Source organism: Silene latifolia, chromosome 1, assembly GCF_048544455.1.
Source record: "Silene latifolia isolate original U9 population chromosome 1, ASM4854445v1, whole genome shotgun sequence".
Taxonomy (NCBI): Eukaryota; Viridiplantae; Streptophyta; class Magnoliopsida; order Caryophyllales; family Caryophyllaceae; genus Silene; species Silene latifolia.
The window spans coordinates 2538940-2605467 of NC_133526.1; the positions used below are offsets into that span (position 1 = coordinate 2538940).

The following is a 66528-nucleotide window of genomic DNA, read 5'->3' on the forward strand; positions in this document are numbered from 1 at the left end:
ATACATTATGTGTATTATGGGCAAATTTGGTAACTGTTGGGTGGATTAGATGTTTCATTAAAGGGGGAGGACTTAGCCGCGCATTTGTTGAGGAGTGAAGGGCGAGGGTAGGGTTTTTTAATGGTAGTTGTGTTATATTTATATGGGTCAAATTTGTAAACTAATATATATAATAATATTTATATTTATATCTCTATTTTAAATGACTTATTAATTACTTCCTCCCCGATGTATCCATCTCCTAAGTATAAAAGCTAAGTCTTTTAAAAATTTCTGATAGGTTCCCTATTTTAAGGGAAAATAAATTATTTTCTAAAGTTGGTCTCACCACAAACTTCCCTCATATTTATTTAACCTGATTATGTAAAAGGATGGAATTTGGAGAAAATCAATTTCAATATAAAAGTCTAATGGTATAATAGTGGTAGGAGCTAGAACACAATTGAAGAAACAATTAATTTCTATTTCTACAATTTCTCCCATTTCTACCATTACAATTTACATTACATTAATTATACAACAAATGCAGACATGCTATATAAACGAAAAAAAAATGAACATATGGATATTGTATAAATTATCCAAAAATCATGAAAAATAATCAAATAAAGAGTTTTTAGAAATAAATTGAACATTTGCTACATATAATTATGAAAAGAAAAAAATATGGTCCCAAATTCTTGCAAAACAGAATAATTCAAACCCAATTTACCCGTTTTCAAAATCTTAATTATTTGTAGATATAATCAAATTGTTGGATATTTAATCCCGTGCAATATTTTGCACGGGTATAAAACTAGTTTACATTGAAACAAAATACTCCGTATAAATCAATAAAAGGTAGACTATTTCGTAGGAGTTTATAATTTCACAATCGTCTCTCCCTAAAAGGTTGTTGTAGGTCAACAATCAAATTTATTTATTTCTAATTGAAAAGCACAAATTTATTTATTTCTAATTGAAAAGCATAATTCTTCGTCACAAAATACAATAATTTTTTTATAAAATTTCTCAATGGCTTCAATTATTATGAATAATACATAAAATTGATAAAGCTGGAGGACACGTATGATGGCGGCAATAAAGTTACAAGTGTCGGCCTGACAGTGACAATTTTCCTGACTGAAAATGAACTACTGTGGTGGGTTCATTTCCATTCGCATATTTTTATTTTCAGATAGTTGGCCACTTTGCACAAAATAACCAAATTTTTTATCCGAAAAACTTAAAGAGACCATAACTCGTATTTACGAACTCAGAAAGTGAAGATTTTTTTCCAAATCGATCATCTTTCCGAGTACTACGATTTGAAAAAAAAAGTTTGACGAGTTTGGAACTCGTGACCAGGAGATATGCTCACTCAAAATTTGTTCGGTCGAAAAAACTTTGATGCACAATTACTCCTAGTAGCGGAATCCAAAAGCGACAATTTTTTTTTTCAAATTGTAGTCCTCGGAAAGGTGAGCGATTTGGAAAAAAAATTCGTCACTTTTGGAACTCGTAAACACGAGTTATGACCTTTTTAAGATTTCCGGATCAAAAATTTGGGTATTTCGTGCAAAGTGTCAAACCTTAGGGGTACCGCGTGAATTATCCGTATTTTTCCTTGATTTTTAATACCCTTTTTTATTTAGTAAAGTTTTATACTTATTTTAATCACCTCACCCCACAACAATACCCCACAATACTTATATTTTATCTTATTTTAATCACCTTATCCCATAAGAATACTTAGGGCATTAACAATAGAGGTTCATCAAGAGGTTTGTAAGATGATATGTCCATCATTTTAGAGGTTTGTCTACAAACCTTCTATTGTTGGTGATGAGGGTTGAGGTTCATGGATGAGAGGGGTTACAAATTAGCATCCAGGTTGTGGAGAGAGAATATGAGAGAAGAAATAGTATAGTGAGCAGTGTTATGAACCTTGAAGAGGTTTATCTATTGTTGGTATGAGATTTGTGAGTAAATGAGTTTGCATATTATCTTATGTGACATGAGACAAACTTATTGAAGGTTTGTCTATTGCTAATGCCCTTAGGACTCGCTTGGAATGAGAGTAAATAATTATTAAAGGAGTATTAGTCTTTATTTTTTCCTTATTTAGTTATGCTTTATTTAAGCGCCACATCAACTCTAGATGAAAAATTATGATGTCACATCAACACATTTGGCTATTGCATCAAAGAAATACTCCCTCTTATCCACTCTTTTCTTCCCTATTTCCTAAAACGGATTATTCAGGTTTTCTTCCCCTTTCCTTTTTGAGAAAGTTTTTATTAATATTATACTCTTACCTCTTTCCACTCATCAAACCCCACTATATACTTTATTAATATTTAATTCTAATTATTCTTACCTCTCTCCAATAACCAAACCCCACCCATCTCCTTTATTAATATTTAATCATAATTATTCATACCTCTCTCCAATTACCAAACCCACTCATATATTTATCAATATTATACTCCCCACCCTTAATCTCCGTGCCCACTTCAAAGGGGAAAAAAAGGATGGATGGGAGGGAGTATATGATATTCATAAAAACTAGTATTTTGAGATTCAAATTATTTTTTTCAATTAGTCTTTATTTTTTCCTTATTTAGTTGTGCTTTATTAAAGCTCCACATCAACTCTAGATGAAAAATTATGATGCTACATCAACACATTTGACTATTGCATCAAAGAAATATATGATGGAAAGAATGATGGATATGATTTTTTTTTTTTTTTGAAAAAACCCCAAAAACGGGTTTACCTCATCTCACTAAAATCAGCATTAACCAAAGACATAATGTGTACAGGCAACAAACCGTCCCATACTTGTCTACCTAAAAGAGACGAACTAAAAAGGACAAACTCATGCGCTAGGCCATTGAACTTCCGACTAACAAAGACAAACAACAAGAATTAAAAACAAGCAAATAGAAAAAAAAATGTCATCTAAAATTAAGTGGAAACCGCTACAGCCATGCGACTTCGTCTTCAACGCGTCGATCACCGTCCATATTGCAGTCACTCTCGATAACGAGATTCAAGTGTCCACACCTCCTCGCTTCTTTGATTCCTTCCAGTATCGCTAAGGCCTCCGCCATCTTCGGCTCCAACTCCTCCCTCCCGTGTTCAACACCGGAACTATACTAGTTAATCTAAAACTTATACTCCCTCCGGCTTGCTATTTTCTTCCCATTTCATTATAATACTCCTCACATATATTAGAGAAACGGGAAGAAACAAAAAAAGGCAGAGGGAATAAAAACCAACGCCGTCAATTCTGACACCAATCGTCACTTTTTCTTTCCATTATACCTTCTTCTTGTGTTCCCTTTCCTCCCTTTCGTTTCACCTTATTCCTTCCCAATCATGGTAACTATCATCTTCTCCTTTCCTCATGGTAACTATCATCTCCGAAGTGTGCCCCCCAATTCATTATCTTCAGGTTTGTTCAAATTACTTTCCCCCCCTTTTTCCGATTCGATTCAATTTTACTGTAAATCTACAATTAGGTTTCCCTTTTTTATCTCTTAAACTAGGTTTATGTTTGATGTCATTGTATTTGTATTTGATTACGATTAAGACTAGAAAATTGGGAAGAAATGGAACAACAACAACAACTAGAGGATTAATTCAAAGAGGCGTAAACAAACAAGATGATGAGGTAATTCATCATTTGCGTTGTTTTATTTCATTTATTATACCCCTGTTTGATTTGATTGCTTTAAACTGCGCTTCTACAGCGTTTTATATTATTGGTTACGTTAACGCATCAACTAGAACTGACCTAAAACGATATTCAATCGTCTTGCTTCAGACTATAAAAATAAGACGACAAAATGTTATAACTAAAGTTATCACTTTTTACCAAGAAGATGATGACAACATTTTATCGTAAAAATAAAGAACGTTTTATCGTAAAATGGTACTTTATTTGTCCGTCTTATTTAAATAAGAATTTGCGAACGATATTATGCAAACTATTGAAGGTATATGCGAATGTGTTTGCTTAGGTTGTTGATAAGCGATTGATCTTTACTCATTTAACTGGCCATGTTAACAGTTATAGCTGCAATTAAGAGTCAGCACTTCCCGGTTTGAGTGCTCCAATTTGATTGGTTTAGGCCTTTTTTTTTAATATTGATTGGGTTTTAATTTGTGGGATTAGCTGCATTTTTTGGATGTTAACTTAGGTTAGAAATTAGAGAATATACCTCCTCCGTAGTCCGTCCTAATCATTTCTTTACTTTTTTATTCTTTGCGAGGAGAATTTTAATCAAATTTAAACAAATGTTTGAGACGGAGGGAGTACTAGGTTTGTATATTTATGTGGATGATTAAAATTAGAGGATGGTTTCAGATTTCTCTATGTTCTTGTATGCAAACTTAATATTTCCGACTATACTTGATGTATATATATTGTTAATTGGAGATGAATCATAAGGTTGGTTCGTTTATTTGCGTGTTCATGAGCTTGAGGTTTGGTTAAGGATATATCCATTGTGTTTAGCTCCAAAGTCGTCTCGTCGGCAGGGAACACAATATCATTAACAGGAGGTGTGCGAGCGATCAGTTTGTTCAGTTTTGTTTTGTGAAGTTGATTGACACTGATCACTTGGATTTTGAACTTCAGTGTCGATGTTGCAACATAGTCTCATTTTTTGTTCTCTAAATAAGATTGTCAATGTTGTTTGAACATTTCTTTGGCTTTTTTGTCAGCAATGTCGCACACATCAACAACAAAATTATGAACTTGATTAAGGCTCCACCAGCTGTTATTGTCGCTGCCAGTAACTCGAATCACCATGTTCCATACTTTTTTCCTTCAATGTTCCAGGTTTTTTTTTCCTTACTTTTGTTTTACCTACTTTCATTTTGTGTCCTTATGTTTTTTGTTTTATGCTTAATATTTTGTGTTTTTAAGGTTTTCTACAGATGGTGAGTGAGAAATTTGTTGGTTTAGTTTTAAGAATGTGGTCTTATATTGCACATCTCTCTTTTATTCTTTCATGGTTTGTATTTTAGGAGAACACAAAGGGATGGAAAAGAGGAATTTCGTTAACAGGAATGTTACAGCCTCAAAGACACGAAAGTTGGACATATTAACCTGCTTATGTATTTTCTTCAGTTAGTTAATCCCGTGAAAAAAAAAATGTCAGTACTCAGTAGTTTAATGTCACACCCACCAATTTAAATTTAACAAGATCTAATAGTCCTGAACCCGAGAATGCAAAAGTTTATGTAATACTACCATTGTATCCTGATATGGGCTGTCTCACGAGAGTTAGTGCATGTGGTTGGTTAAAAAAGCTGATGTATGTGCTTAGCTGAGTGAGCTTATGCCAATCGTAGTTAAGCGGTTGAATGATTGTTTGTGTAGCACATCCTTCAAGATTACAGTAGAAAAGTTGGAGAATGAGTTGTTTTATATTCCTCCCATATGTTTCTGTGACTTTCTCTTATTCGATTTCAGGTTTGCAGAGTTGCGAGTTGCAGCAAACTAGGCACCAACCATGCTGTTAGGTCGTCTTATTTCTCAATATGCACCCTTTCTGGTTGGCTCTCTGATATTTTTAGCGTATTATATAACACATGCAACTTTTTTTTAAAATGTTAGTCTAATTCCTTTCATTCTGTATTTCGCTCCAGGCAATATGTTAGGCAATGCAGTTTCCCTCGTTTCCTGAACGATGAATTAACATGATTATCTAATATCTAATACAGCTACAAGAAAAGACACTTGTAAGCTGACTTTTACAATTGCCTATTTATATCAAGTCATGAATGAGAACAAGTAGTGCATATCTACCGTCTTCCGAATATTGTGCATCAGATTTATTCTGCCATTCTATAGTCAACAACATCTTAGTTGATGTATTTGAGTTTTAGGCATTCCATTTCCTCAGTGTTTCTATGTAGATTGGAGATGTTGCTGGGGCTTTTCTTATGATGGACATGGCACACATAGGTAGTCTTGTTTCTGCCTTCATGGTTGGTGATCCACATTCGAGTATTCGGCAGAGGAATAGATGTACACTTCTTTTAAGAGTCTCATTCCCGAGGAATAATGTTATTGACACATTTGTTCGCCGAGAAACCAGGAACAATTCAGCCATGATTAAGTAATCTAATGAAGTGAAAATATTGTTTTTTCATCTTTAAACGTACCTGCATATGAAAGGGCTATGCTTTATTTATGGTTTGTCAATTCTTTCAAAGGGACTTGTGTCTTATATATATTGTTATTCTAGCAAACATCTCAAGGCACTATTTCTTTATATGAAAGTGGAACTATTCACCCATAATTCTGCTTTTCCAGTCATATACAAGGATGCTAAATCAATTTTGTGATGTTCAGGTATTTTACACAATTCAAAGTATCTAGCACATTTCTTTAACCACATCCTAGGGTTTGCACCATCAAACACAGGAAATTCAACCTTAGGATTAAAGCCTAGATTGCGATTAAGGTTTATATCTCTGTTGGGTGCTCCAGTATCATTAATTTGGGAATTTTCTGGTGGTTTTTCCTGAAGTCGTTGCAAGATTGTAGCAATTTGATCTTCAATTGATTTCATTCGTTTCCTCCATTGTTATAGATAGTTGAGCAATTATAAGACGAGCTAGCTTTCAATTTGTTTTACCCAAAATCTTGATTCCCAAATTCAACCTAGAAAATTATCAACCTAGAAATTCGAGCTTCAAAACCCTAATTTTAATGGCGGAAGTAGTGTGATATTCAAGACCGAAGTCTCTGATACCAAATGTAATACACTTCAGGGAATTAATCCGAAAAGATGAATTACATAGGCAGAAATCGATCAAAGGAACCCTAATTTGAAGAAGGAATTCGATTGAAAGATTGAATTATATTAGCTCAAGAACAAGATTACATGTGTATTGCTCAATGTTCTAGCTAAAAGATTATAGAGAAGTTTGTAAGAGATATTTTGTGAAAAATGTAAGCTAATTAATTTGTGCTTGTGATGAGCCGTTTAACTATTTATACAACTTGACAACTTAAGTTCAACTAACTGACAGCTGGCTAAAGTAACAACCAACACTAACAACTTCTTAGGGGAGCGTCGAGCCATGGTGGCTTCCATAACAAGCCCCCCGCATGAATTAAGTGACGATGAAATTAGGGGAGCGTCGAGCCATGGTGGCTTGCTGATTAATCTTTACAAGAATGGATGACAAATTGGGGAGATAAAATAACATTTCCGGGGACTTTAGTTCATATATATCGAGAGTATTTAGGCGATGTCAGTTGAGTGGAAGTATATGTAAACTTTTCCAAAATAGTAATACAAATCAACCCTTTTGCTTCAAAACCTATGTACTACAGTACATTTTTTGTGAATTGTGATATGCACGATTCAGATTGAATTAATAAACCTAATTAGTCAAACAAAGAGGCTAAAGAAGTGCGAATAATTTTTAAAATAAAAATTCGGAAACAGTCAAAACTTCAACGTATGATTAAAAGTGTAGACAAGAAAAAGACAATAGGGAACACATAGACAGTTATGAAGCAAAAAGATACTCCCTCCTATTCCGAATAACTGTCCCATTTGGACAATGGCACGAAAATTAAGGAATGAAGTTAAAATAATGAAAAGTATTGTATAGGGGTAAGAATATAGGAGTTAAATAATGAAAAGTATTGAATATGATGGTTTAGGGGTGGTTGGGGTGGTAAATAAAGAAAAGAGCCAAGGGTAGGAAAGTCAAAAAACATGTCCAAATATGGCAAATGGGACAGTTATGTGAATAGACAGAAATGGCAAATGGGACAGTTATTCGGAATAGGAGGGAGTATACGCAAATTATACCATAAGACAGTTATAAGGTAAATACTACTCAGAATGTAACCACCTTAATCGATTTGCCTTACAAGGTGGCCACTATTTATTAGTGAAAAATGATCTCTTTTAAAATGACCACTTTTTAACATAAAACTAGTTTTAAATCCGTGCAAAAAATGCACGGGTCAACAGTCGTAATAACATCCATTATTATTGGATAAAGGAGAATATAAATGAGAGTTGTTAAATGTGCAATGCCATGAACCCGTGACATTATAATTGTGAATAAACTTGTATTTTCTAAATTTGAAACACGCCTACCCTCTTTTACCTGAACCCAATACAACCGAACAGTTTGTGATAGATATAAATTATTCAATTACAAAATCCAAAAACACAATAATCAATTGATATTGACTTGTTTGATTCATTTTGTAAAGTGGCCCAAAAACAAACATTTAGCCGTTAGAATTTAATTTGTTGATCATCCAATTAATAGACTAAACCCTAACCCACCCCCTATACGTTGGTTATTCTCGCGCATTGATATCTCTATCTAGTATATCTTGCACTCTTCATTTGCACATCCATCTCCCTCTCAATATCTAATTTCGATACCTCCTTCAATCCGATTCAGCTTTAAATAATGCTAACCTAAACAGCTTTTATAAATTATAAGGTATGGTATATGAAAAAAAAAAAAAACATCTCATTCAATTTATAAGGTTTGATACTATTTTAATGTTATTTTATCAATTTTGACCGCTTCATAGCAATTATATCTAATATTTTTTTAACCTAATTTCATAGGATATTATTTATACATTTGATGATTCGTATTTTTTAATACCTACTTGCGTCTTTGTCCCTCATGTTTTTGGGGTATATTAATTTATGTGTTTATTGATGAAAAATTTAGTTTTTAAAAAGTTTATGCTTACAATTATTTCTCTTAACTTTTATGTTTTTTTATAGCACTCCTCATAATATTCAGATCTTCTACATGCATTTTATAAGATTTATCCATGAAGATCATTTATGCTTCATTTTTTTGTCATTTGGAGTTGTTCATGTATAATAAATCTGGTTATAATGATTTTAATTTCATTTCTTTATCAACATTTAATTTATTATTGCTTTTCTCCAAATTTTTGATATAGTAATAATTTATGGGACTTGTAAATGATACTCAAAACAATTATATTTCACACCGAAAAAAATGCTTCGTAAATATTTTGTTATCTTATAATTCCATCACAAATTTCTATAATATAATTTCATGTTTAGAGGTAGTAGTAGTTATGGGGCAAACAAATACAATGAAAAAACACAAATTGTGAGATTAAAGAAATTCCACAAACAAACGTGGGTTTCTTCAACAAAACAAAACAAATTTGTTCCTAAAAAATAGGGACCAATAAAAAAGTTTTAAAGAACCTAGCTTTTATACTAGGTAGATAATCACTATTTATTACTCCCTCCATTCAACTCCACTTTGCAACTTTGGTTTTTACACGGATATTAAGGAGCGGATTAAAAAATTATTAAAAGTACATAGGAAAAGAGAAAAAAGAGGTTAAAAATATTAAAAAAACATAAAGGTGGGGTTTTATGGTGGGTTAGTGTGGGGTTTGGGTGACATTTTTTGTAAATAAAGATTTTCAATAAGGATAGAATTGTCATTTTTTTAGCCAAATAAGGAAACCTGTAAAGTGGAGTTGAATGGACGGAAATGGAATACATGTAAAGTGGAGTTGAATGGAGGGAGTATAAAATGTTCTTCATCACACAGTACAACCGTCTTACGTAACAATTACTGCAAATCGACAATCTTCGTATGGACTATAAAGCAGCCAAGCTAAGTGTTGTAGTTCTTATTAATTTATCATTAGTGTAGTACAGATGTCCTTAAATCTAAGGAAACAAGTATTAAAAAATAATTAAATGTCAATTAACAACGTTAATCACATTTAGGTGCCTTTAGCCTCCACTAATCTAGCTTGTTGACCTCGTTTTTTTATAGATTCCCATAATTTGTTGTCTAGATTTGGTCTTGCTGTCTGCTTGCTTGTTTAGTCGGCCTAGACCACGGCACACATCATGGACACAACACGGCCGAAAGGCCGATAAGACTTCGGTCATACGACATTTACAAATAATTATGTCACGTAATGATAACAATAACTCTAATTATAACGAGAGAAAAACTCTAATATCCAACATTTTTATTAGATTGTTTCGATTCTAATAAATGTTATACTCACATTTAAATTATTTATTTTAGTACATTCACTTTTAGACCCCGAGGCCCTAACATTAAAGTCAAAATTAGGATAATGTACCCCTTTTTGTTGTAGAGCTAGCCGCGGGGCAAATTTGATGCTTACGGGTTCGATCTAAACCCAAGTTATAAGAATCACTCCTTATGATTTTAAGGGCTAAGTTAGCTGACATCTACTATACAATGTACAGTTTGAATGATATATAAAGTCGTAAAGCTTTTTGTTTATTTAGTCAAACCACATTTTTTGTGAAAGCAAATAATTTTCATTTTCACTCTATTACTATGTGAAGCTTTGTATTCCAAAGAATCAAAAGTATTTACTACTTAGGCCATGTTCATTTGCACTTAATTTCGGCTCATTTTAGCTCTATTCAGTTCACAGTTCAGTTCAACTTCATTCAGTTCAGTTTCAACTTTTCTCTTCATAAATTAACTCTATTTTCAGTTCAGTTTAACTTCATTAAATTTAATTTAGTTCAATTTAGCCAACCTCATTAAATTTAGTTCACATAGTTACAATCAAAAAAACAAAAAACAGGACCGAAGATATAAGCCAACCACACTAACTTATCCAATTCCAAATCCAAAAAGAACAGCCAAATTGTTATAGTTGACTAAGAAAATATGAATATTCAATTTGCAAGTGGCCAGAAAAACAAAATGTACAATATTCACTTTATTTATCATCTTATGTAACATGGACCCAAAATTTAATTTGTGTTTTTTGAACTATATAACGACTCATGTACAAGATTTCCGTATCGGTAAACATTCACGTAAATACATATTTATATCAGACAGTTTTACACAAACGTTATTATAAAATCACTTGTAATTTTACGCAACAAATTATATAACTGGTTATCGAATTTTTGTGTTTTACGTAGGTATTTGTGTACATAATGCGGTTTTACGATATCTTATTCTAAGATTATTTTATAAGAGATTTGTTTTTATATTTTTGGTGGGGTTATGTTCTTTATTAAGTATAACGACTCATGTACAAGAATTACGTATCTGTAAACATCCACGTAAATACATATTTATATCAGACAGTTTTACACAAACGTTATTATAAAATCACTTGTAATTTTACGCAGCAAATTATATAACAACTGGTTATCAAATTTTTTGTGTTTTACGTGGGTATTTGTGTACATAATACGGTTTTACGATATCTTATTCTAAGATTATTTTATAAGATATTTTTTTTTTTTTTGGTGGGGTTATGTTCTTTATTAAGTCTAAAAAGTCTTTGGCAACTCAAGATGCTACCGTACGTGGTGTGCTATATCAAATGGGGGGGAAGTACTTAGATTTGATGTGAGAGCTTGTTCAACAAAAAAAAAATCATTAATTTACAATTTAAAGACAATGACATAATTTTTATTAATTTACAATTTAACAACAATGACGTAAATAATAAATAAATTACAAATAGGAATTATTTAATTTATATATAAGCATAACAACCATGTATATATTCGCCAAGTGTAGAATTTTCTTCTGTAGATTGGTCATTTGTAATGAATTATCAATTATCATGGTGTTTAACTTATTTATTTATATAATTTAAATAATTTAATTGATTGAGTTCATTTATTTCCTTTAGGCCACGTGCCAAATTGTTTGACTTAGCAAGATTGTAATTCAAGGATAATGTTTTGAATTTAAGTACTACGGAAAATAACTTATCTCCTACAAAATAATCAAAGAAATTTAGGTACATAGAGTGGACTAAATTAATAAAAATAATGGAATTAATGAGCTAGATGAACTTTTATTTTTAATTGTATTTTATAATTTTGTTTTAAGAGTTAGGACAAAATAAAGAACTATGTAGAATATCTTATTGGTTGATTGTTTTATACCTCCTCCGTTCCAGATATTTATTTACCTTTGATTTTGGTATGAAAATCAAGGAAATGAGAGTAGCCATTTGTGCTGCTTGTTAGTAGATAACAAGTCGACTATAAAAGATGTGCAAGCCAAATTACACATAAAAATCTTTCTATATAAAAAAGTAGAGTTTTTTTTTTGTCAAAAACTACCTTATATTTAGGGGTATTTATAAAAAGATTACCTTATATTATTATTTTTGTTTTCTACTACCTTTGTTTTCTTTATTCTTGGTCAATAACTACCTACGCTAAGAATCTAGACAAATTTGGTCAGTTTGTCGACTTAAACCTATCTCCCTCAACTCTTTTATGTTTTAATCTTGCTTAGGCGCAATTTTGGGAAGTCGTAATGTACTTACGGTTAACTTTAGTAGATGTTTGTAGTTATTATTGAAATGTCAAAACATAAATTTTGGTTATGTGAAGTTAAATTGTGGGTTGGACGCAGTTGGTCATTATTGTTTGATGTTAACAAAGTCATGTGAGATAGGTTAATGTTGCTAAATCGGCCAAATCTCGCCATATTTTCAGCAGAGTTAGTTTTTAACCAAAAAAAAAGAGAAAACAAATATAGTATAAAGCAAGAAAAATAACATAAGGTAGTATTTTTACAAATACTCATAAATATAAGGTAGTTTTTAACAAAAAAAAAAAACCCAAAAAAGAGAATTAAATATCCTAAATGAAATAAGTTCCATTGTTGGAGCTTAAATCGTTGGTACAAAAATTAGGCGAAATTGAAGGTCATGATGAGTACGAGTGGGAACATTGGCTACAAGGACGACCCACTAGACTTGAGCAAATTTCCAATTTAGGACGGCATTGTGAGCCTCCTTGTGTGGGCAATTCTAAAATTGTCTTTTATAAATCAGTTTTATATCAAAGTATTGTGGGACAAATTATAAAACACATTATCATATTTTAGATAAATGGTTTTACAATATCGATATTGTGAGAACATCTTATAAATGAACTAATGCAAATTGAGTGCGTTAATAACCACTTTATTACTCCGTAACTCGGAATGGAATTATTGATTAAGTCTCAACTCTCAAGTTATATCAGCTGAACTTTTTGGTAAAGATCAAATTCTTGCATGATATATGTGCTTAATAACCCTTTGTGTCCCGATTTTAAAATGTGGAGTCTCAAAATCTCACAAGTGTCATTCCAACACGTGAATACATGATATAATCGTATTGAAGCCTGTGAATTATCCAGACTCAAAAGGGCATTCGATTGATGAGGCATATTGAACAAACAAGTTGAACCTAAAAATATGTCACAACTTACATAATTAACTATATGAAAATCCGTTTTAATTATAAAACAATTAAATACCTATTTTAAAGAAAACTAATTATATCGAGGCGTTTAAATTCTATCCTATACCGGGAAATCTCCAAAATCTTTCTCTTGTCAAATTTGATCGTCCCCTAATTTTGTTGGAGAATTGTCATAGAATTATTTATTACTATTCAAAGAGTATTTAACAAAATCAAACTTTCTTGTTCCTAATTTCACCATTAAGATTAGCACACCACTATTTGAACAAGGAAACAAAATATTATTGAAAGGGAAAGTAAAAAGGAATTTAGAAAAGAATATTCCATCTTTTCATTAAAAGAACACAAAATCTTATTTAAGACATATATTATCCACGTGAGATGAATAAGACAAAAACAGAATACATTGAAAAAGGTAAAAACTTTGCCCTATATACGGATATATCCATATAGGTTGATATTGACCATTTTTAAGCTTAAAACAATAACTTAAAACGGATAGTATTGTCTTAAGAAAGATTAGGCGATAGACTAATAGCACCCAAGTCCCTACCAATTTTTGGATTTTTACCCACATTCTTCTTTTCTCTCGTATAGTCGTATACATGCGAAATCAATTTAATGTCAACATCGGGAATTTTGATATTGCATGATCCTCACTTTAAAATGTCACCCATGTTTCAAAGAAACTTCATATTTTTTAAAAGGTTGGTTGATTACAAATTTGGGTTAATTTAAAAATGTACGTGCAATCTAATTTAGAAATGTACTCGATCCTTCTCTCTATTGAATTCGGCTTGTTAATGAAAAAAAAAACATGGTTGATTGTAGTCGGTTTTAGACCGCTCTGATACCATGTAAGATAGTATAATCTAAGGCTATTTCTAAAGAATGTCTGGTGAACAATCCAATGATATTTCTAAAGATAATATCCTAACAAATATATTATCCAATGATAATATATTCTCAATGAAGATCTTCTATCCCAATTAGTGTCTCATTCTCTATCAGCACATTAGCACATTAGCATATTTGTTATATTTTTTTTATTTGCAACAAGTGATGTGTCAAATGATAAGTGGACTGACACAAAAAATGGAACAGAGCATCCTTATATCTCCTAACTAATACTCTCTAATAATCACCTCTATCGTAAGCTCATCTCACTTAACTTAACGAATTGTAATTTAGGCAGAATATGTAAGCACTTGTTGGATCGATATAAGAAGTGTCATATAAATTTCTTATGTCTACGAATTATTTTATCATCTAGTTTATTTGAATTTGAAATTTTCGCTTGATTTGTTAATAATCGACTCCAACCCATGAAATATCAAATGTCACTACCCACATTGATTGAAAGGGAAAAGTTTACTTTATAACGTTAAGAGACTACCCCTTTATTATCAGTTAGTCTTAGAACGCAACACAGTCCATAATTTTCGTCAATGCAATTCACACAGTCCACAACTTCTGAAGAGTGAAGACATTACTAAAGGAATATGTAAGCTACTTTCAAAATCGATTTTAACTCAAACTAAATGGACTTTAATCAAACACTCAGTTTTCCCATAAGCAACTCATGCTTATTAATCAAAATACCATGCTTCTAATGAAAAAAAATTATGAACAATGACAAACTCGAATCTCATTAATACCGCTTCAAAATAAATCAAAGCAATCAAGATTATTGACTCAGATAAAGCTAAGCAAAGCCAAAATCATAGCTAAAACTAAAACCAAGCTCATTGAAGTAAAAACACTCCCATTTAACCTGATCTACAACTGAACCTATCTAATGTGTAACACCAAATCTCAAACCTTAAACTAAAACAGTTACTCATGATAACTTGTTAGAATATATACTTAGCTTAACAATCAACACGAATCATTCTAAAGTCTCAACATAATCTGTCTCAACTCATATGCATCCTGAAAACTTCTCATAATGTCAAACTCATCTGTCGACATCTTCCTTGTTTGCTTCTTGTCACTTTGGTGCATACAAAACACAATGAGTCCCACTTACACATGGTGTATGAAGGATATGAATCTATGATCCATAAAAACCTAGAGCTGGATAAAGGTGCGGACTAAGCCGACCCTACCCGTGTCTCAGTTCAGCTTTGACGAACCCACCTTCTAATCTAGCCCGAGCCAACCCGACCAACCAACCACTCAGGCCGACTTGCTTTGCATACGAAAAAAAAAAATAAAAAAAAAATATCTAGGCTCGTCCCTCACTGACTTATCCTCGGCCAAGATTGTGGTAACACGAGATGGCCCAACCCGGCCTCACCCTCTATCGAGTATGGATGTACTATCATAGATTGAGGTAACACGAGATAGCCCACCCCGCCATGACCGCTATCGATATGTCAAAGATTGAGGTAACATGAGATATCCCGACCCGACCCGACCCGACCCAACCCCGCCCGCTATCGATTTACCAACCATGACCACATGGCAATAAAAACACCAAATGAACACGGTTCCTTACTTTCTAACACACCTCGAACTTTATATAAACCATCCTCTTCTCTACCCAACCTTACCATACTTCCACACATTCTTTCCAAATTTCCCTCTCTTCAAATCTACAGACCAAATCACCTGTATAATTATTAATCATTATTACAATATAATACAACAAATATAACAATTATTATTGCATATAATCACATATTTATTGCATAATATTTTTTTATAATTAGACAATTAAACTATAAAAAACCGACAATACACCATTGTTTATTTCTCTATCATACATTTTATTTATTTATTTTCTTCCATAATTTTTTTTGTGCCCTTTCTTCTCTTCAAAAGCCGTGATTCCGGCGGATTTTTCCGGCGGTTCACCCTTTATTCTCGGTGAGTTTATAATAATTTTGATTAATGATTAATTTCTCCCTTTTATTTATTCAATTGTATTTTCTCAGATTTAATTTGGGTTTTTATTTATTTAATTTGTATAAAGTCTTCGTCTTTTTATTGGAATCAGTTAGAAATGTATTGGGTAATCTTTAATTTCTTGATTTATGTAAGTTTTGATGATCAAATTTGTGATCTTTTTAATGGGTATTTGACTAATTTGTAATTGAAATATGAATATTTGAATGTTTGTTTAGCTTAATTATTGCAATTATATGATGGGTTTGTTCTATTTTTTCTTGATTCATCTTATTTAGCATAAAGATTGTAACTTTCTTTATTTGGTAATGTAATTTTGTTGTTGGGTAGTTAATTGGGGGATGTAAAAAGGGAAAAGGACTCGATATCGCGTCACCAGGTGGTACTGATTCGACTTTACAAGTATATTCTAGGAATCTACGATGTAGTCCCTCCGTCTCAGTGAATAGTTAAAAAAAACAGTAGATAACTATTGACTTTGTTGACCACTTTGTGCTTTTTGAATGCTAATAGGTGATTTATTTTTGTCTAGGTAGTAACAGTAATGTACAGAATTTGTAGTGCTAATTTGCCTAACAAGTCTTGTGACGGTTACAAGCTTCTGACGTTTCAGAATCCCTTTCCTTTTTAACATTATTTGCCCATATATGAGGGATTTAGACATAGTATTGTTTTTTACTGATAAATTGCATCTTTTGGTTTGTATTTTGTTTTGCTTTTGAAATTTGCAAGGTTAAGATGGTTTTACTGGTGATGTTGTAGTAAAAGCCTAGTGCTTATTGAAGTGGTGGTGGTGGGATCTTTCATCCTTGGTGTAAAAATGGGCTGTTTTCATTCGACTGCGACTAAGCAATTTCCTGGACATGAGGACCCGGTGTACCTCGCTTCGCAAACTGCTTGTAAGCAACTATTTGATTAAGTTTTAGAACTCTATCATGATAAAGAACCTAGTTAATATGAAATCATAGGACAAATATGGTAGTTTTCGACGGAGTATGAGCATAACTAATTTGATCAGATAGGTTAGTTGGACTCGCAAGTATCACATTGTGTCTAGGATTTTGCTAGTTATGACAAATTTAATTTTTTGAGTTCAATGAAGAATATAAGTATCTTATCCAATGGTTGATCTATTTTATGGGACCCGGGATCCCGGGACACTGGAAACTTGTACTCCCTCCGTCCCGGTCAATTGTTGTCCTTTGGTTTTGGCACAAAGACCAAGGAAGGAGGAGATGACCAATAACTAAATGACAAGTGGAACAAATTGAATGAGTATGATCAAATTACTCATCAAGTTCATTCTTAAAATAGAAAGGACAACAAATGACTGAGACACCCTAAAATGGAAAAGGACAACAAATGACCGGGACAGAGGGAGTATTATTTTGATTAATTTTCGTGAATTTAAACCTTTATTTTGTAATCGTATTTTTTGAATATTTATGAAGCATAAATATTTTGGGTCCGTCTGTTTAATCTTCTGTTTCTTCTAACAGTTAGCGTTAGTGAAGTTGAAGCTTTGTTCGAGTTGTTCAAGAGCATTAGCAGTTCTGTGATTGACGATGGTCTTATAAGCAAGGTACCTAATCTTTGAATTCTTCTCAAGTTCTCAGTTCATAAGGATTCACCCCCTCTTTTTACAGAATTACTTTATCCCCGTCATTATGTATTTTGATTTTTGAGCTAGTGGTTCAATTTATATCTCCGAATTTAAGCTTGTGGAAATTTACTGAGAGTTTAGAACGGAGTTTACCCCATATCATTTTGGGATTAAGGCTCTGATGTTGTTGTTTAGAACGGAGTTTACTTCGAGTTTGGCTGAGAGATGGGAAATGGGTCCATACTCCATACTGTCTAAATCATTACCTGGAAATGGCTCCTGCACATGGTTATGTGTCTGTAATACGTAGTCCATTTTGGTTGCTTGTTGAATGTTGGGTAGTCAATACATGTGCATCTAAACTTGCATGTTCTCGATAAGTTCTTATTTGTTGTGTGGATAATGGCACACTTAACTAATAATAGTCAAGTTTCGTCTTCAGGAGGAATTTCAACTTGCTTTATTCAAGAACAAAAAGAAAGAAAATCTTTTTGCCGACCGGGTATGTCGCTACTACATATCAAATTTACCTTACTATAGCAACCAAGATCCACACTTCCGTTAATTTTTCATAATCCCCTGTAGTTTCTTTTTCTCGTGGAGCTAGAAAGCTCTTGAATTGACATCTAACGACACTTGCCCCTCTTGTGCACAGATTTTCGATTTGTTTGATGTTAAGCGGAAAGGAGTCGTGGACTTTGGTGACTTTGTTAGAACGCTTAATGTCTTTCACCCTAACGCCTCTATAGAAGATAAAATCGACTGTAAGTTACAAGGAGATTGCCAGGTTCTATTACCGCATCCTCTATCTTGTCTTATGTTTGCCTGATCATATGCCTTCTTTTTCTATGCAGTCACTTTTAGGCTCTATGATTTGGATAGCACTGGTTTTATTGAGCGCCAAGAGGTAAACCTATTGGATTTTGTACGGAAATGTTATTACATGGGTCCATGTTATTTTCTTGGCGGTTGCGCTTCCTGTTTTAGACTCCTAGTATGTTTTGTATGATTGTTGCTACTATATGAGGTGTTGATATTGTTTTGTGTGAACCGGACACAGTGTTTGCTGGTAGGATGGTATCCATTGCTCGTATTCTCGCACTTTTGTCATCATCTACCTATTCTCTTGCTAATGACGATTGTCTCCTAATTTGTTAACATACCAAGTTCACATGTTCTAGTAATCGTTGCCGTCCTTTCTGAATTTTTTTTCTGTGGCTATCCTTGTCACACTTGGTGTGATTTAAGGTTAATATTCCCTTTATATATTCTTTCGCATGGTAATGAATTAACGATTATGACATGGGACATCACTATCTGTTAAATCAAGATGCTGCTAAATAGCTTTTGAGAAGCGAGAATGCACCTGACCGTGATTTTGCATGTGCTGAGACTGCTGACTGCAGCTGAGTATCTTTTCATATGGCAGATTTAGAGCACACTCGAATTTTTAGTTTGCTTTTATCGACATTATGCTTCTTTACGTGGACCATCGTTCATTCGTAGCATACTTGCACACTTTGTTGACATATTTGATCGTTTGAACAGGTGAGACGAATGTTAATTGCAATTCTATGTGAATCTGAGTTGAAGTTGGCAGATGAAACAATCGAAATTATACTTGATAAGGTGAGCTACCTTTTCTTTACTCGTTTCTGCTTTGTGAATCCACTTGGTTTAAGATTCAACCAGTACCTCGAGAGAGGGTGTTAAATATGGGTTTTGACTTTTGACAGTCCCGACTGCTTTGTAAAGGTTTTGAATGTTTCAGACACGGTGTTGAATACGGGTTGTGACAGTCCCACAATGACCCATTTAAACCCTAATAAACCTGATACTCATTTTGCTAATTTATGCTGTGAACAGACTTTCCAAGAGGCTGATGTAAATCAAGACGGAAAGATTGATAAATCGGAGTGGCAACAGTTTGTGTCTAAAAACCCGTCATTGTTGAAAATAATGACACTCCAGTATCTGAGGTACTGATATTAGACCGCCTCTTTCTTGCACACGACATTTCTCATTCTTTGACGAGATGATTTAGAACTAACTGTTATTTACCATGAAAATGGCACAGGGATATCACGACGACATTTCCAAGTTTTGTTTTTCACTCAGAAGTTGATGAAATGGCCACGTAATAAAAAAAGACGATCAAGCCCTTAACAGCATCGATGCAGCCTACGGGTACACCCCAGATTCTCAAAATTCAGAATCTGCAAATACGTCAAAGCTACTGCTCGATTTTTCCTAGTATTACGCCATCCCGACCTCCTAGTGTTATTCCAACCACTGTAAAGAAGAGTATAGAGGCAGTGTGCTTGAGAAGAATAGTGTGTGAATATGGTTACTCATTTTATGTGAGATGTGCTGGCTTTTATTATCCTCCTAAATCATAATCTTTTTTTACTATGATTTACTTCGTATCAAAATTGTAGTGGAAAAATTGTTAATCGGAAAGTAAAAGTAAAAAAAAAAAAAAAAAAGCCTACATATCGCTTACCAAAGGATCAATTAGTCATTTTTCGAGTGTGTTTTTTTTTTTTTTTCCCAACTCCCTTCAATTATGCATATCGTATTTTGGTATTGGAATCGTAACCTAGTTTACAATCCTCGATGGTACCTTGGGTAATGCTTTAGTCTCATGCTTCGACAAAGGCATGAGTAAATACTCGATATCATGTGTGCAGAAATTAAATTTTGCGTAATGATAAATCCGCTAGGATTGTGTCATGAACCCACGGTCTCACGGACCTCGGTGTGAGTTAAACACGCTACGTTAATACACGCTCTACACATTTTTTTTCGTGGTACAATTCTTGTACTCTGTAACATTAGAGGTTCCCTATATCTTAAGGGTGGCCTTGTGAGTCGTCACAAGCTTGTGAGTTGTGACAGACTGACAGTCACAAGTAAGACTTTGTAATTCAAAATAATAAGTCTTACTTGTGACGGTCAGGAGCTAGTACGCACTTATAGTTGATGGCTTGCTATGCACTTAAAGTTGATATATTCTTGCCGTCTTTTAGATGCTAGGCATTTAATTTGGTCTTTTAAGGCCAGCGGAGATGGATGGGAGGTACAACTTGTTCTCTCAATTTGAAAGCCTTTGTCTATCATACCAGAGGTGAAACCGTAAAAAACGTTACTCCCTCGTATTCATCATATTTTTTACATTTGTTTTGGATGCGGATTTTTAGGACTTCACTTGCATGTAATGTTAAGGTTGTTTAACGTGTGCCCTAAGGGATGCGGATTTTTTACATTACTTAATGGGTTTTTCTAACGTATGAGAATATGTTGTTAAACTTACCATATATGGGTTATTAATGTGTGCCCTTAGGGCACACGTTAGAAAAACCCCTTAAGTAATTAACCATACATATAGACTCAAAAAGGAAAACGTAAAGAATCCATTGATATTGAGAAGGAATATGTAATACTCAAAAAGGAAGTATAAATTTATTTGAGTCGGGATTGAAGTTCTCTTAACCAGGTTTTAGCAAGTCTCGAGTCAACACAAGACGTGCTCACCTGAGTCAATATTTACCGAGCTCCAACCAATCCAATCTCAAAATCGGACTGAGCCCACTATGTATGAGTGTATCAAATGAAATAATTGTGGCCCTTTAAAGGAAAATTCTGCGTCCACCCCTGATGTAATGTTAAGGGTATTTATGTTGTATTATTAACCATATATATAGACTCTAAAAAGAAAACGTAAAGAATACGTTGAACCGAGGAAATATTAATTTGAATTAGGTTAAAGTTCTCTTAACCAGGTTTTAGTAACTCTCAAGTCAACACAAGACGTGCTCACCTGAGTCAATATTTACCGAGCTTTAACCAATCCGATCTCAAAATCGCTCCGTGTCGAATCGGAGTGAGCCCACTATGTATCGCCTCAAATGAAAGACCCCCATTAATAACATATTTTGTTCGTGTTGGTAATACCAAAGATAGCATCCACAAAAAATATGTTGCATCAACAACCTAATGGTGCACATGTCTCTAATGTTACATCTTGTAGGGTTTCCACAAGCAAGAGCAAATGACTGTATCTCCATAACACATTATTACCACAACTTTTTCAATAGGTCTCCCTTGTGACGGATATATCCGTTATATCCGTCCCAAGCTTGTGACGGGTCAAGTACACCCACATGGTAGATAAGACAAAAAGTAGAATGCATAGAGAATAACAAATGATTTGTCTTTATCCTCCCATGTGGGTTTTATTTGACCCGTCACAAGCTTGTGACGGATATAGGCCGTCACAAATGAGAATTTGTGCAACTTTTTATTTAAGAGCGTTTTAACTCTTAATTTAAGACAATACTCACGGCCGATTTAAATAAAACAAACGTAAAAGGAGTGATTCTAAATTCAGAAGGTCTTAATAACTCAAGACAGACCAATTTGATTAACAAAGACCAATTGATTACCACATCTAAACTTAAGATGGTGTTAACTAGTAGGCTTGGAAAATTGACCCGTACCCTGTCCGACACCTGAATAGAGGATTGAATAACCCGAATCGAATATTTATGGTTGGAAACTGACTATTATCCCTAATTAACTTGGTAGTAAACAACCCGAGAATAACCCGACCAGACCCAAATTCAATTAAATTTGAAAATGACCAGACCTGAACATACCAGGTTAACCCGTTTGCCAGGTCTAGTCTTAACTAAGGCCGCCAATCGCATTATTACATTGCCCGGGTGACGTACCAATAATGGTTCATCATGAGCTACGTAATAATTATGACAGTTTGAAATTAAAGTTGCGTGATTTATATTTATATATAGGCCATGCTAAAATGTTATATATAATGTTTAATAAAATCAGGTAATATTTACTAATTTAAGTAAGAGGCGTATACGTGAAGAATCCCCCTACTACTAAGAGAATAAAAATTCTCTTAGTTTTCCCTCCAAAAAGCATATAGCTAAATAAGGTAACAAATTAAATTTTCTTTCTTTACATTATTATCTTTCAATGAATATATTCTTATAAATAAACTCTAATTTTTTTAAATAAATTCATAATTATGACTTTTTTTTATTAAAATAAAATAAAATAGATATTAAATTATAAAGTATAAGTTGCTAAATTTTTCAGTAATGCAATAATTATTACTGTATAAAATAACTTGACACATGCTTACTATTAAATTTGTGACAAAAAACATTCACTAAAAAAAAATTCACAACTTAAATAAATTTTTTTATTACTTCTCCATTTTAATTTTTTTATTTCATATCAAAATACAATGGGGTGAACTGATAAATATTAATGAGGTGCAAATTTTAAAAGTATACAACTTCTCTAAAGTTTTCCCTCTAAAGTGCTCAAACTTATATATGGAAACAAATTAGATTTTCATTTATTAAACTAATTTTCCATTTAAATTAATCTATACATAAAAACTGTATCTCCTATTATTAACTTCGTGAAAAAAAACGTTTTTAAAAAACAAATTGATGTAGTTAAAATATTTTCATAAAAAACACAATTCTTGGAATTATTTAATTCTTTTGATTAATTTTAATATTAGTTATCTTTTATAAAAATTCGCGAGATATAAATCTAAAATCTATAACTAATACACTAAAAATTAAAATTCCTATATTTACCGCGTATTTTGCGCGGGATCTACACTAGTTGCATTATTATTATTATTGGTGGGTAAATTAATTAAATGTGACAAAAATTGGATGATGAATGTTACAGTAAGTCAATGTTTAAGAGCAATTTGATGTGCAACTAGTGGACGTACCATCACATTTAATTTCTTATTTTGTTCAGACATTCTTTCGACATCTAATCTTGTTTCTAGGTGTGTTCGAATCTTCGATATACTGGGGTCGGTCGATTGTGACCCGATTTAATGCCACTATACCGGTTTACCCGGGATTGAACAACCATGATAAGTCGGAGGTAATGGCTATACGATAAGGTCCGTGGACGTCGAATAATGCAGCTAGTCTCAGTTAAGAGTCTAAACCTAACAAACGGGTTAATATGTCTGTTTGGGTCAATATGTAATAATGTAGTTCTGGACTCGGATTCTCTTGATTGTTTGGGTCAGTCAGATATGTTTATGTTTTTACGTAATGGGCTCTTCTTAAATCTAAAGGAATGTAGTTCTGGACTCGGATTCTCTTGAGCCTACACTTTGGAAGACGTGATCGCAACAAGGCGACCTGTAAGTTGGCTCGCCTTATACCGCTTGTTTACATTATAAGAGCGGGGCTCAATGGGTGTCCGGAGTGACTACTCCGGAGTTCATACCTAACATTGTATCATAGCTATCATTGTATCGTACGGGTGTATGACTGTCTACAATCAATGTGCCTTGCTGATTGAAATTTAGGAAGAACATTTTTTTATTTTTTTTTTTTTTTATTTTTTTTTTTTTTTTTTGGTGTTGATCAGGAGTACAGCTGGGGCAATCTTCTTCGGGGTACCGAAGGCAATTTAATGGGTTGACCCCTCCCAAATTTGGCTTTTTTCATTCGCAAGAGTCAGGAATCGAACCCTAATCACTTGTTTAAGTGGCTTGAAAAGACAATCGAAAAAAAACGCAACTAAATGAGCTCGGTTTTTTTCAAGCTAACCCGAAGCTTGAAGTTAACCTTGGCTCAAGGCCTCACACAACAATATCGGTCCCATCAAAGCTTGGACCGAGATCGACTCAGCTATTTCCTATGCGGGCATGAGACACAGTAGCGTAACTCACAGCATCTATCATGGATGCAATAGCTCTTGCTAATATTCGTCATAAAAACAAGAACTCAGTTGAGAAGACTACAACTCTCACAGATTATCAGATCCAAAAAGTGAATTACCCGTACAAAATTCGGTGAAACTACAGAATATAAGAAAGGAAAAAAATCGGGTTTTGCTAAGAAGTTAAGGCAATCCGCCTGAAAACTGCCCTGAAGGTCTGTCCACCGTTTCTAGCGACCTTCTGCCCTTCCTCTGTGGCCATTTCCAGGAGCTTAACCACTGGATCGGCTAAAACTTCATCAGCGCTTAGAGCTTCGAACATGGGATGATTTTCTAGGCAGGACTTCATCCACTCTCCCAATTCCTCGACATCCGTGATTGTGTAAATAATACCTCCTTCTCGGAGTACATAAGCATATTCATCCAGCAAAAAAGGACTGATAACTCTTCGACGATGGTTCTTCTCTTTGAAGTGTGGGTCCGGGAACAAGAAAAACATTTTCGATAGCTGAGCCTTTTCGAAATAGTTTGGAATGTATTTCATGGAGTTGGTTCGTACCACCGAGACATTCTGGTATTGACCGGGATTTGTAGTTCGCAAGCCCACGATCCTTTCTTTGACATATTCAGTCACCTTGTCTCTGATTTCCATGCCAATCATTAGCTTTTCGGGGAAAAGAGTGGAAAGGCTGATAAGAAGCCCTCCGAAACCACAACCTACGTCAGCAAACTCAATTCTTCTTTCGTCTCCGGAACGATCACTGGTAGGAAATAGTTGGGGAAAATGTAGGGAATAGTCAACATGGTTAGGTGACAGTGGGACAGGAAAGTGAGAGTCGCTTAATGGGTTACTATGAGCACGGGCTCGGTAAAACCGCTTCCGAGGCAAACCTGTGTTTTTGTTTAAAGTGGGATTTCCTTGGTTCTCCGACATGTCTCCTGTAAAGGATGCTTGGTAAACGGGGGACTGAAGTTTCAAAAATTCTGCTCGAAACAACAGCAACAAAGCATTAGCAAAACGACAATCAAAAAAAAAAAAACGGAAGAGACTAATGAAAAACAAGAAAATAGTAAGCCATCAACAGTTAAAAAGACAATTAGAAAAAGAAAGTAAACGAAAACGTAATCTCAAACATTTTTGTTTAGGGCATGGCTTAATTAGTTAAAAAATCGTCCACATGAAGCTCAGGAGGAAAACTTTGGGAAATTGTAGCTATATATTATAAGGTAATCCTTTGAGAAAGAGCACGCAAACAAAATAAAGTTATACAGTCAACATACAGAGTAAAGGTTATGACTAATCAGAGAGCGAAAATCCTTTTTTTTTTTTTACGTAAGTTATCTTCTTCATACAGTGATATCTGTCAATGCCGAATTTTACTATATTCAAATTAAACATCTCTGCTACATTCTTAATTTTACCGGAGGGATAAGGAACCTAGAAGAATTGGTTGTATGAAGCATACGAAGTTGTCTGCGAGAATAACATAAGCGAAACTACCATACATTTGTTTCAGATTTATGGAACCATCAATCGATTGCTTCAGCACGCAAATTAATAGCCTTAACAATTCATGGTTTGGAAAAAGTAAGAACATAAAATCGAAAGCTAGTTAACTGACTTGCTGACCGCAAGTTCAGAACGAATCAGCACAAGTTAATACACCAAATTACTAACACAAGTCAATCACAGTATCAAAACAAATACACGATCCTTTCACTTCTAATGCAATCCTTAAAGATCGAGACCATGTTGTCAAACAAGCCGCGACGGCATGACTACAGCAGGTTTCTGTATATGGATTTTCATCATCACAATACAGAGATTCAGAAACCAGCAAGAGGGTGAGTAGTCAGGAACCCTTTTCTTATCTGGAATGATTTCACTAATTACAAACATATCGCTTGTTACCCGAACAATACTGGTATATCTTTTCTCCTCTATAAAGACTTTTTTTTTTTTTTGACAACAACACATAGCATAGCTTACAAAAGAGCTTCCTGAGCAAGATTATGAGTTATCCTATTCACTCCCCTAGGACAGAAACTAAGAGAGCAACAATGAAAATGAGACGCAATACACTTAATATCATGGATAATGCAGTTAATAGATGCAATCGCCTTCTCCGCCTCTATAAAGACTAATGAACATTAAAAGACCTTAAAAAGTTTGCTCTAAAATTCATACATGTGCGACTTCAATGAAAAAACTTTCACCTAAACGGCTAAACCGTTCAAACTCATCAATTATTTCTCAGCAACCCAACACAATTTAACACTAAAACACCCTAATCTAAAAAGGATAACACAGAAAAGTTAGATTAAAATTTTAAAAATGACCCGCGAAATTAAATCAACGATACACTAGTTAACCTAAATAAACCCTAATTTACAAAGGATAACCCACAAAAGTCAAAATCTTTATTACCTTTGAACTAAATTCAAGCTGCTAGAATTAAAATTAACAAAAGACCCCATAAAATTAAATCAAAGATACAATAATTAACATAAAAAAACCCTAATTTACAAAGGATAAATCAGAAAACTCAGCAGCTAGCATAAAGAATCAAAGAACGAACCAACAACAATATTACCCCAATGTCTAAAGGGCTCTGCAAATTGCAGGATAAGGGGGTCGGATATACACAGCCTTACAATTGTTATTAGAAACACAAAGAGGCTGTTTCCGAGTGATTCAGAATCCTAATTGCGTCAAGAACTGTATCGAATGACTGCCAATTCATAATCCAAAAACAAAGAATGCCACGTGAAATAAAATCAAAGATACATTAACTAAGTAAAACCCAGAAAAGTTCAAGTCTTTTAACACCATCTAACTAAATTTAAACAGCTAGCATTAAAAATTGAACAATAACCCATGAAATTAAATTAAAGATGGAGATATAGAAACCCTAACACAGTACAAATCAGACGGAACTACAATAGGGTAATGGAGATTAATTGAATTGCATAAATGTGAAAGATTGAAACTTTGAAAAAAAGAAGAAGAAGAAGAAAGAGTACCTGAAGGATACAAGTGAAGACAGGCGAGGGGAGGGAGTAGCAAATTGAAAGGTAGAATGAAAAATTATGAACGAAATGGAGGGGTTAAAAACTTAAAATTGAGTCCGGATAATCCGATTTGTACTCAACTCGACACTTGAATTTTGATCCTTAGTATGACCCGTATTGGTTGTATGTACAACTTATTCAGTGGTGTGGAGCTTTGTTACAAAGTTATCGAGCTCTATTAACAAAATTATCGAGTTATGATACAAAGTTGTTGAGTTTAACAGAATAATTATTAAGCTCAATAACTTATAAAATAACTCAACAACTTTGTGTGAGAGCTCGATAACTTTGACGCGGTTGTACATAACTATTATACAACTAGTTGTAGAATAGTTTTTGTGTATTTTGAATTGCCCCGATGCAATTTATAATTTGATCCGAATATTTATCGTTATACTCCGTATAGTGCTTTGACCCCTACGTTATTCAAACTACCCGACCTATACTTGATCTGTTTGGCTGTTTGCCAGGTTTACTCCCAAGTAGAGGTACCTACAGGTTAGATGGGCTGGATCCCTTCACGAGTTGGGGTGGAAGTGTCAAGTTGGGCTGGACCATATTTCTTTAAATATATTTGGATGGGTTCATCATTTATGGCTTGATAATTCAGAGCAGGATGAAACTTGTTCCCTCCAATTTTATTTATTATTCCTCTTTTTTTTTTTGGCATAAGAAATAAGGGAATTAATTTGGACCACATAATATACATGACTTCACATTAAATTGATGTTGGACCATACAAGTTGTCCGAAAAAGGAAAGAGAGAACAATAAGGAAAATGGATGGAAAGGGAAAGATGAACAATAAATGAAATTGGAGGGAGTATTTAACTTAAGGGTTTTTTGTCAAAAACTACCTTATATTTAGGGATATTTATAAAAATACTACCTTATATTATTTTTCTTGTTTTAGACTACTTTGTTTTCTCCTTTTTTGGTCAATAACTACCTATGTCGAAAATATGGCAAGATTTGGTCAATTTAACGACATTAAGCTATCTCATATGTTTTTGTTAACATCAAACAACAATGATCAATCGCATTCAAACCACAATTTGACTTCAGATAAGAAAAATTTATGAATTTCACATTTCAATAATAACTACGAGTACATAACATTTACTAAAGTTAAGCATAAGTACATCATGACTTCCCAAAATCAGGCTTAGGTAAGATTAAAACATAAAAGAGCCATGTGAGATGGGTTAAAGCCGCAAAACAAACCAAATATGTCTAGACTCTTAGCGTAGGTAGTTATTGACTAAAAAAATGAGAAAACAAAGGTAGTATGAAACAAGAAAAATAATATAGGTAGTATTTTTACAAATACCCCTAAACATAAGGTAGGTTTTGACAAAAAAACCCTTAACTTAAAGATAAAATGCGTAAGTGGTTAACTAGGTAAGATGGAGGTTTTGTGACAAGAAGTCACGGGTTCGTATCCCCCTCTCCCATATATCGTATTGTCGTCGAATTCCCAAGTATGACTTGTATCTCGTATTGACCCGATTCAATTTACGACTCAACCCGAATGTTTATTGTTGTACAATGATCCGACCCAAGCCTGATTCGAACTAACCCAACCTACCCCGTTCTTCTTCGCTCAATGTTAGTCTAGTGGTTAAGATGAAAGTATCCTCACAATAAATCATGGGTTCGAATCCGTTCACTAAGTGGACCTTATATATACTTCGTCATAATAGCTGAAGTATGAAATTGTAGTTCCAAATTTGAAGTCACATTATGCAATGTCTAATCTCTTGTATGTCTTATGTCCTTAATCTCTCTAATTTCAATACATTCTTCAAGTTTTCTTAACATTTCTGCAATTTTAATTACAGTTCATAAAAACCCATTATTTGATTTGTTCATCATTAGCCCAATTGTATATGAATTCATCCTCTGCAACCCAAATTACTCTTTGAGACATTTCAACAAACACCTTGTCTGCAGCTTCACTTTCAACTAATTTGCTAATTTGCCTTTCACTTAATGCCATATTTTTAGGCTAATTTAGCTTAATTATCTTAGCTTAGCTTGCTTTGTTGAATTATACTAGTGATTTGGGTTGCTCAGGTTAAATTTTGATGCTTTTCGATAAATGCTCCTTCCGTCCCATTCATTTGTTTAGCTTTTTAAATTTCGTGTTGGGTATTTTAATAAAAAAAAGGTAAACAAATGATTGAAACGGACGGTGTACTTTATATGGTAATTGCTAAACGATGCTTAGCGAAATTCCGAACTTTTAGGATCATAAGTTAATGCTTCGCTAAAATGGGACAAAGCTTTGATTAAATTCTGAAACTTTGTTGTTGGCAAAGATGTGGAAATTTTTTATAACTTTTGAGTCTTCAGGCCGTACTGTGTGAACGACGTTATAATGTCTGGTGTAGAGTGTAGACGGTCTTACTGGATGATTACTGATTTCATTTTGATTTTCTTAAACGCGTACATGCTTCTAGATGATGGTGGCAATTTTATGTAATGTAAAATTGATACAAGGTTGGTGAAGTTCTTTGGTTTTGATTTTCTGTTTGCTAGAAATATGAGGACTTCTGTATCAAGTGTGGTGAAGAATGGAGAATCCATTGTTAAGCACTCCATTAGCGGGCATTTAAAACAATTTTGTACTAGCACATTGCAAAAGAGTGTACATTGGGGAGGATCTACTGATAATGTTTTGCAAGAAAAGCTTCGAACTGCATTGTTGGATTGTAAGGATGATGAGGTCTGGGGTGTTTTTCGTAAGTTTAAGAGTGAGCACGGTTATCCTCCCCCTTATGCTCTAAGTAAGCTGATTTGTGGATTTTCCTATTCGTTGGATAACAGATTACTTCCAAAAGCATGTAATATAGTCTTTAAAATTGCGAAAGAGAATCCCTCCTCACTACAGGCTGATAGCTTATCTAAGCTTTGCCTTTCATTAGCAAGAGCTCGGATGCCTATCCCTGCATCTAAGATACTTAGATTCATGCTGATGAAAAAGATTCCTCCGAAGATGGATGTATTGGGTTCAGTGTTTATGCATATGGTAAAGACTGATGCTGGGACCCATCTGGCATCAAACGTCCTTCTCGAGTTTTGTGATCACTTCCATCATCTTAGTTTAAAGAAGACAGAATATGCAGTGTCCATGAAACCGACTACGACAATCTTCAACCTTGTTCTTGAGGCTTGTATGAAAATTGGTTCGTCACTGAAAGCATATCAAATAATTGAGGCAATGGCACATATAGGTGTGGTGGCTGATTTACACTCGGTGCTTCTTTTCTCTTACATTTATGAGTTGAATGGGCAAAGAGATGAGTTGACAAAGTTCAAAGGATACATAGATCGAGTTTCAGTTCCACTTTCAAAACATTATTTTCAGTTCTATGATAAGTTACTGAGATTGCATTTCAAATTTGATGATGTTGATGCTGCTGCCAGACTTGTAGAAGATATTTATTTTCATTCGGCCTCACATCCATTGAAAACGACCGAGGACCTAGTAAAGCCATATCTGGTACCAATTGGCTCTCCTTATTTGCTAGAAGGATTGAAAAGTCAAGTGGTGTTCGAGTTGCTAGACAAGGATCCTGTTTTCCTTGTAAACGGTGAAGAGAACTTGTTAGTTCTTAAAAATGGTAATCCTATTCTTACTAATAAAGGGTTAGCCCAACTTGTTGCAAAATACAAGAAAAGTGAAAAGATAGGCGAATTGTCGAAACTTCTAGCAGCAATTGAAAAGAAACAGTGTGATACTCAAGATGACTGTATATGCCGTGATGTAATCCATGCATGTATTTGTTCTGGCTTCCTTGAAACAGCACATGATATTTTGGACGATATGGAAATTGCTAATGTTTATGTTCCCAGTACAACATACATGTTACTCTTGAATGCATATTGCAAAGAGAAGATGTCAAAGGAAGCAGAAGCGCTGGCAAAACAAATTAAAAGGGCGGGTCTGACCTTTGACGCATCTGGTGAATCGATTGTCTCTAACTGCCTTCTTGGTGTGGCCGACAGTAATAGTGCAAGTCCCATTGCACCAACTTCAAGCAGGCAGTCAGACTTAACTACTTATCTGGTTCAAGAAATGAGAAAGGGAGATAATGGTCTTTCAAAGATTTATGAGTTGAATTCTTCTATCTATTTCTTTTGCAAGGCGAAAATGTTGGACGATGCTCGAAAGATTTACAAAAAAATGGAGGAGATTAAATTAAAGCCCACAGTGCATACTTTTGCTTACTTGATACAAGCGTATTCTTCGCTAGAAGATTACCGAGAAATCACAATATTGTGGGGTGACATTAAAAGGTATATGGCTCGTGGATGTTCACTTGCACATAGGGATTTGTACGAGTTGCTGCTAATAAATTTTCTTCGAGGGGGTTATTTTGAGAGGGTACTGGAGGTTCTTGGGCTAATGAAAGATCATGGTATGTATGCCGATAGATGGCTGTATAGGCAAGAGTTTTTAAGGCTTCATAAGAATCTGTACAGGAGATTGAAGGCTGAAGATGCCACAACCGAAGCACAGAGAATGAGGATTGAGCATGTTAAAGCCTTTAGAATGTGGGTTAGCAACAATTGAAGAATATTCAGGTGTATTCTGGTTCTGTTGATAAATGCTTAAAGCACTCGCTCTACTGGTGTGTAATCAACTATGACATTGGGTAAGAAACAGAACTATCAATCAACTTAAGTTTTAATCAGTCTTCTAATATATAAAAGTTGATTTCTATTATAACTGAGGAAACATTTAACTTATTGGGCATTACTTTAAAATGGCAAATTATTATTCTTTTTGTTCTGGCTAACTAGAATTTTCTACTAGTGAGTCTTGTATAAGATGGTCTCATGCGTGAGATCAAACCATATTTTTGTATTCCTCAATTAATTAATTATAATTAAATTAATGGATTGATCTCTCATCTAAGACCGTTTCATATAAGTTTGTGGTATTTCTGCAGACCAATTTTCAGCCACTAAAGGGATTAAGGCTCTGATGTTGTTGTTGTTGTAAAGGGATTCCTAGAATGCATGTTCTTACTTGGAAGTCGTCCAGGTAGCTGGTTAAACTTGAAACTTTTTGACAGAGTGCTCTGTCGAAACACGTACTGAGTGATTGTATTTTAATATTCTCTTGTGGTAATTTCAGGTACCTTCTGTCAGCTTTACGATCCAACTGAGATCTATAATGTGCATATCTTCTGGTGTAAAGAACAGCCGATCAGGCAACTCAGAAGGTGAGACATAGGGATTATATGCTCCAAGTGTAACAACATAGATCAAATAAAAGGAAACTCTTGCATCAACTGTTGAGTTTCCAGGGATTATTAGTTGAGTCATATTAGAAATTTAGAACTACCGTATTCCAACATCTAGGATCTTTGGCGGTATAACAGAGAAGTGGAAATGATTTCTGCTTAATTCCTATATTATAATCCATACATTGGATATGAAATCTATCAATAACTTACTGTGAAAGGGTTTGAATATGTCAGATTTGTTCCATGGTCAATTGTCTGTGTGGGATCCTCCTCAGTGCTGTAAATTTCGGTGTGCTTTGACCTTCGATATCCCCGTTTTCCTTTCATATAATTTGGTGAACTATGGCATAAATGTTACGCTATATGTAGCTGTTGATATGTTCAACAAAAGAGTTCTTCATGTTACATGGAAGAAGACGGCGCGCATTTGTTTATTTAGTTGGTGTAGAAGAAGTTGAATGTGGTCAAGATAGACAATTTCAACTGTCAAGTTTTGAAAATTTAATGGGATGACATTTTCTTGAATATTCATGGTTACTTCAGTAGAAATTTTCCGGTTATGCTGATATAGCACTTGTAGTTTTGGTCAAATACATTCACATTTTGTGGTGACATCAACAGATTTTGGCTGTTTTCAGTATTTTAATAGATTTAATCCCATGATTCTGATATATGCATGCACCATCTAGTTTAGTACAGATTCAAGTCGAGTAGGAGTATAATGATGATAAAGTTGTCTTTTGCAGGTTGAGCAATGGTATATCACAAGCTTCAACGTATGATCAAGTCGGATTAACCTCGCCATCTGATGTAAGCGCTCGAATGTTGCTCCATGCTTGTTAGGATGTCACATTGAGTCTTACTCAGATTACTTGAAAAAACAATAATTTCGATAAGCAAAGTTTACTACTCAAAGAGTTTCTCTCGTTTTGAGAAGCAGTAATTTGATAAGGCCCATAAGGGCATTCTGAACTAAATCCTTCGAATTCGTAGAAAATGTTGTCATTCAACGTTTATATTTTTCTATAGAAGGAAGGATATCAAGGTACTTTTTGTAGCAAAGATAAATTGCATGATTCCCTTCAAAGAAGGATGGGTAACATTGCTTTACTTTCCATCAAGTCATCATATTCCAAATCTGTAGAGAAAGGAGTTATGCAAGGGAACAACGATGGTGTGTTTTATCTGGTGCGGGCCCGGGCTCAGCCTGGTCGACCCTAAACCAGCCCTTGGGGAGTGGCGAGCTGGGCCAAAGTCTTGGGAAGACTGACCCTCGACCCGCCCGGTAGGCTGGGCCCACGAGTCTGAATGTCTGATGTTCCAAAGTGTTTTTTTTAGGAGTGGGGTAAGTGGCGAGCTGGCCTGGGGATATGGACCCGGATCCGGAGCCCGCCCAAGTATAGACACGTGTCCAACCTGGCCTCAAGTGGGTTGGTCGGGCCTTGGTTTGGAAGACCGGAGAAGCAAATCGGTCCGGGCCGGCCCCATGCAATTGGCCACCTCGACTATTAGTAGAGGGGGCCACAGGACATGCCGACCTGACTCAGTACTCCAGTAACAGGTTGAGGTAAACCCACTTAACCCTGACCGACCCTAAGCCTGCTCGGGCCGGGTTGGGTTTTCTGAGGCCTGACCTGACAATCTGACATGAGCCAAGATTCAGTATCGAAGGTTTGGAGTGCTAGACGACCTACTTTTTCAAAAGATTTTGGACATGTTGGGTCGATCGGGTTGGAGAGAAGTGCCGGAGAACATTCCTTGAAATGGCTCGAGGGAAGAGATGGTCATGGGCTGCGTCGCGTTAAATCAAAAGGCGGTCCGAAGGCTAAACGGTTTTGGCCAGGCTGACCCACTAGAAATCTAGAATAACCCTAGTAGCTTTTTTTGCCTGGGAGAACATTTTAAAATTGTCAACCAAGTACCAACAAAAACAAAAAATGAAAAGGACAAAAAACCTGTTATCATATCATATGAACCATTTAGAACCACGTCAACCGAACCTAGTAACTTCGATCCTCACCAAATTCCCAATCTTTTCATTCATTCATCCGATAAGGTTGCATTTACACAAACTTTCCTACTTTCATGTTTTCTTGTTCCTCAAAACAACCAATTACATAATTTCTTCTTAATTTCACAAAATTTTATCCCAACTTTACAAGAAACCTACTCACATCATACCAATAATCTCATAAAAAATTCCTTAATTAAATATAATTAATTAATTAATAATTTCCCACTATGTTGAAGACCATAGCATTAACATCATCATCACCATCAACAGCATCATTAACTTCTTCACTTCCACTTCTCTTCAAATTCAACAAATCACCAAAAACATCATCTTTTGGTTCTATTTCTTTACCCTTTTCAAGATTTTCATCAATTTCATTAAATTCATTAACAAATTCAAATTTCAAGAAAACCCCAATAATGAGTAGTTGGTTAGGCAAACTGGGTTTGGGTTTCGGGCCAAAAGCCCAACAACAATCTGTAGACTCATCAGCATCATCAGTGGCCCAAGGGCCAGATGATGATATACCTGCACCAGGGCAGCAGTTTGCTCAATTTGGGGCAGGGTGTTTTTGGGGAGTTGAGTTGGCATTTCAGAGAGTGCCAGGTGTCAGTAAGACTGAAGTTGGGTATAGTCAAGGGTTTATGGATAATCCTAGTTATGAAGATATTTGCACTGGGTTGACTAATCATTCTGAAGTTGTTAGGGTTATGTATGATCCTAAGGAATGTGGGTTTGATGATCTTCTTGACCTTTTTTGGTCTAGGCATGATCCTACTACTCTTAATCGTCAGGTTGGTTTTTTATTTGATTTTGTTGGATTGAACAGTTGGTCTTGTTTAAAACCGTCTCGACTTAAAGACCTCTTATAATCTCCTTTTTATTTTATCTCTATTTTAATCGGGGGTGAGGGTTTTCTTAAGTTAAGACAGTCTTAAACAAGAATTTAGGTTGGATTGGTAGAATGATTGATTGGTTAAAGTGAGTTGTTCTTGCTTTTTTGTTTGATTAGTAGAATGATTTGATTGGTTTCAGTTTTGGTTAAGGTTAAGGTTGCGTATATATGACCTCGCACTTCCAATTTTCTAGTGCCCTTGGGATACTTGGTGTTGTTGCTCTAGGTGCAGGATAATGGATAGAGTTTTCTTTTTGGATAATTTGGATAATGGGTTTTAATCGTCAAGTGAGTTTTTCTTGGTTTTTTGTTTGATTTTGTTTGATTATGTTGGATTAGTAGAGTGGCTTGATTGGTTAAAGTTTGATTTTTTGGTAGTTTGGGTATGGTTTTTGTGTGTTTGTGAAAGGCTGCATACATATGACCTCGTACTAGCAATTTGCGAGAGCCCTTGAGATACTTGGTGGTACTGCTGCGGTGGTGTTCTATTTGTAGAATATTGGATAAAGTTTTCATCTTTTGGGTAGTTTGGAAATGGGCTTTGTGTGTTTGGGTAACGCTGCGTATATACGACTTGCTATCTGTAATTTGCGGGAGCCTTTGAGATATCGGGTAATGTTGGTTTAGCTGTAGAACAATGGATAAAAGCTTTCGTCTTTTGAGTAATTTGGAGAAAGTTGTGCCTTGGAATAGGTTAAAGTTTCGATTTTGGGTGGTTTGGGAATGAGATTTGTGTGTTTGCCTGTTTGGGTAAGGTTGCATATATACAGCCTCCTATCTGTTGTTTGCGGGAGCTCTTGAGATACCGGGTAATGTTGTTTTAGTTGAAGAATAATGGATGAAGTTTTCATCTTTTGGGTAATTTGGAAATAGTTTGTGTCTTGGAAGGTTACAGCAAGTTTCTTGGTTTCTTGTTTGATTTTGTTATCGGAAGAATGACTGACTAAAGTTTAAAAATGGATTTTGTGTGTTGGCCCTGTTGGGTAGGTTTGCTGTAGCCCTTGAGATACTAAGGTAATATTGTTTTCGTTGTAGAATAATGGATAAAGTTTTCATCTTTTGGGTAATTTGGAAATAGTTTGTCTTGGATAAGGTTACTGTAAGTTTTCTTGGGTGGTGGTTTGATTTTTTTGAGTCCATTTTTGAAATAATGCTCAAAAATAAAATATTTGTCGTTTTGGGTCGGTTTTGAAAATATTTGTCAAAATGGTGTCCACGTAGGCTCGGGATTTCTGGGCCTAAAACACGCCACTACCAATGGCGTGTTTTGTGAAGGAAACACGCCATTAGCAATGGCGTGTCTTTACAATAAATTTTTTCTACAACTGACAGAGCTTTAAAAAAAAAAAAAAAAAAAAAAAAATTCAAAGACACGCCATAGGGAGTGGCGTGTTTCCGCTCCGAAACACGCCATTCCCAATGGCGTGTTTGTTTTAGTCCATTTTTTAATGAAGTTTCTTTCCCTACTCATTATAAACACGCCATTGGTAGTGGCGTGTTTTAGGCCCAGAAATCCCGAGCCTACGTGGACACCATTTTGACAAATATTTTCAAAACCGACCCAAAACGACAAATATTTTATTTTTGAGCATTATTTCAAAAATGAATTCGATTTTTTTATATTAGAAGAATGATTGACTAAAGTTTGGAAATGGGTTTTGTGTGCTTGGGTAAGGTTGCGTATATATGACTCCTCACCAACAATTTACGGGAGCCCTTGAGGTTTCTCACTTTCTTGTTTGATTATCGTACATTAGAGGAATGATTGGTTAAAGTTTTCATTTTGGGTGATCTGGAAACTGCCTTTCTGTGTTTAGGACTCACTACCAGCAATTTGCGGGAGCCTTTGAGACGCTGGGTAATGTAATATTGTTTTAGTTGTAGGATAATGAATAAAGTTTTCATTTTGGGCAATGTGGAAATCGTGTCTGTGTGTCGGTAAGCCTGCGTATATTATACCTTAGCCCTTGAGGCACTGGGGTGATGTTCTAGGTGTAGAAGAATGAACAAAGGTTACTTTGGGTAGTTTCCTTCCCTCCTTCCCTGCAAACTGCAATTTGTTAGAGCCCGAAACTGGGTAATGTTGTTTTAATAGTGAAAGAATGATTAGAATTTTCATCTTGGGTTATATGGAAATAGTTTTCTGAGTTGGATAGGGGTGCATACATCTCCGTAACTTGCGGGAGCTCTTGAGCACTAGGGTGATGCGTTAGTTTTATTAAAGTTTTCACTTTGGGCAGTTTCCTATCCTTCCCTCCTTCCCTTAAAACTGCAATTTGTTAGAGCCCTTAGGTAATGTTGTTTCAGTTGTAGAGGAATGTTTAAAGTTCTGCTCTCGTTAATCTAGCTTAGAAGAATGGGTTGTGACCTGTGACTGTTTTTGTGGTAGTTATGCGTTTAATTGATGGTTTAGATGTTCGGAAATTGCTGTTATGGATTATATATGTGATTAATAGACAATGCCTTCTGTTTGTAATAATCTGTTAATAGTAAATGAATTTTATTGCTAGGCGAGGTTATGGAAATTACGGACTGGTGACTTGCGAGTTGTGATTATATTTGTATGTATAAAATTTGACCAGCTATCAACATATGAAATCAGAAATTTTTAGTGCGTGGCAGATAGGGTTTAGGTGCACGAATGGGTTGGGATGGACAAAATGAAATGAATGAATTTTCTTTTGAGTGTTCCGTTGCTCATGTGACCTTGTAGCGATTCAGTGTAGATCTATATGGGAAGCAGAAATCCGAAAACGTGATTATTATTTTGGCCTTTTGAAGAAAGAATTACATAATCTGTTTTTTTTTGTTATCAGATTGTTGGTTGACCTTTGAACTTAAAGACTCTAAACCTTAAGGACTGGGTACTGAGGCGGAACTGGAGGATAGTGAGATTAAGTACATAGTGGTTGTGAATCGGAAACTAACATTGGCTTTAGGGAACTTCAGTGAGGAGCACATTCACAGAATCACAGTTGGGGGGAATGGGATGTTAATGGATCTTACGTTGCACACTCGACTGCTTATTGCTTTTATGTCCTTCATATTTCGCGTCCCTTGAACAATTTTGAGTTTGTACTTCTGATATTTACTGATATTTGGTTTTGGTGTCAGGGCGGTGACGTAGGGACACAATACAGGTCTGGAATCTACTTTTACACTCCTGAGCAAGAGAAAGCTGCAATCGAATCAAGGGACCGTTATCAGAAACAGGTAAACAGGCCCATTGTTACTGAGATACTGCCTGCAAAGAAGTTTTATAGAGCTGAAGAATACCATCAGCAGTACCTTGCTAAAGGAGGTCGTTTTGGGTTCAGACAGTCTACAGAGAAAGGGTGCAACGACCCCATTCGATGCTATGGTTAATCTCTGTCAAGCCTTCCGGAACTTTGCCATGCATTCCCAAGTCGTCTTTGTAAAAATTAAAACCAAGAATTTATTAAGGATCTAGCCAATATATCTGGCAAATCTAGCTTTAATATTTTCCTGGTGTCGACTGTCTTCATCATTTCCTCATCTTGTAACTAATCAGATGTCAATCTGTTATATACGGAGTACTTATTTTGAGATATGTGATCGAGATTTGCCTGTAAATGCATTTTCCGCAGATTTTCAGCCAAGGCTTTTAGCCTTTTACAGATTCGTCAACCAAGGCTTTTATAGACTCAACGAGTTTTTTGGTCATGAAAACAACACGCAGTCACAGGATCGTATTTGTGGTCTGCGGACTGCTGATACTGCTGTTTGCGCTTAAGTTTTGCTAGAAAAGCAATGCATATACCAAAGATGACGTTTTTTCTTACTGTAACTGAGATTTATCAGTGGCTATAAAACCAAGGGAGCGCAAGAATTGTTGTAATTTGTACTTCGTAACAAACAAACTACTCTCTTGCTTAAACAATCATCGACCAGCAAACATGAGCCAACAGTGCGATGCCCATCATAGACCTCAATCCTAAAAAAGTAGTGTATATCTGCAAAGTCGGAAAACTATGAAAAACATCTAAATACTGCAAATTTGGAACTAAACAGCCCCTCTAGTGCATGTGAGAATACCAACTACAGATCTTACAAAACCAGGACGTGTCGGCGAAAAGAAGCGTGCAAAAAAACTCTATTCTGTCGCACAAGATGACTTTATTCTCTTTGGTGATCTTGTGATTCACTCTCTCCGTAGAGCTTTGATCCAATCTATTTCCACTCTGAAGTCACCTGGTCCAGATCTAGCCCCAGGAACACCGCCTTCAGCATTTACTGATAGTGACATCCCGAGAATCCGAGAAGGGTTCATTTCCATGCTTGCATCAATTACATTGCCTCTCCAGGTTGGTAGATATCGAACAAGAGGAATCTGAGGAAATTTACGCGGTAAAATTTCTCCACATTTAGAATCATAATTTGTACAACTCACAAAACAAATTTGACTACTGATACACAAAATCTTGTATAAGAAGACCCGCTCAATTATTTATATAGATGATCAAATGCGAAATATCATACATTCTTGTGTATTTGGGTGGGTCTCATAAGAAGACGGTCTTACACAAAACTGCTACAGATAATATTTGAACTGCATGGGATGTATCCAAGTCCCACGAAGTCATTGGTATGGTAAACTTGGACATGCAGAAGAGTCTAAGACGCTTAGCTCTGGCGTGTTCCTCCTCCCTTTTTTCCAGGAAACAATTTGCCAAAGTTAAGGCTATGCAGGTTGACATCTCCACATGAAGTTGAAGCTAAGGTCCAAAATTTCTAGACCCCGTCATACAATGGAAAACAGACACGAGAAAAGTGGTCGTTGACCATGAACACAGCCAACCACACACGAGACTTGCTCGACAGAAATACATCAAATGGCAGTAGCTGATCACATACGGGCTCTCAGTAGAACCTAATTATAGTTTTTCACGGTTATAAGAGTTTCATATTGACATATTGTTTCTACTACTAATGGAGCTCTTTGGTTTTTACATTATGGCTCACCAAGTTGGTTGCACTTCTTTTAATAGTGAAATACCAGTCATTTGATTCTATTACCGACACAATTTATCATTTTATCCAAAAACAGCCTCTTTGTGTTGTTAACATGAGGGTGAGGCTGCATACATTCTATAGGAGTAAGATTGCATACATCCAAGCCCATTTGCCCTCCATTTGGAGAGGAGTCTTTTCAGCGCTGCGGTAATGTTGTTGTCGTTGCTAAGAGTTTCATATTGATACTATCGAACATCCAAAAGCGTCTTTCTTAAGAATAATAAATGTGTCCATATGCCAAGCCAGATATGAGTAAATTTATCAATCACCTAATGCAATTAACCTTAATTGATAAATTTTAGGAATTCAACCATTTAACCATGAAGAATGAGATTTGTATCCTGAATCCAATTAACTACTAAGGCATGCAAATCAAGGAATGAATATTTTCGATGGAAGATGGCGTTAATCATGTTAAGGGCCAAGAGTTGTTAAGTATGCAATCTCAGAATGGCATGCAGAAGTCAGAGTTTTGAGAATTCAAACATGCCTTAGCAATATACCAATTTCCTGCAGGTACATATACAAAAGCCTGCCAAGAATTATCTTCTTGCTGTCCCGGGGAATTAACCCAATTTTCTGTATAGATCTGCCAACAAATTGAAAATTTAGTTAGCTAAAATCTATACTTTTTGAAATGTTAAATGCAATTTATCTCACCGTAGATATGTAGCATCTACCATCTCCTTTGAGCTTTAATGCTATAGTGTCGTATGAATCCAAATCAATGTATCCGTCGAACTGAAACATACATAAATATAATGTGAGCGAGCTATATTAATATGACTATCATAAGAATTTGTATCCCAGGTTAAGCATAAACAATGGTGGTCACTTCTAAATCAAGGAAAATTAGCAATTTAGCATTTTATACTTTACACTTTTACAGTTACAAAGTTACATAATGCAATTTACGTTGAAAGGTCTGATTCACATAGGTACGTTTGAACATGTTCAACCACTTTTACCTTCTTGGAGCGCATTCCACAAAAACCACTTCTTTTGATGTTCCATTTTGAGCCTTCCATGACATCCAAAGAGAGATTTCCAGAGAATAATCCTAGCAATGCAAATGCATAAAGTGAATGCCACAGAGGACGTCGTGTGTGTGTGTGTGTGTGTGTGTGGTGGATCGTGGGTGAAGATTCCTAAACACAATGTACCTCCCTTTGTGGGTAATCCTCATGTCCACAACAAAACACAAGTTTATTATTTTATCTCATCAGCCCTATTTATGGAAAAGTAAAGCCATTTCGAGAAGACACAAACCAATACTCATAGAAGAAAGAAGAATCTTAACAAGAGGATGAGGACAAACAAAATTAAGAATATACTCAGCATCTCTATACTCAAAAACAAGGAGAAGAACAAGCAAAAGAAGAATTTTACAATATTGAGGCCACTGGACAATAAATGTTTTAAAGAAATTCAGTACCATAAATTCGGCAAAGTCGTAAATAATCTTGTAAAGTGAACGGAAAACAATAATGTAGAGCTTATGCGTAGAGTACTGGTGAAAAAAAGGCTAATCAAAATTCAAAGCAATGCACCATAGATACTGCTGTAAGCATTTGACGAGTAAATTTTGCATGAGATCAATATATACTTGTCAGTTCTCACATAATTTTGGAGCCTAGCTTATTTGAGCGTCATGACTCATGATGATTTCAGAAGGTGTTTGTGATGAACTCTAATTATTATTTAGAGAAATGGAAATTAAGCAGCAAAAAAAAAAAAAGATAAGGGCGATGGTAAGAGAGAATCATTCAGAGTTCAGCACTTGAGCCATATTATGCCAAGTATCAAGAAGTACCTTTTAAGCCATCTCCCTCATCAGTTACCTCCAAGGATGCTGACGATAAGCCTGGTGAAAAGACAATTAACTCTTTTCATTAGTAATTGTATTTTAACCAAAGATTAATCAAGAATATTTACAAACCCAAAGGAGTATAAGCCATAACGTGTAAGAACATGCCAGTTTAGTGACAAGATTACATGAGTCACATACAAATGATACAATGAACGAAATTCTACTTCTATGTTAGGTGTGTTCCCGACTCGTGCAACTTGTTATTGTATTTTACAGCGCCTATCATAGCACACACAAAGTGGATTGGTACTATCTAACCAGCAATCTTGTATCAAGATGAGCAAAAAAATTGGGTTGTTGAGGTCGCTGTTGACATTGAAGTAGAAAACTATTTCTTAACCAACAGTTTTCAGAAGGCACTTGGAAAGCACCAAGCTTCGAGTACAGGTGACAAATTTGTGAGATAAAACTTAAAATCTCCGCAATGCAAAAACTACACCTCTCTATTAGTGTGCCAACGAAGCTGGTCGAGGGGTCCGGGGTAGCTATGCAAAGCTGCTAGTTGAGTCATTTAATTTTCCAAAAAAGAGTAATAATTTGATTCTTTTTCTTTGAGCAATTGTCATAATTAGAGAGGACTATAAAGAATTATGTAAAAGCTGAGAACACAAAGAGGCTATAAATTCTCTCTCAATATCACTTAAAGAACTGAGGAACGTCTGCTATAATGATGCATTATACCACGAGGTCATAGTTAATTTGCAACGGAAAATGACACAAACTGGTTGCATCACCACAGTTTCTTTAAGATGGAAATATCCATATTAGAACTTGAATATGGTTGTAAACCATACAATAGATGACTCCATATACTGAATGGGTAGAGCCGGAGACCTGAATGCAATATGAAAATTCGGACATAGATCAGAGATGGTGTACACAAAGTAACAGTTACCTGAAAATAGACATACCTCCGTATTCTGAATCTGAGTAAAGATGCCATTTCTTAACCTCTTCTTTAGAATTGAAATTGAAGATATACTTCTCAACAGGAGGCATCAAATCATCAAGATTCCATGTGAGAGCTGTAGCATGGCAATTGAACTAGTTATTGGGAAGACAAATCGACAGAGGGAATCCAAAATGGTAGGAGCTCATGCGCAACTCCTATCACCGTCACAACATTAAGTCATTAACTAAATATCCAACCCGCTCGAAACCCTATATCCACAACCCACCACTGACAAAATCCTATAGTGTTTTCAATAACACCCACATCCCTTAAACTTTTCATTGAATAAAATCAAAGAAGCAGGTTCTAAGTAAAAACAATCCTTGCATGAGGAGTGGACATTGATAGTTACTCTTTTTCTACGGAGCTTTTTAATGAGGACCAATGTGCATAATCTCTATCCAGTATACGTGATGTGGCACACTAAGATCGCTTACAAAAGCCAAAGATATAAAGTGCATAAAGAAGCAAAGAACACTAGATATTGTCAAGTTAATTAGAGCTCTTCTCAACTGATACTCCACAATTAATAACCCAGCAATCCACGTATACTGAGCTCTTTCACTAGTTAAACTTCAACCTAATTTCACAATCTTCTCTTGCCCTATCAGAGGTCATTAACATCACCAAGCCATAAACCACACTATTAGACCCTTACAATTTGGTTGGATAGAGTTATTTGGAGGGAAAGGGAGGGAAACAAAATCCCTTGTTTGGTTAGCAAATTAGGTGTGAGGGATTTGGAGGGGAGGCAAAATGGATCGATGCATTTCCCTCTTACAAGGCAAATAAAAAAAAAAAAAAAAAAAAAAACTCCGACAGAGAAAAATATTTGGATAGAAAACTCCCTTACTCCATTCCCTCTCCCCTTCCATTCCCTCTCCCCTTCCATTCCCTCTTTCCTATTTTTGACTCCAAATACACCCATATTCACTAAGTCATGTATGACGAGAGCAAATCTACCTCACACAAATTTCCCTTAAAATGGCCTATTATCATAGCACTTAGCCATAAATTTCTCAGATCAAATCAAAATACAAACAACCTTTTCGCTATGGTATCTCCAAGGTGTTGCTGGAAATGCCTGGAATACAATGGCACGAGGGAACGGAAGGGGGGAATGGAGGACTTTAATTTGGGTTGCAGGAGGACAAATGGATCCCTATTTTCCCCTCCAATCCTACTATCGAAACAAGGGAGTTCGTCCTCCTACATTTCCCTCCAATTCTACTATCCAAACAAGGGTTCTTGACCCCCTCCCTAAGGATTTTCTCCCTTTCTCTTTTCTTCCAATCCCCGGTCCAACGCCAAACGATCGAAAAAAAAGCACTCATTGCATCTTCCCACTTCTTCATCCCAATCAGATTGCCACCATTTTAAGATTCAAAAATACATGAGATATCAAGTAATTGTAACCCAACTCCACAACTCCAATACTCGAATTACATACTAAAAAGATTGCAACTTCGGCAAATTTCATACATCAAAATAACTAAAATAGTAGATTTCACTAACCCAATTCATAATATATCAGTATATCCACAACCCCATTAACAAAAACACCTCAAAACACACAATTTGTTCTAAATAAAACAATTAAAAGCATCTAAACAAGCATATAACATAAATTAGAAAAATGGGTATTCATCAAAATGGATTAAAAAACAATGTATTCAAGAATTATACCTTTCTTAGTGGCATTTACAGAAGCTTGGACTAGTGATCGAAACCTTGACATTTATCTATATAATCTTTGAAATTATATTTTTCAAAATCCTAACTTTTGTTTATAGATGTGAGATTGATGTAAATGGTTGATTGAATTGAATGTTTTCTGGGTTGTTTAATTGAAATTTCAGAGAGTGGACTATAGTTTGGTAGTGGAATGAATGGAGTTGCTATGGCGGATTATTTGTGTGTAATAGAACGACGACGTCGTGTCTATTGGAACCAATTTTAATTCGAAATGTTTTGGTCGAAATGTCAAATGTAGAGGTGGTTACGGGTCGGGACAGGATGAGGCGGGCTTGGCTGGACCCGGTCACGGTTCTAGGTTCGTTGAACCATCCTTGATCGGACTCTAGAGGAGGTTGGGTGGGGAGGATCGGGTTGGGTTATTTTAACAGATCTTGATCAGATATATGGATGGGTTGGGGTCGAGTTCAATCGTGTTATACCATTTTTATTCAGGTTTTTGGATGGGTTGGTGGCAGGTCAAGGCGGGTGGTTCGAACTAGTCAGGTCATGTTGGTTGTGGGAATGTAGCGTCCGATAGGTGGATCGTGTGACCACGCGGTTGGTCAATACTAGTGAAATGGTGGATGACTTTCGGGAAATAATATTAGTATGTATATCAAAGTTCTTTTTGGGTTTTTTAAGCTACATACTTTAATTATAATATTTTACCCAGTGCGCACCGAAGATAGCGGCTACGGGTTCCCTCGTTACCAAAAAAAAATATATATTAACCTTAGGTTGTATCCTTTAATTTCATACTCCGTATTAATTTGTATTATGATTATGATTATACCCTCTCCACGCACTTTAGGCGCTAATGCAATCATAATCATACATTCATACCCTTAATTCCTAATATATCCACCCTTTAGACTTTAATTCCATTTCCAGATCAACGCACCTAATCATTGCTACATCTGAAAGCAGTGAGATTAGGGTACTCGGTTGAGGGAATTATTACTCAATTATAAAATCTTGTCTAAGACAGTAATATCCGTTCTTCAAGCATTTTGGAGTTCAAGATTCTCGAAGTAAGAACACCACCACTCTTATTAAAGTCGTTTTCGAGTCAATATCGCAATAAAGCAACTGTTTTTTTTTTTTAATAAAAAAATCCCAAATATGTGCAAAAATTAGTGATTTCCCTCACAATGAGATGAAGAAATGGAAGATTACCAATCATTTCTCCTATAGTCCCACCAAAGAGATAAGGCCCAAAATATCAACATCCCTCCAAAACCAACCAAAAATTAATTGTCCACAAAATAGCCACATACTCTTATTACACTCCACTAACATCCTTAATATTCCCTTGTAGTACCATCACAATTCACAAACAAAAACAAACCACTTGATCACACAACCCACCACCCCACCCCAATGGCCACAACCGCAACCGCAACCGTATCCAACATTTTCGGAACCCGCATTGCCGGCCCAACTCCAGGGGCAGGCAAATACCGGGCGATACTGAGTTTCGGTAAGAAAAAAAAGGAAGCCAAGAAGGCACCTCCTAAAAAGCCCATCATAGATGATGACAGACCAGTATGGTACCCTGGTGCCCAACCACCAGAATGGCTAGACGGGTCGATGATCGGAGACCGGGGTTTTGACCCGTTCGGGCTAGCGAAACCAGCTGAGTACCTTCAGTTTGATTATGATGGGCTGGACCAGAATTTAGCTAAGAATCTTGCAGGCGATGTTATTGGTAGAAGGATTGAGACTGAGGATGTTCAGGCTACTCCATTGCAGCCTTATACTGAAGTTTTCGGGATTCAACGGTTTAGAGAGTGTGAGGTTATTCATGGTCGATGGGCTATGTTGGCTACTCTTGGTGCTCTTTCTGTTGAGGCTCTTACTGGTGTTGCTTGGCAAGATGCTGGCAAGGTTTGTTCGTAACCTCGTTTTTTCGTTATCTTACTCCATCTGTCTCAGTCATTTATTCACGGAAAAATAACACCATGTTAAACAATTATCTTAGATGGAGGGAATTGTTATATTTTACTATTTGAGGTTGCGTAATCCTTGAAAGTTTGTCGAATGTCTTATGATTCAGTCGCGATGCAATGCAACTTTACTGAAAACATAGTTTTAAGTATAAGTTAGCATAAAAAATCGTCACTTTACTAAAAACATTAGCGGGAGACAGATGTCAACTAGATTAGTTGATAGGTGGTGCTCATGATCTGGCTTCAAATCCCGTCAGCATAAAAATCGCACTTGTGGTTCCCTCTACACTAGAAAAATTGAAAACATTAGCTGTAAGTATTAAATGGCTCAATAGTAAAAAAACTCGAATTTTTTGGATAATGATTGTTTATTAGCAAATTAATTAGGTAATTAGCGTTCGTTTGAAACTATTTTGGTTCAGAGTGTCCACGTCATCATTTGTATTTTTTTTTTCGTGTTTTTATATGAAGCCGCTAGGATAGTTAGCGGGTATGGAATGTTATAAAAATAGTTAGCGGTAGCGTTGTTTGAAACTTTTTTTTTTTTTTTTTTTTGAAATTTTAATCTACTAGCCTTATGGAATGTTATGAAAAAAATTGTAGCCGCTAATAATTTTAGAGGTTTCATATAAAAACATAAAAATAAAATAAAAATGATGATGTGGACACTATAAAACAAAATAGTTTCAAACGAACGCTAATTAACTAATTAATTTACTAAAAAAACACTGGTTATCCAAAAAATTCAAAAAACTCTCTATGATTCTTGTATCGCAAAGTAACAGAATGTCAGAACATCGATATATCATTACTGTTTCGGAATTTGTTGTATTATATCAGGTGGAATTGATAGAAGGAGCATCATACCTAGGCCAAAAACTACCATTCTCCTTAACAACACTGATATGGATAGAAGTCCTACTGTTAGGCTACATCGAATTCCAGAGGAATGCTGAACTGGACCCTGAAAAGCGGTTATACCCTGGTGGCAGTTACTTCGACCCACTTGGTTTAGCAGCTGACCCTGAGAAGAAAGAAACCCTTCAGTTGGCTGAAATCAAGCATTCTCGTCTTGCTATGGTTGCCTTCCTTGGTTTCGCTATCCAAGCTGCTGCAACCGGAAAAGGTCCTCTTAGCAATGTTGCTGCTTTTTTGAGTGACCCTTCTAACAACATTTTCAAAACCTTGTCTTCTTAGTCTTGTTATTATTATACTACTATTTGTCATAGTTATGATTGAGCATTCGAACCAACCGGTAAGAACACTCTTTTATGTCGTATTAAACCTTTGTCGAACATGAATCGTATTGTATTGAATTGTTCTCATAAATCTATTGTTATATTTATGTGTAGTTGTAACCTTAAGATATTATATTACATATATACTCCGTATTAATTAATTATAATACTCCGTAGTAAATCTATTGTTATATTGTAGTGTCACTCATATAGTCTTATCTCGTATGCAGTTCAGATCCAGATTAATCGCGATACTGCAAGCGGATAAATTACTCGAAAAATGAAAATTGCTGGCAGATGATTAGAATTGTTAATAAACTCTTGAGGTAGTTGGTAGAAAAGTGAGAGTAGAGGTTAGTTCTATGTTCAACAGGCGTTAACAATGATTTTAATACCCAAAAAAAATAAAGAACGAAAAAAACGTGGACGGCAGGATTCGAACCTGCGCGGGCGAAGCCCACATGATTTCTAGTCATGCCCGATAACCACTCCGGCACGTCCACTTTGATGTTCAAATTCTATGTTACAATTTATTAGTCTATAAATATAAACAACGTAGTATATTTTAGAGGGAAATAATAATTAAAAAAAAAAGAATATTCTCTAAAATAGAGTAGATAAGCCTTCTCGGCATAATTAATTCTTAGAAAATAAATTTTAAGAAATTCCAAAGTACGACCATATTCGAGCATACTTCTTTACGTAGACTTGACAAAATTTATCTGACCCGATATTCGAGCATAGAGTCTTATTGGACCCGCAACTAGATTTAACTCAAACGATTCGAATATTTATAGGCTTATAGCCTGCACTCTAACTAATTTAATAAGAACATCCCAAAAAATGAACCAACCCAAAACGACCAATTCAACCAAATTTAATTCAAACTCGTATAATTACGAAATAATCTAACTCAAACCGACCTAACCGCACCCGATCCAATTGATCCATTTGTCGTTTTCTACCTTAAAAGGGTCTTACAAAGTACAACAGCAGCAGAAGTGAAGACTGTTCAGAGTGGTGTGACTTGTGAGTCTTAAGTTCCTAATGATTGTCGATGATATCTGAATTTTTAATTTATTTTTAGATGAAGAAGAATCACAATTGTTTTGTAATATGCACTTTTATGATAACCAAAATCTTGAATTGAGAATTTTTGTCTTTCCCAAACATAATATTCGGATTTGTAATTTCATTTTGATAGGCATTAATGTTGAAAGGAACCAGGAAAATAAAAATAAAAAAGGTGGATCCTAAGGGTGACTGTTGGGAAACCGTTCATAACGAGTTAATTATGGCCTGGGTTTAGTAAAAGTTAAATGCGGTAAAAGTTTGGGTTATTCTCAATTAAAGTGTAGTTTGTATTAATATGAGAATAGAGGCTTTAGTTTGGATTAATCCCGTGAAATAACCCTTAAAAAATGAGGTATTATGAGGCTAAAAGGCCCTAGCTCGAACTGGGTTGTGACAAATGTGCATGCATAATACGTACTACATGGAATTTACTCATGCAAAGAGTAAAATGAACGCTGAAATATGCCCCTACATCTTTTGTTATTGCTAATGTCATATTTAATTATACATAATACGAAGTTTATTTTTCAAATGTCATATGTATTTCTCCTACTAATTTTAAAGTTATTTCCCTCACAATACACTTCAACTTCTATTGATAATTTATTATTATATTATTTACATTCATTTGTCATTCTATAAAAGTATATTAATCAAAATTTAAATAAGATATTCACAAATTATTGATAAGTACAAAGTTTGATATCTATTTTTCAAGCAGTATTAAAAGATAAAGAAAGTTGTTGCTAATATGCGAATCGAAATATCATATTATGACAAATGAGTAAATGTTTTGAAAAACTTTATTGTGCGATTATTTTACAATTTAAAGTAAAAATGGTACCACAAGTAATAAAATAGATTTGAACGAGGCTTGAATGTAAATTAGATACACTTATTATAAAAATATGTATAAGGTTAAAATTCAAGATCAACATTTAAAAAAAGTCATGAAAAACACATAAAAGGGTAAGAGTAGTCTTTCCCTAACATAGTGAAGATGGTCTCTCTCAAGATTTTCGTTTGACAAATTTACATGCATAAAAAAACTGTACTATTCAATTATATGGAGCAAACTAATTATTGTTGATGTTATATATATATTTTTTTTGTGTGTGTGTAAATTGAGCACATCATCACTATAATTTAGGGAGAGATACGAATTGGGGAAGGGTGAGACATATTCGTCATGTATAATAGGATGCTTTAACCACCTTTAGGCAAAAATATAAAAATAAATGAAAAAATTTAAACCTAAAAGGGGGTCACGTACTTGCCAACTCTTCTATAGTTCTCTACCGCATTAATATTCTCATGAAGTTTATGACATTTATTTCATATTAATAAAAAAAATGATTATCCTGGTTCGTACAATTTGTGATTTATAACTTTTAGCTAACTTACTTGAACTTGCTTAAATTTATATATTTTAAGTGAAGAATATTAATTATAAATATGATAAAGATAAAGTTTGATCTTTAATTTCCCCAGAGATAAAAAAAACTCAATTTTTATTTTCTTATAATATACTAATTAAAGGTCATAATGTAAAACATGAAATAATTACACCACAATCTACTATTTCAATATGTCGATGACCAACACTCAAAATAGCACATTCGTTATTTAAATAGTGTAAAAACTCTCAAAATGCTAAAAAATGTTCAATGCACCGTTATCAAACAAAACCTAAGTTTCTGCATTTTTTTGTCATGTTCAACTTAATCTTTACGGGATGTAAAAATGATGGACGTTCGAAAAGTAGCGGTTAGTTTTCTGTAAGTTAGATAGACTTTTCAGGTGGGAGATGAAAGTTTTGCATCTTAGACCGTTTTATGTGTGAACCGAAGGGATTAGGTAGTGGGCTTAAGTTTGTTTCGAGTGGGAATGCGGTTGATTGAGACGAGTTGGTTGACTAAAGTTTTTCCTTACTAAATCTAGAAAGGTGATAATAATTATGAGATAATAAAATTTGAAGAAAAAAGGACAATAAAAATGAGATAGAGGTAGTAAGATTTATTTATGTAAAACGAAATAAATAGCAAAGTTCGTGTATATATATAGTATTCAAACTTATTCGGTTTACAAACATAGTACCCAGGACACTTTGTTTGAGTATCTGGAATGGAGGTAAGGGAGGGGACGAGAAAAAGACTAGAAAGGGAAAGGGAGAGAGATAAGAGGGGAAGATTGCTTCTTAAACATTTTTTTGTTGAAAGAGAAATAAATTGTCTTCGATAAGGGAGACGAGGATCCATATCATCTAGAGTAAAGATAGGTATTTCATGGAGGTGAATGTGATTTATAATTTCTTAGATGTAAAACGTGGTAGAAAGGTAGTGATAGTGGTAGTGGATTGGAGGTTGTTTCAAGTAGTAAGAACTAATCACAATGGCTGATGTTTTATTTTGCGGGTAAATTAGTGAGGTGGAGGGAGGGTGCATTTGTGGAGGGTGATGAGTTTAACGAGGATAGTGATAATAACTAAGGTTATTTATCAGCAAAATATAGCTTGCATTAAAACATATAGGTAACATGATTAATAACAAGAAACCTCAAAAGATCATACTGATAAACTTAATCTTGACCCCATCAATCCAAATTAAAGTAAACTCTTAATTCTAACAACATTGTCGAGAAGCGGGTTAGTTTCCATTGGATTGTGGATTTTTCTAGAAGTAGGGGATTAGTTTTTCATTTGGTTGGATAAATTTGAGATAAGTTTCGAAGACAAGGATCGATCTTTCAAGGGATGAAATTGTTTTAGATCATGTGTGTGAATATGGAAGAAAAATAGGGGTCTGCGTGAAGGATTTTGTTTCAAATGAGAAGATGGGGGTAAGACTATTGTTATAGGGGGTGTCATAAGCAGCCCTAGCCATGTAGTAATGCGTCGAATTTAGTTCACATTAAACGCGTACTTCTATAGTTTGACCGGAGATATAACATTCTAACTACCTCTAAATGTTTTTACATAATTACAATTTGATCCAGCAATGATTAAATTATGGTTGTTATTCGAAAGAAGTAGATTTGTTGCATCATTGAGTTGATTATGTAGAGTAAAATATTACTTTTTTTCTTGACCAATTGAAAAACAAACAGGTATTAATGAACAAATTTTAAAAACTATCAGTCCAAGTATCATATGTATAAACTTCATATTGGTTTTATATTCCTAAAAAAAGTATTTATTAATCAAAAACTCTTTTATTCTTATGTCAATATTATGTTAACGGGAATTATTTGTTGGTCATGCGGCATACATAAAATCTTAAACATGAACAAATATGACCAAGAACAAATATGTTAACGGGAATTTATCACACATTATTTTAATATCCGTGTAACGACGGCAAAAAAAAAACTAGTTATTAGGATGTTCAACATGTATATTGTTAAAAATGATCCTAATTGGATCCCCGTGCATCGCACGGGCTTTCCAACTAGTTATATATTAAAGATTAAGATTGATATTCTTTAAAAAAAAAAAAAGATTAAGATTCATATTAACAGAAGACCAATTCCAATACAAGTATACTAGAAAGTCTAGAACACCTGAAATAGTGTAAACTCTTTATATTTAATTTAAGTAAATAGGTAAAGTATTTGATTAGCAATGAGAGACAAACTTAACATATTTATTAGCCTATAAATACAGCGATATCAATAATTTACACAAAAATTAAGATTTACTTTTTTTTAGCTTTTCTTATATTGTCTTCCCTTCCCAAATTCAACATGTATGTATTGTCATTATTATTGTATGCTTTATAAATTATTAGATTTTGTTGTTTTTATAGCATCTACAAACATGATTGCTGACATCAGTTATTTTTATTATTTATGATGCAGGTCAATAACAAATTGTACTAGATGGAACATATTAAAGATCATATACGGATATGCATGAATGAGTAAGATAAGAGACTAATGTTGTACCTACGGAGTAAGATTCTTTATAGTTTTTCATTACTTTGTATAAGAATGAGTATTTGTTCCTTTTTTTTCTCTTTTAATGTTACGAATGTACTCCGTATAATTTAAGGCCTTGTTTGTGATGATTAATGTGAAATTTTGATTTCTACCGCGCAGCTATATATTCTTATCATTTAATGGACTTATGGATGTGGCCATATTGGTTTGTGCAACCATATATTCAAGCGAGATTTCTGACATTAGTTTACTACTCCCTTTGACATACATTAGATTTAATTTGTTTTACATTATTACTCCTATCACAAAAACAATCTTGCATTACATTACTACTCCAGTATTTTCATCTAATCAACTAATCATCTACATTAAAGTTACATTCCATACTCCAAGTACGGAGTAGTATGATATTTGTTGTGCGGAATTTGCACCCTAACAATATTTATTTGGTTTGCATAGAATAATTCCTCTAATATGTGATTAGATAATGGGTTTTTCTAACCTATCTTGCACTAGACATAGGATAAGAAACCCACAAAGGAAAGTAATAAATGTATTTTCTTATAAATAAAAGTAAAATTAATTGATATTGCAATTTTCCATACAAATATCATTTATTTTTTTCCTTTTTGAGTTTCTTATCCTATGCTATGCCTAGTGGGCATAGGTTAGAAAAACCATGTTTATCACTTTCATTTTTCGCCATCCCAACAAAGATAGAGTATATATGAACTCCTATATTACTTTTACTCTTGACTTTTCGAATCGAGTCGCACATGACATGTTATGGATGTAGTACGGGTTCCGTATCCAATACTTATTACTCCGACACTTCTCCTAACTCCTAAGACGGTTCCCCATGTCTCAAAATTTTAGTCATTACTGTATCGGTTCTTGGATACGCCTGGCCTGTACTCGTGTTAAAGATACATAAATAAAAACCCAACACAAGTAATCATCAACAAGGTATTCCTTACTGATTTAATAAATTGTTGACTACTCAGTGCAATTGGCCAATTATTTGTGTATTATTCCATAAGGAAAGCAACGTTGTGTAGTACAATGTGAGCCTAAAAATAAGGCAATGATCTCTAACAGATATTACGACTTATCAAATCGTATAATATTACCGTAAATCCAATCGTATAATATTACCGTAAATCCGCACTATCAAAAACTTAACCTTCTATCTCGGGAGGCAATTGTCCAACAAACTCGGTACCATAGAGGAGACAATTAGACAAATTGTCTAATGAGCACAACGTAAATTAGTTAGGCTCAAGCCATTCCAATCTTAACATTTTGTTGTTATTCTCCTATGAGTTAATTTTACGGTATTTCCTATGTATATTATTGATCAACTCAAATTTCCTATTATATTTTTTTATAGTATAGACTTAAATACAACACGTATATCGTGGACGAGGGAGAGCGGTATAGTTACATCCTTTAGAAAATAGTGGGAAGATTTAATTTTGAATTTCAGTGGAATTATGATGGGAGATAATAAAATTATAAGGATAATGGTTAAAAGAACATGTGGAAGAAGTTATTGATGGAGATGATGAGTGCATATCAGGGGAGAGAGGCTGCAATGGGTTTGTAAAAGATGAAAATATGGAGGGTTGGGTTGGAGCTTTTGAAATGGATTTAATTTTGGTTGGAGGGTTTTGGAATGAAAATATATATTAATGAATCCATGGAGACGTTAGGTTCGGAAAAGGAAAAGAGAATGAAATCAAGAAAAGGTAACAAGGGGAAAAGAAAGGTAAGAAAATGTATCTCCTTAATTTTTTTTTTTTTTTTTTAACGAAGGGGTTGAGTCCCCTCGGGCTCATGCATTCTCGCACCACCACATGGACCATGTAAGTCACCCCCTTCGAGAGCTCCAGTTACCACTAGACTAACACCACTTGGTTAATCTCCTTAGATTTACATTCATGTTTGTTTTGATAAGAAAAGGAATGGGTAAAAATAACCCACCCAAAATAATTACCATCAAAATTAATCACCATGAATCTAACCACCTCCGATGCCACCACCCAACACAAATCACCACGTATATGACCATCGCCGGATCACCTGAAGACGCCCACTACCATGAGTCGATCGTCGCTGATCGACAGTAGATGCTGTTTGCTTGCAGGGGTCTCCTTTTTCCCTATTTCTCCCCTTCGAAAATCCTACAAAACCCACCTAATAAGTAATAACCACCCCAAGCACCATGATCAGCCCCCCAAGCCCGAAAACCCCTCCCACACCCCTGAAAACATCAGATCTGGAGTACATCATAACATAAATAGGATTATAGAGAGCTAAATACTTTTGAATAAAATTCTAAAAAATAAGAAAATAATACAGTATTATTACATCATAAACATATGGATATTACAAGTTGGACCGGGCATTGTCCGGCCATTAAATCTAGTATATATATAAAAGATGCTTTTTTCAGGCAATTCTAGAGATTCCAAGTAAAATAGAATTTGTAAATATTGATCTTAATCTAAAGAGATAAATACCACATTAATAAATATACCAAAAATAAATCTTAATCTTAAAAGATAAACAAATTATAAAACTAAAAGATAGAGTTTACCAACAACCTGAAACGTGAAACTACATCTTATGCAGAGATAGAGTTTAAAAGCAATACTACAAGTGAAACTACATCCTACTCCTATGCTATGTACTATATATATCTAATCTAATAGTCTTGCTCACCATTCAACTCCTCGTATTCTTTCACATTATTTTCTATTTAATACTCCCTCTCAGTCACTATAATGTTCCCTCTTTCCCAAAACGGATTATTCAAGTAATGTTCCCCTTTCCATTTTTAGAAACTTTTACTCTTATTTTATTCATTCCTCTCTCCTATCACCAAACCCCACACAACTTTTTTACTCCTATTTTATTACTTTCCTTTATGTTTTGGCCCCACAATTCTTTATTTAACTACTAATAATTCATCCCTCTCTCCTATCACCAACCCCACACAACTTTTTTACTCTCATATTTTAATACTTTTCTTTAAGTATCGTGCAGGGGAACATTATAACGACTGGGAGGGAGTATTGAAATTGATACATTGTCCGTGTTTGCCATGACTCGGTTTTGAACCCGAATGCAGCTTTCCAATATTAAGTGGTGTGCTCTGTGTCGGTGGGGTAGTCGGATGCCGGTAAATCGGCATGGGGATGAATGGCGATAAAGTTGGGTTTTCGGGTTTATGGAAATCTGCTGAAGAAGATTGCCGAGATGGTCAATTGATTAGTGAGGTTCTAGAACATGGAGCTCAAGTTATATATATATATTGAGTTTTAGGTACAAAAACTGATTTTGTATGCAGGTTCGCGATAGTTGAGCTCGAAATAAGTGCTCGAATATAAGCAAAACACATTCGAGGTACGGAGGTTGATGACAGAGTTTGTGCTCGAGCTGTGCGCGGGTGTGTAGAGATATTCAACTCCAGCCTGTCAAATTTGCTCTAGACAACCAAGTATAAAAAGAGCTTAGGTGTATGCTTAGAATAGAGGCATTCAGATGGAGGAGGAGATGAAGGAACCTTTTCCATTAGAAATGAGGTTGGGGACTGTGTTACTTAGAATCGGGTACATATCTACATACCACAAGTGGGTATGTATCCAAGTGTAAGACTTGTCGTGACACACTTGGAGAAACGAGGACTTTCCGGCCATGAGGATTATATTTCTATGCAAATATCTTTCCACCATGGAAAAACTAATTGTCAACTCTTATCAAATAAAATATTAATCGGGGTAGTTTTTGGTGACCATATATTCTTGTTGTATAAGTATAAGTGGTCAGAAGTCCACATGTAAATACAAGTGGCCAGAATGAAGTCCAGAAGTCGACATGTAAATATAAGTGGTCAGAAGTCCACATGTAAATATAAGTGACCAGAAGTCTACCAAGGTGATTTTATGAACCGCAATTGAGTTTGAAGCGGTCTTTATGAAAGACAAATTTATTTGCGAATTGTTTTTTGTTCACCCGAAGTTGAACAAAATAATTCAATTGAACGACAAAATTTCTTTCAACTAGCTCAGTCCATCTATACAATACTATTAAAAGGCTAAGCAAAACAACATTTTTAATCCACGTGGCAGCCTTGTAATTCCACATGGCACCCTTTAAATCCACGTGGCACGGTAAAATCCAGCCCACCCTAATTTGTACGCAAATCTCAAGTTAAGAAAAGCCGGTTTGCCTTCTTTACGGTTAACCCTCTTCGTCTTCCTTTAATAAACCCAATATCACATAAACTAAAAATAACCCTTAATTAAATAATTAATTAATTGAATTGTATGATTCAACTTCTAAACGCTTAATTCAAACCGCCACTTCCTTTCCCCTTTCCTGCGTCTCTTCAATTCCAACAACTTAAACATGCTTCTTCCCAGTTCCCCTCTTTATCTTCCTTACTATAAATTGAATATCTCTTACATTAATTGAGGTAAACAATTATGGAGTACTTAATTATGTAAAACGTTCCAGTGCTACTATATAACTCTTCTTCGAACGCCCTATATTAGTACGAAGTATATTGTTGTGGGATTTATTGTTACCGTCCTATTTTCTAAGGTGAGTTTTATTACGTTTTTGCATTTTCTATTTAATTGATTTGACTATATTTTTTTTTGGTACATAGATTTGATTATAAATTGATTGAAGCGGGCTTTAGCGGTCTGTTCCGACTATGATCCATACATTTGCGTCAAATTAATCTTCTATTTTACAGTTTTAACTTTTGACTAGCCCTTTGAAGAGTACTTATATTTATGATTCATTTGATTTGCAGGGTTGTTTCGGCTATAGTCTTGATTAGTGCTCCACTGCACCATTAGTTCATTTATTATATGGCCGCGCAGGTGAATTTTTTTATTTTCAATTGTAGGGCAGTGTTTTGTAGGCCGTATAATTAGTATTCCTGCTTAACGGTCAACCTGTTATTGATGTATTATTATAATTTTGTATTATTATGGAATTACTAACATCCTCGAAGTTTGTAATATGGTATTTTTATTATTCAGTGACGACATTATATCTTTACTTATGAGACTTGAGAGTACCAATTTACAATATTTACATTCTACTAATACATTTTTTTCATTTTTTTTGCAGAAAAATTGTTCAGGATTGTCTACCTACGACCCTCCCTTATGTACGCGGTATATTTTCGTTAACAATGAGGAAGCACAGCAAGATAAAGTCAATACTCATTATCAACATGAGGTAAAATTCGCAGTAATTTTTAAAAATTATTCGTACATATTGTATACGCAAGTTATAAGATCGTTGCCTTATATATTATGTTATTCTGACACTTTTATGGGCTCGCTTATCCATGTTCAGCTCGATCAGTCGACCCTTAAACATTGATAATAACCGTTGATACTCATTTATGCCAAAACCATGACGAATTTCTTATAATAGTGTATACAAAACCGTTGATAGTAACATTGATAATATCATTGAATTTCTTTGTTTTTTTTTTTTTTTTTTTTTTTTTTGGCAGCGGTAAAGAAAGGTACACCTATATAAGGTTCAGGCAAACTACGCCCTTATTACACTTGTAAGTACACAACACTACTATACGAAAATTTAAGACTAGCAATAGACCATGTCTGGTAGCAAAAACAAGTTGGTGGAGTACGAAATAATTGGCGCAAGACACCTTATCGTCGTTGTTCCAGCAGCTAACATTCCCTGGAAGCCTCCGATACCTGTGAGTTGCGGAGTGACGAGAGCATGGTGCACTTACGCCACAAGAGCGTAGAAAGGGATGGTGGATGACAGACAACAGGCTGCATCCGATGGAGCATGAGCTCCTACACCAAGACAAACGGACTCTACAGTCACACGAACGACGGACCAACAAACCCAGCGTGTACACAAACCACATCATAGGATTCTCCTCGACCAATCTTCTGTCCATAAATGCATTAAAGCACCGTCGACCGACGGATCCAACCCGAACCAGACACCAATCTTTAGCCAACCTCCCGAGGATAATGAGACAGGACACCCAAAATATCCTTGAACTAAGGGCTAAATTTATTCGAAGATACGAAAAACAGGAGAAAGTCATTTAAACAGTGGTGAAAACCACCGCAACCATCCCAACCCAAAACACAGCCAACTCCGAGCTCCACCTACCAAGCATCTCACACGAAAAGAACCCCAAACCCAAGACCTCACACCACCCGACCATGACGGACACCAACGCATCACACAAACGACGACAAAAAAGAACAAAAAAACCGACAGTCCCACTGTCAACAGCCACAAACCAGCAAAGGACACCCATTTCACCACACAAAACCTCCCAGGACCACCGTCATACATGCAACCAACACCAACACCGACACACAGGACAAGGGACCGAATGGTGGGGGAAATGGGGGGATCACCAAACGGTCCCAAACTGACCCGGAGAGCTATGCTCCTAACCCGACACGACAAGGAAAATGGGCCGAGAGGTGGGGGAAGTGGGGGGATCACCAATCGGACCAAAAACCGACCCAAAGACTAAATGCATAAAAACCGGGCAAAGGACCGATTGGTGGGGGAGATGGGGGGATCACCAATCGGTCCTAACCGACCCAAAGAGCAACACGCAAAGACAGACACAACAAAACGTCAGAAACCACATCGGCACAACCACCACGGAGGCCGAAGACAAGGGCCTTACCAGGGAAGGGGGAAAGGGGATCACCCCTTGAATTTCTTTGTTGTTTTGTGGATTTCAAGTGTATATTATTATTGTTTGCAAAAGTTACATAACTTTATCGAGTAATCTCCCTTACTCCATATGGAGTATGATACTCTATGATTGAAGGATTAATGAGTTGGTGGGATATAAGGTTAAGCAATTTATCTATCTATATCAATGTATCATATTCTATCTTATTTTTAAACTGAGTTAGGAAAAAGTATTTATTTTAAAAACTTACATAGTACTTCAATGTTATGATCGATGCGATAGCAGAAAAGTGGTTATCTAGATTTTATCTTTTACATATTGCCGACAAATGCACTTTACATCTAAATCGATATCGGTCACCCTCATAATTTCCCTCGAAAACTTAAATCTAACCATATAATGTATAACGATATATCCATTAACTTTGTCTTTGTAATTTGCTTACAGGTTGGTATTGAAAGAAATCTATAACAAGGGAATAACGACTCACTTTCGAAATGCATTCTAGAATTCCACAACATGCTAAAACTCTCACAAAGAGTATTTCAATCATATGCCTTTACAATCTTTTCTTTCACTGACGATTTACTAACAAAGCTAGAAATTAGGTTCAACAAGCTCTTTGAGACTATTTGATATACACAAGATTGTCTTTCCGATTTGGGCTCTTTGGGGATATTATGCCCCATTCACGAACTTCATATTTTGTGAAGCTGGCCACTATTCTTCATGGAATTTGGGTAAAGGGAAATTGCTTTTTCTCGACCTATCGCATTTTGTATGTGAAAAACAGTTTAATACTTTAATTGACCTCCAAGGGTATGCTTACACTTTAGCTCTCAAGTCTTACTAAGCAAATTGGACTTTTCCACTTTTAAGTTCATTTTTTTTATGCGGACAACAATTACTCAAGTAATGTGAAAATGTTGTTATCAAATACTCCGAAAAATACCAAAATTGTAGACTAATAACGGACCCGTGATTTTCACGGGTTAATGTAATGATTGGGAGTTATTTATTGTTCCAAAAGTTTTTCGGAAAATAAATTACTCGAAGGTATAATAACCCGACCCGCCACCGTCGTAACACACCAAATTGGTTCATCATTTCTCGCATCGACTATTTGTTGTGGTTCAAACGGGTATGTATTCGTTTAGTATTTGGTTTTTTAAATTTCCATTTTATATGGGCTTTTTATTTATAATCCTGAATTTTGTAGTTACTTAATATGCAAATAACTTTAGTGTTATTGGGATTGTACCTCCAATTAATTCGATATTTGAATTGATTTATGGCCATTTGCAAAGGGATTTATTTTCCCCACTTTTTGTTGCGGCAATAAAAAAGGATGAGACGGAAATTGATCGTTCGTTTCTTATTAGCGTGTTGGAATTTAATCTGATTGGTGATGCTTTCATAGGATTCCGATCGAATTAAGTGAAGGTATGGTTTCATCTTACTTTGTATTCTCCTGTTTCTGGAACTAAATGATTTAGTCTAAATTTGGTGTATTTATGCACCATGATTAACACCGGTTTCTGTATTTGGCATTGAGTTTGCTATAATGTTAAATCATGATAGATTGATAACCTTTTTGTTTGAGATAGTAGATACAATAAATCTATCCGCAAAACTACGCAATTACATCACGTATGACAAAGAATTCAAATAAGTTATCTACCATGACCTAGATTAGAGACACATTTACTCTATATGAATATAAAATGAGGATGAGAAGAGGGGGAGAACTCACAAAAAACTTATTTAAAACGACAATATCCGTTTTAAGCTTAAGAGGAGACATAAGAAGAAAGCATAGAACATAACAAAATGTTTTTTCTATGTATGCAACTATGCAAGTAGGGGTATACTTGACCCGCTTTAAGTTTAAGAGGATACCGAGTCTTTCTTTTTTTTTTTTTTTTTTTTTTTTTTTTGTAAAATAAAGGTTTTACAAGTTCATGGCCTGCTTTGCTAGATTATGCGCAAGACCATTAAGACGTCTAGGAATGAAATTAAAAACTAAGCGAAAGAAAAAACTAAAGGAGGCCCGAATATCCTCAAGGATACCCGTAATCCTGTGATCCCCCTTTTCTGACTCCGCCAATTGAGTTACAAGTTGTAGGCAGTCCGATGAAATATCCAAGTGGAAAACCCGCCGCTCTTGTGCCCACATCACAATATCTCGAATTCCCAAAGCTTGACTGTAAAGCCGATTCCGCCCGATACGTGCGTACCGCCTCCGGTCCGGCTCCTCCCTATGGCATCAGTAGCAAACCATCCGAAAGCCGCCTCATAATTACGATTCCAAAAGCATCAACCTTCACACGTACCACCGCACAACCAGTCGGTGAGCCCGATGATACACACCGGGCGACCATTCCGAATAGCCAAAGCTTAGTTTGAGGTGTCCCTTCCTCGATAATATGGGCATTTTTGATGTTGTCTCGAAGTGAAGGACTTCCACAAGATACCAGAGTCTTAAAAGGGAGTTATTTCTAAAAGAGAACCAAAATGCTTACCCTTCGCCCCTCTGATCATAATATTTATGATCACATTATTCCTAACAAGAGGATGTCAACATATGTGATTATGTATTGAGAAATAAATCAGGTATATAACATTTTTGAATGATGCTTGGGCTTGGCAATGTAAGATTGGACGTAGAAGCCCGTGTTAGGCAAGTCGAGACGAATGTTGTTGTGCTCAAAGACTCAAAATAAGGATGAAGGTTTCGGGTTTATATTGGCTACTGCGCAACTTAACAAGTTAGATTAACACTGCAAAGCCTACCTTTTAAATCGTTGAGATTCGCTACACGTGAGAGTTATTAGATTGGCCAATTTCAATCCCTGCCCAAAGTTGAGTCCAAATATGCAAAACTTTAATACTATTATGTTGTGCCATTAATTTTGATAATCCATGCTAAGTTCATGTTTTTAAATCTTATGATCTTAATTCTTACCCTTCAAATCAACTTTATATTGCCCATTTTACTTGGGTTATTATCAGTAGTTCAAACTAAAATAAGAGTAAATACCTTTGGTGATTTCTACGTACAACTTAAGATTTTAAGTTATCGATTATGATATCCTGTAGGATTATGTCGTGGTGCTTTGAAAAGGAGTAACATTAAGGTAATTTAAAGGAGAAAATTACTGCAAAAACATTAACAACATGATAAATGTTGAATATGAGAAAATTGAAAGACTTATCTAGGCGCAAATGTTTAGTTTTAGAATAGCTTAGTTCACTATATTGTTTATGTTTTGCAATACTGACTGACACCAATACTTCCCTCACAACTGTGTCAACATCACTTACAATTCTAACTGCTACTCTGATGACTCCTGTATGATAGTGGTGATGGTGCGGCATGCCCGTAATTGTAGTTTCTTGCCTAGATACCATACACTTAGGCACTTGCCCTAGCACCCCTGTATTCAACAATGGCATGTCTCCTTACTCTACCACACCATACACGGGCAACCAGACTGATCATTGGAGGAGGAAAACATGGATACCCACGGAACCAAAATCTGGAACGTCTTCTCGTGGACAATTCTCCGTGCGTATGTGATCTTTTTTATGACGTGCAAAGAAGCTGTTGGCACCTGTTAATTAAGAGTGTATCATTCGAGAATTACAGTCATATATAACACTGTCAACTTATGTAGCAAGGTTATGGAATTTGTGTCCTTTCCTCCCTAGACCTCTTTAATATGAATATAGCAACCTCTTAGAGATGTTATTTAATCTCTACCGATCTTAGACGTTTTTTACCTCTATTTGGTCCATGTAAATTTAGATTTATCTTAGAAGGTTGATACTGGTGTATAACGTATGGGCCATGGATGCTATTTTGGCATTTTATTGTCTATATAAATTAAAATATGTCTTAATGTTTGCATATTTTGTGCTTCACAAATTCTCATTGAAGACTAACACTATCCGTCACAAGCTGAAGACGGATAGTGTCCCTCTTACAATATGCAAGTGACAAATCAAGTGGAAATTAAATGGAACATCCCACTTGGCCCCCACTTGTAATATTGTGAGAGGGACACTATCCGTCTTCAGCTTGTGATGAATAGTGTCCGTCTTCAATGAGACAAGCTGCTACAAGATGCGAACAAAATCCTTATAGCTAATGAAGTCATTCGCTTTTGAAAGATTTGTTTGATCTTGCAAACATATATTTTAATCAAATGCAAACAAATGATTGAGACGGAGATACAAAGGGAGTATTATTTGTAAATTTCAGGAATCCATCTAAGGTAATATGGACTAATTGATATATTTGTTTAACATGTTTGTTCAAGGCCTGCCATTTGCATATGGAGTATTTTGAACATACAACTATTGTTGTTTCTTATTTTTGAATCTTCCAAGTGTAAATTTTACTATATTTTTCTTTCATGTGAGATACAGTTACGAAAATCCTTGGAGTGGGAAAGATTACCACCTCGAAGTTGAGTCGGCGGCTAACACAAATATGATCCAAGCGGGGTAGGTGCATCTACTAATTTAAATATAGTTCAATTTTTATTATTGTTACCAATATTTATCTTTTAGTATAGATTTTTTTTGGTGATGAGATTTTCTACTATGATTTATGCATATGGTGATTTCCTTTTTAGATGGGGTTGTTGAATTATTGGTAAAATGGCTTTTAATTGAGATTTACTAAGTCCTAACTTTTTTTTTGTGCAAATGTAATTTTGAAGTTTTTAAACTTGACGTAGATAGCTACTTGTACATTTTTTTTACAGTAGTTTTATGGCATGATGGCTAAATCGTATATTTTGGCAAAATGTGACTACTTTTGGCCAGTTTTGGGTACTAAGACAGATTTATACCCCTTGAACTACGACTGCAACATTGTGAAAGGGAAGCGGCTAATGACACAACATTTTTTTGTCATATGAATGCTTTTAGCATCTTTAAGTTAGATATATTCTTCTGTAAAAAAAAAAAAAAAAAAAAAAAAAAAAAGTTAGATATATTCATTGATTTGCTCTATTTTGCAGTTGGAAGCTCCATAGCCAATATGGCTAAAAGGTGGAAAATTTGAGAGACATAGCATTTTTTGTATAATATTGTTTAATAGATGAAGTATTCGGTAATAATGATCCAATTGTTGTTCAAGTTGTTACTGCTTTAAAATTTTTAGTTCCGCAATTTATTATTATATTAGCTTCAATTTTATGGGGGTATGAAATGTTAGTTTTGTCATAACATTTCTAATTGTGTGTTTTATGTTATTTTCAGAATTGTTAAATTTGTGAGGGTGCTCTATCTTTGGGGATCTTTGTTTGATAATATAGTTTTGTTTAATTTGATTATATGAATACTTATATTATTAATTCATTTTAGCTTTGTATTGAGATACTTTAGTTTTGGTAGGGGTATCTTAGTATATCTAATGTATGAAATTTTAATTTAAATAAATCTGTTGTATAAAAGATTAATTGAATTTATACAACCCTTAAAACATGAAAATCGTAGTATGTTATTGTATTAAATCACTAAAGTATTACACTAGAAACAGAACAACCCGTGAATTTCACGGGTCACAAAACTAGTTCCCTTATGAAATCGTACATTTTATAAAGACTCAGGTCAAAGACATGGCATAAGAATAAGGCGAGTGATGAGGCCTTTAGTAAGCCTAATAACGTGGCCTTTGGTGAGCCAAGTAACAATGCCGTAATTGAGCCAAAGTTTTTCATTAAAAGGAAATATCTACTGAAAAGTCATGTCGGACTCATATACACTGGAAATTCAATATGAGAAAGGAAAAATATTACGTTTTTTTGGTAAGACGTTAGCAATAATATTGTCCAACATTTTTTAGCCATACCAAATTTTAGTACCATATATTATGTAATTATTTCCAGTCATAACAAATTTTAGTTGCACGGGAATCCTGCTAAAGACCCAATTGCTAAGTCATATAATCCTGCTAAAGACCCAATTGCTAAGTCATATAAGACGGACATGGGTGAAGTTTGACATATAGGAATCCTTGTCATATTATAATTCACATATGCTCATTTGTGACAAATTCAATATGAGAAAGGAAAAATATTACGTTTTTTTTGGTAAGACGTTAGCAATAATATTGTCTAACAATTTTTAGTCATACCAAATTTTAGTACCATATATTATGTAATTATTTCCAGTCATAACAAATTTTAGTTGCACGGGAATCCTGCTAAAGACCCAATTGCTAAGTCATATAAGACG

The 66528-nt window shown here is 35.0% G+C and overlaps 6 protein-coding genes, 1 long non-coding RNA gene and 1 other non-coding gene across 9 annotated transcripts; 5 read left to right on the forward strand and 3 right to left on the reverse strand.

Moving 5' to 3' along the window:
* Window positions 1-15778: 15778 nt before the first annotated feature.
* Window positions 15779-20179, forward strand: LOC141592496 (calcineurin B-like protein 1). Of its 2 annotated transcripts, none has more exons than XM_074413209.1 (9): window positions 15779-16144; window positions 16946-17082; window positions 17683-17765; window positions 18229-18288; window positions 18442-18550; window positions 18641-18693; window positions 19335-19415; window positions 19653-19765; window positions 19864-20179. In XM_074413209.1, the coding sequence occupies exons 2-9, from the start codon at window positions 17004-17006 to the stop codon at window positions 19925-19927; spliced, it is 642 nt and encodes a 213-aa protein (XP_074269310.1). In that variant the 5' UTR covers window positions 15779-16144; window positions 16946-17003; the 3' UTR covers window positions 19928-20179. The 2 variants fall into 2 exon arrangements, with proteins under 2 accessions (XP_074269310.1, XP_074269303.1); XM_074413202.1 differs by having other exon boundaries at window positions 15826-16144; window positions 16916-17082.
* Window positions 20180-24544: 4365 nt separating this feature from the next.
* LOC141592511 (tRNA (guanine-N(7)-)-methyltransferase) lies at window positions 24545-27618 on the reverse strand. Its single transcript, XM_074413220.1, has 2 exons — window positions 27546-27618; window positions 24545-25505 (listed from the first exon to the last, which is right to left on the reverse strand). Exon 2 carries the CDS (start codon window positions 25453-25455, stop codon window positions 24697-24699), a length of 759 nt encoding a protein of 252 aa, XP_074269321.1. The 5' UTR covers window positions 25456-25505; window positions 27546-27618; the 3' UTR covers window positions 24545-24696.
* Window positions 27619-29273: 1655 nt separating this feature from the next.
* LOC141592684 (pentatricopeptide repeat-containing protein At4g17616) lies at window positions 29274-33958 on the forward strand. Its single transcript, XM_074413449.1, has 5 exons — window positions 29274-29354; window positions 30134-32253; window positions 32551-32645; window positions 32739-32826; window positions 33597-33958. Exons 1-2 carry the CDS (start codon window positions 29341-29343, stop codon window positions 32169-32171), a joined length of 2052 nt encoding a protein of 683 aa, XP_074269550.1. The 5' UTR covers window positions 29274-29340; the 3' UTR covers window positions 32172-32253; window positions 32551-32645; window positions 32739-32826; window positions 33597-33958.
* An 884-nt stretch (window positions 33959-34842) lies between these two features.
* On the forward strand, window positions 34843-39353 carry LOC141592702 (peptide methionine sulfoxide reductase A1-like). The gene is made up of 2 exons (XM_074413474.1): window positions 34843-35658; window positions 38874-39353. The coding sequence occupies exons 1-2, from the start codon at window positions 35092-35094 to the stop codon at window positions 39123-39125; spliced, it is 819 nt and encodes a 272-aa protein (XP_074269575.1). The 5' UTR covers window positions 34843-35091; the 3' UTR covers window positions 39126-39353.
* Window positions 39354-39514: 161 nt separating this feature from the next.
* Window positions 39515-45607, reverse strand: LOC141592709 (putative complex I intermediate-associated protein 30). The gene is made up of 7 exons (XM_074413487.1): window positions 45302-45607; window positions 43575-43688; window positions 42607-42657; window positions 41762-41853; window positions 41454-41534; window positions 41284-41382; window positions 39515-40110 (listed from the first exon to the last, which is right to left on the reverse strand). Exons 1-7 carry the CDS (start codon window positions 45351-45353, stop codon window positions 39922-39924), a joined length of 678 nt encoding a protein of 225 aa, XP_074269588.1. The 5' UTR covers window positions 45354-45607; the 3' UTR covers window positions 39515-39921.
* Window positions 45608-46161: 554 nt separating this feature from the next.
* Window positions 46162-48652, forward strand: LOC141592693 (chlorophyll a-b binding protein CP29.3, chloroplastic-like). Its single transcript, XM_074413461.1, has 2 exons — window positions 46162-47239; window positions 48142-48652. Exons 1-2 carry the CDS (start codon window positions 46733-46735, stop codon window positions 48496-48498), a joined length of 864 nt encoding a protein of 287 aa, XP_074269562.1. The 5' UTR covers window positions 46162-46732; the 3' UTR covers window positions 48499-48652.
* A 308-nt stretch (window positions 48653-48960) lies between these two features.
* Window positions 48961-49042, reverse strand: TRNAS-AGA (transfer RNA serine (anticodon AGA)). The gene has a single exon. It is a non-coding gene; the product is annotated as a tRNA-Ser (tRNA).
* A 9330-nt stretch (window positions 49043-58372) lies between these two features.
* On the forward strand, window positions 58373-61282 carry LOC141643671 (uncharacterized). Its single transcript, XR_012543755.1, has 3 exons — window positions 58373-58444; window positions 58698-58808; window positions 60727-61282. It is a non-coding gene; the product is annotated as an uncharacterized LOC141643671 (long non-coding RNA).
* Window positions 61283-66528: the final 5246 nt, after the last annotated feature.

What these genes read in the sequence shown, in the direction of transcription:
- LOC141592709 (XM_074413487.1), bottom strand. Translation starts at nt 45,353, where the DNA reads ATGTCAAGGTTTCGATCACTAGTCCAAGCTTCTGTAAATGCCACTAAG. An exon ending in TGTAAATGCCACTAAGAAAG is followed by an intron (nt 43,689 to 45,301) that starts GTATAATTCTTG and finishes GCCATGCTACAG; the next exon opens with CTCTCACATGGAATCTTGAT. An exon ending in TGAGGGAGATGGCTTAAAAG is followed by an intron (nt 41,854 to 42,606) that starts GTACTTCTTGAT and finishes TTGCATTGCTAG; the next exon opens with GATTATTCTCTGGAAATCTC.
- LOC141592702 (XM_074413474.1), top strand. Translation starts at nt 35,092, where the DNA reads ATGTTGAAGACCATAGCATTAACATCATCATCACCATCAACAGCATCA. An exon ending in CTACTACTCTTAATCGTCAG is followed by an intron (nt 35,659 to 38,873) that starts GTTGGTTTTTTA and finishes TTTTGGTGTCAG; the next exon opens with GGCGGTGACGTAGGGACACA.
- LOC141592693 (XM_074413461.1), top strand. Translation starts at nt 46,733, where the DNA reads ATGGCCACAACCGCAACCGCAACCGTATCCAACATTTTCGGAACCCGC. An exon ending in CTTGGCAAGATGCTGGCAAG is followed by an intron (nt 47,240 to 48,141) that starts GTTTGTTCGTAA and finishes GTATTATATCAG; the next exon opens with GTGGAATTGATAGAAGGAGC.
- LOC141592496 (XM_074413209.1), top strand. Translation starts at nt 17,004, where the DNA reads ATGGGCTGTTTTCATTCGACTGCGACTAAGCAATTTCCTGGACATGAG. An exon ending in TATAGAAGATAAAATCGACT is followed by an intron (nt 18,551 to 18,640) that starts GTAAGTTACAAG and finishes TTTTCTATGCAG; the next exon opens with TCACTTTTAGGCTCTATGAT. An exon ending in GTTTTATTGAGCGCCAAGAG is followed by an intron (nt 18,694 to 19,334) that starts GTAAACCTATTG and finishes TCGTTTGAACAG; the next exon opens with GTGAGACGAATGTTAATTGC.
- LOC141592511 (XM_074413220.1), bottom strand. Translation starts at nt 25,455, where the DNA reads ATGTCGGAGAACCAAGGAAATCCCACTTTAAACAAAAACACAGGTTTG.